Consider the following 58,479-nt stretch of genomic DNA (forward strand, 5'->3'; position numbering starts at 1 on the left):
GTTTATGTCCTACAGGTACACGCACCTGTGTATCGTGAGGGGCTGTAGCAGAACTCCATTAGTTCCACCGCAGAGATAACTGAGGGATGGAAAGCAGGGACCCTGAGGGCCGTGTTCTGCGTGGCGCAGTTTGCATCCTCCCGCGACCAGCTGCCCGGTGCCTTGCACAATTACATACAGAAACGAGGAAACCCGGCCTCGCTGTTTCCAAGCGAGGAGGTGGAGGAGAAGCATATCTCCTGGACGTCCCCACCCCCTTCCAGGAGCATGTTGGAGCAGGGGAGCGGAGTTTCCACCCACCATAAATCAGCAGTGCGCTGGCACGGGCCGTAGCAGGACACGGCTCTTGCAGAGCATGGGTGAAGTCAGAAGACGTGCTCAGAGTCACAGTTTGCCTTCTGGCTCCAATTATTGGCAAGCTTGGTAGGCTGGGATTGGAAATGAAGAATAGATTTCTTATTTCCCATTGAGAGCGCTGAGCTGACATTTCTTACCGATCACACGTTCCTCCATTTCAGGAGTTCAGACAGACCCAGATCGTCTTCTCTAGCAGTAGTACGAGCACGATCAGAGAATGAAACCTGGCACATTCTCACGTTACTTGCCAAATATTTGCAGTTGAATCTGGATGTATTTTTCTCCGTGGTTACGAAGAAGCCACAGAGCGTTTGGAGCACATGTGCTTCCTGACTTTTTGTACCAGAGGGATTTTGCAGCAGATTACCATAATATCTTTCATTGTGAGATTCTACTACATTTCTCTTTTTAAAATAGCTTACTTTGCCAGTACTCAGAAGCCCCCGTCCTTGTCCATGGTTTAAGAAAAAAAAGGCAAGTAGATCTTTGCCGTCACTGGCAATGTTTTTATCTGAAATCCCGGGATGACTCCAGAGTGAGCGAAGCACTGGGCTCCCCATTGGGGAGCACTTATACTCCTGCTGCTGCTGAGGTCAGCGCCAGCGCTGCCACTTACTTGGTATCGCTGCTTCATAATCTGTCAAAGATTATAAACCAAAATTCAAAGAAAGAGACAGTAATAAAAGATGCAGCCTGACAAGATGGTGTTGTACAAACACACACTACAGCAAGTGCACCAAGGAATCCAGGAGACAGCAGTCATTGCTGAATTTTATATACACGCACCGTTTTGCTGGCTGCACAAGAATGGGATGTTTTCCTCTTAGAGGCATAATATCAATTTGTTCTTTTTGTTTGAGGTTTTAGTCTACCTGGAGAAGGATAATTAAACACTTCACAACTGTTGTAATAGTGAAAACAAAAATAATACCACAGATTTTACATGAGTAGCCTGGGAATAGAAAACATTGCGCTTTTCTGCCAATAAAGTAGAAAATTTACTATTATGAGTCAAGAAAATCTAGTCGTTTCAATAATACCCAATTCATGTATTGCTCTTAACTTAATAAATCTTCTTTCATGAAGATAAAATGCCTTCTAAAGTGCACTTGTGAGAGTAATGATTATAGCAATTTTTTTACTAGGCAGAAAGTCGAGGTGCAGCTCGCTCCAGAAGGATTTCAACTCCGAGGAACTGAAGCGCGTTACGAGGGGGAGAGGAGAGCTGCCCAGAGAGCAGGCGGCCAGCCGGCAGAACGACAAGTGAGCCCAAAGTTCAAAGAAACCTATTTACCCCGTTCTCCACCTGCAGTTTTTTATTCTTTCCGATAAGTTGTGGTTTCTGCCTCTAGCGTTCCTTGCCATGGATCAGACTACAGACTGGCACACAGCGTGGTGCTTCGGGGAAAACGGGAATTATTGGCGCGTTTCTCAAGCAGCTGTGAAGGGGGCTGTGCAGACACATTTGAAGAAACATGCCTTGAAGATTTTTAAGGTCCTGGACTTAAATTGTTTTAAAGAGATTAAAAAGTACACCGTTTATTCAATTTCAAAAGTCCATGAACAAGGCAATTTTTATTGTGTACCATCATCCTAAATAAATTTTGGTTTATTGCATTTTTCAAAACATACCGGAATCTCATGACAGTCTGAAAGATTTGGAAAAGCATCATAAATAATAGCAAAATTGGGCGTGTCATCTTCAGAACAGTTCTCTTCCCTCTTACTATTGGCAGATTAATAAAATGAATGTAAGTGACATAATTCAATAGATTTTTTAATTCAACAGGCTTTTTTAAAAATCATGTCTGTGGTTTCAAAAACACCTGATAGTTTGAAACAGGAAGGCTGATTTTGTTTGGAAAAACCATTTCAGAAATGCCTCTCCCCTTTTTGCCAACAGCGGAACAAACACCTTTTCTTTCATCTTAGCTCGTAGGTGGTAAAATTTCAGCTTGCTGTGTTTATCACCATAAGTATTTTCCATTTTCTGAGAAGTTACTATCAGAATGTATAATAAGATATCTGTAAGGTAATATTTGGAGTAGCAGAGGCAAGCGGAAGACAGGTGCTGAATATAAATTTCTCTAAATAACATGTCGCCATGACCATAACAATTAAGAACTCTTCGAGGTCTCATCCGGAGGTTTTAATTAATACAAACGATGAAACAGCGTGCCGTGGAATTGCAGCACGTGATGGCTGGCAGCGTCCCGTCAGGCCTTTTGCAGAGCCCCTGCATCCCGCGTTAACCAAGCCGAGCAAGACATCCCCGGCCACGGCACAGGCAGGCAGGCGAGGGCAGGGAAGCAGAAGGGCCGGCTCTGGAGTGGGCAGACCGTGGTAGCAGTGCTGATACGTGCTTCTTTGATGCTTTATTTGTGTGGAAGATGCTTTACAGTAATTATGGGAAGGCGAAGAACTCCACTGGATACCCAGTCTGTCTTTTGGCACGGGCTGACATGTTGCTTGGGCGGTAGCTTTCACGCTGGAATAAATTTTAAAAGGAAATTCTTAATTCTAAATATCATTGCTCTGTAATGTCTTCTCATCCCAAACTTCTGTCACCCCTCCAAGTGACAGGCTGCGGGCTGGCTCCCGCCTCGCCAGGGCAGTGGGGTGCCGCCCGGTGCCCTCACACCAGGGCAAGGCAAGGAAGGGGCACGAGTGAAGGAGATGGCGTGTTTCCAGCGCCGAGGGGAAGCTGCTAAAGCGGGGCGGGGGGGAAGCGGTAACGGTGGAGCCCAGAGACGGGTCGGTCGTTGCCAGCCCGCCGGCCGTGAGCGGAGGCAGCCGCGGCCATGGCGGCCCCGCCCGCCCCAGGCCCCCCCGCTCCTCACCCCCTTCCCTCAGGCGGCGTCGCCTCAGCGGTGCTTCCCGCCGCCATGGCGCGGCCGCCCCCTCCCCTCCGCTCGCCGCCACGTCTCGCGTGGTTCGTCGAGAACTCGCCTCGCCCCTTTCTTTCTTCTTCTTCTTCTTTTTTTTTTCTTTTTTTTTTTTTTTTTTTTTTTAACCATTTCTCCCTCTTCCGGGCCGGGCGGCGGTGACTGCCGGGCCGGCAGCCCAGTGAGCGCGGCGAGGCGGGGCGAAGCCTCCCGCCGCCTCCTTCCCGCCCTCCTGCCGCCGCCTCAGCTCCAGCCCTCGCCTCGCCTGCCGTGCCGTCCGCACACACATCCCCACACACACACACACCCGCCCGGCTCCGCATCCCGCCGCCGCCGCCTCGTCTCCCAGCATGGTCATCAAGGTCTACATCGCCTCCTCCTCCGGTTCCACGGCGGTAAGGGGAGCCCCGGGAAAGTTGTACCGGGCGGGAGGGCGGCGGCGCGGGGCTGGGGGCGCGGGGGCCGGCGGCGGCGGCGGCGGCGGCGGCGGCGGCGGCGGCGGCGGCGGCGGCGGCGGCGGCGGCGGCGGCGGGCCCCGGCCGGGCAGCCTGAGGAGAGGCTGGGGCGGCAGCCGGGCTTCGCCCCGCTCTGCGGACCGAGGGGAGCATCCAGCGCGGGGAGGGGGGTGTGGGCGCTGCAGCTGACCATCCAAAATAAAATGTCATTTCCTTCGTGATTTCGCAGCTTATTCTGTGAGTGAGCGAGTTCTGCGTGCCGCTCCCGCACCCGCGGCCGGGCGGGCTCCGGCAGCTCCCAGGGGGGCACGCTCTCGCACCCCTCGTCCTGATCCGGCAAGGCAAAGCCAACAACGTTTGGGGTTTTTTTGTTGGCGGTGTGCTGGAAGTTTATATCTCAGTTGTGTCACCCATCACGTCAGTGTTCGGTTTGGATGAGTTTATTCGGCTTATATCGAAGGTGGCAGGCGTGTGTGGCTGCTGTCCGAGGAGCTGCAGCTCCTTGCCTTGGGTTTCGCTTCGTATGGCCCCACTGTGTTGTAGGCAGAGCTCGGTCAGAAGACTGTGTTTTTCAAAAGGAAAATAAACAAGCAAAAATATTTGGCATTTGTGCCTAGGTTCAGACATAGCTCAGAGTGGCGGCAGCCTCAAGATCATCTGATTTCTTTTTGATCTGTGTGAAAGATGCTCTGAGTCTAAAATTGAGGGTATTCTGTCGCGCTTAGTATGAATGTGCTGGAGAACTACAAAATGTCAGAGACTTAGGAAATGCCAGCTCTTGCAGTTAATGATCAGTGACTTTTACTGCAAGTAGATAAAGAGACTCTGTGGCTCTGTGATGACCTTTCATGTCGCTGTTAGGCTGTGCACTTCAGGTGCAGGTTCCCCAACTTTCAGAGGACAGCAATGTACAGAAGATAAAAAAAATCCCTTGCTGAATTCTTCTTCCCCAGTTGAGTGCAGTCACTGATCTACGATCTTCAGCAGATAAAATACCACGTTGGTAAGCTTTGCCGCTGGTGGCTGTGGTGCTGTAACCCCTCGTTTAGCTGTAATGACAGAGGCTGAGCCCTGTGGTGATGGAGTGCAGATGGCACCGGAGCGTGCGCCTCGGGTGTCCCTGCTGTCGCTCTCTTCCCGTGTCGTTTTTGTTAATCTTGATGTCAATGCTGACATCGACGTGCCGATGCTGATTGTGGAAAGCAGATGATTATCTGATGCTGATCTGGAGAGTGTCTTGAAATCCCAAGTAGTTCATTCATAAGAGGGGGGTCCAAAGGGATTTCTGCTGGATTTATACAAAATGATCATCTGGAAGGAAAGAAGCGGTCATTAGCAAATTGAAAAAGTAATTCTTTCTTTCTAATGCAGCTGCTAATAGGTTTCAGGTTGACTGATACAGTTGCTATAGATTTTTATCAGTGACCTCTTAATGGCAGTTATTGATTCCTGTCTGTGTGGTGATACTAAGCTCCAGGGGTGCAACCACTGATCTCAACCCTGACTATGTTTTCCTGTTTTCAAATCAGGTTTGTACTTATTAGCTTAGCAGTTTCTGCGATGCTGTCTTGTCTTTGTGTGGATTGTACATGTTACAAGGCTCAATTCTGACTTACGGCTGCCTTTTAGGCTCCTTTGTGCATCCTTGGCTGTGGAATTTGAATATAGCGTTGGCGTAGTCTGTTTTTGTGGAATTTGAATGTAACATGCACATAATTGCCTGTTTTGTGACCTCTGTGTGTGTATACATGTATGTATATACACTCATGCCTGTGTCTAAAGCTAGTGCAGCTCAAGTAATCTTGTGGTAATGAGCAGGACTTGTACATTTTCAGTTTACTGAGTACACCAAGGGTGTTTCTCTTGGCAGGGATTGGCTGAGTACCTCACCGGGTGGCTGTTTTCCTTCTAGTATAAGAATTTTAATGGATGTTTCAACCTGAAGTAAGACAGAGAGGCACCGATCCAGAGGGAAACGTGCATGATGGGAATGAGTCGTTATCGTGGGTCTTAAGCCGTTGGTGAGACAGTCTTTGCTTGGTGGACCAGAGGAGCCTTTCTGGGTGCTGAATTTGAAATAACCCACTCCGGGAATGGAAAATCCACATCAGAGGAGATTGCCACAGAGAGATGGAACAGAATCAAAGCTGTTTCCAGTAAAGTAATTGAACTGGCTAACATCGGCCCTGCAAGGGCTCTAGCTCCTGCGAAGTCATCTCTGTACGCCCGGCACTGTGTTATTTTCATTTTCTAAAAGGCTAATTTGCTTGACTAGAAGCAAAACAGAAATAAGTACAAAATCTCCGCCTTCCTAGGCAACGAATGTCCTGTTTCTGTGCATTGGTGAAGCTTTTGCGAGGCTCTGGAAAGCAACGTCTTCCACTGAAGGGAGAAGGGGTTGAGATTGCTTCACACCTCACAGCCTGGGGCCGTAAGTCTTGGAGATTGCCCAAATTTTGTGGTCTTTTATTGGCAAAGTCATACTTTGTTATGCAGTATAATGTGCCACATCATAGTATATAAAATGTTTCCCCAAGGCACTGTTCTTCCTGAAGTTTACATTCAGATCGTATGAAGCTCACGTCTAAGCAAAGGCATTTTACAAGCATGTTTCAAGGGATTTCTGGTGAAGTTCACTTAATTCCCGTGTACACGTGTCGTTCCGAGTCTGGGCGTTACAGCGCGAAGCGTGGCTGCTGAGCTGCCCCTTGATGGGTTTTGCAGCACAAGGATTTAGCGCTCAGTGTTATCTTTGCTGTCTTTCTTTGTTTGCAAAGCCCTCTATCCGTACTCGATCATGGGGTTTGCTTTATGCTCTGTATGGAAAAGGTAGCTTTGGTTTGGGGTGGTTCATTGCCATGGTTCTCATAAGCAGAGATGAATGAGTATACTGGAAGTTTATAATTAAGGACTTGGCCAAAATGTGATGATGGCAGTCTTGGTCTGGCCTCCTATCTGAATTTCACCCCAGAAATCATAATGTAATAGTTCCAGCACCAGTTTCCTGCTGTGTTTGGAAGTCTGGTATGGAAAGTTGCCCTTTCTCTTTAATCTTCCTCCGTGTGTCTGTTGTACTGGTGAGTCGTGGGCTGGGGCAAGGACGCATGGGGGATTGTAATTAGGAAGATGAGCTGTAGACGTGAAATGTGGGAATATGCATGTGTAGCTTCCGTCCAGGAGTCTTTCTGCGTGGTGTACAGTTGAAGTGAACAGTGTTACTTAGTATGAGACAGTGTTGGAGGCTGTGAGCGTAAAATGACAGACGCAAATGCCGCATTCAGAAGCACCCAGGCGTTGACTTGAGCAGGGACTGTGCAGGCTGTGAGAGTGATTTGACTGTAGACTTCTATTCATATCCTTCAAGAGATGAAAGAAGGAGAGGCCGAAGAGTAATTAGACTCTTGCTCCTGGAAGAAAAAGGAGGGAAGAAGCTGAATTTTACAAGTCCAGTCTGTGATTTTCTCCATTAGCCTTCAGGTATTTTGTTGTTTTTTTGGGGGTAAGAGATTGCCCCAGCTCTCTTGCAGCACCAGAAGCACTTGTGTGCCTCTTCCTGAAGGCAGCTGGATTACCAGTTTTACCCATCTCATGTTGAAAGCAGCCAGCTGTTTAAATTCTTCTCAGTCTTACATTTGTTGCCAACAACTCCACCGGTCTTGACAGTGGACTTTGCCTGAGAGAATTGCGTTTGTTCATCCGACGTCCCCTCGCAAGCTCTGGGAGCATGGATGAAACCTGGAGGCCGTGGCTATGCAAGTGAAGTGCCAGTCCTGGAGATGGTGGGCTGAGCTCTCCTGCATGCCGCTGCCAGCGCTGCGGGCCGTGGAAACTGCTACGTCGAATCCGCGATGTCCGGACTGCTCCTTGGAGCCAGGAACTTTGTGTCTGTGGTCTACAGCTGTGCTTCCATCTCTCTGAGCTCTCCCCCCTCACTTGTTTTGATGACTGTGTGGGTGGTTTTCCTTCCTCGCCTCCTACTGCGACTGCAGACACGGCAAAAACCAGAGATGATCCCCAGAAGCGGTGTCAGAGTCCCATGTTGCACATCAGACTTGCCGCTGTTTAGGGATGGTTTCAGAGAGGAAAGGAAATTTTATAGTTTATTTCTTTCATTCACAAAGTTAGGGATGTGGGGGGGTTTCATGTTTTTCTTGTATTGTTTTCTTGCTTGGGAAAGGATCTAGGTTTTTTCCTCCCCACCCACTGGGACATGAGGAGGAAAGTGGCCTGTGGTCTGGAGAGCGAATATTTGCTCGTAATTATTCTTGTCTTTTCGTTCACGTAACCCAGTAAGGCACAGGAGCACTTTCTGGTGCTGCTGGGCATATACAGCCAGCGGCAAGTGCTTTCTAGAGCATTGCGGGTTGCAGATGAGGGAGAACAGCTTTGGAGAAGAGCAACTGGAAATGGGCAGAGTTGTGTGTAGCCACCAGTTCTTGTCCCTGTTCAACAGGTCGGGGCTTTGGGAGGGCTCGTGAAGCCGCCTGAACCTTCTGAAGCAACCCCAGTGAAGTAATACATCGAGAGATGGAGGTTGTACAAAAAAAATTTGTATTTTGCATTTAAATCCCTTTAGGGCCTTTTTCCTCTGTTTATCACAATAAATGCAAATATTGCCATGCTAAGATAGAATGAGTAAATTCGGCATGCTTTCTGTTTCTGTGTTGTTTGGCCACTTTGAGGTTTCTGAGCGGCCAGTGCTTTGCTGCGTGAACACCGCAGGGCCGTTAGCAGGAGGTGGCTCTGTGCTGAGCCTTGCTGAGGGCAAATGCAGCTACAGTAGGGTGGTTCTTTGCATCCAGCGTTTTTATCAGTGTGTACAATAAGTGTGCTTTGTTCTGCGGTCATGTTCAAGGTTGCAAATGTGTTGTCAAAGCCCGGATGTGTGTGGTCGCATTTGTCGTGCCGGAAGCCCCGAACTGTGGCAACAGGCGTTCTGGAGCTGATAATGAACTCCCCTCGGTCCAAATAGCGCTGCATATCAGTGCAGTTAATATGAGGAGAAAACAATGACATGAATCTTTTATAAATAGTCTTGTCATATGGTGCAAGTTTAGGTAAAACCACACATTATGGGGAAAATAAGCTGCATCTGTAGTTTTAGAAACAATCTCACAAGTGTGTGTGTATTTTTTGCGATACTTGGCTCATGCAGTTTATATACAGCGGGTGGGAACTGACTTCTTAGTAGGCTTGGTATTGATTTTTAAACCCATCTCTTGTATAAACATAATATGCATGAAGTACTTTTTTGGATATCCAGTGTTAACCAAATTTAATCTCTCAATAAAATGGTATGAATTGTTCTGAATTAGAGCTCTTGGGGTGGAAGGCAAAATATGTAACGCGAGTCTAGCGAGGCTGTTAGCTAGGATGTGTTCCATCTGCCTTGTGGGTTGTTTTTTTTAAAAAAGCCATTATTCCAAACTCTAGATAAGTCAAATATTTTTCTTAAAATATTACATTCAAATTTTTAATAGAGCCAGGGATTAAATTGGCTGCAGTCATTGCAATAGTTTTGATATATCAAAATAAAAAACATTCTACTGTGCTTAAATAAAGAGTTTTCTGACAGCACGAGAAAGATGGGAAATCATACTCCACAGTTAAGGCTGGGGAAGGCTTTTTGCTGAGAATATCTGTAGATTGTATACGCAGGTGTGACTGTTGATTCTGAGATGGTGCTTCGGGATCACGTCCGTCTCATGCACTTCTTGGGGAGAAAAGGCTGGCTTTGGGCAGAAGCCGAATGCTGTCAGCTTGCACTGGCTTTGCTGAATCCTGAACCTCAGCACTTCTCGAGATACGATCCGCATAGCGACATCCCAGTGCTAAGCACTTGTGCTTTTTCAGGAAATATTTGTAGAGTTCAGCAAGTAACTTTTCTGGTCCTGAGGCATTAAAGTTCAAATCAGAAGATTCCTGTAGAAGTCAGTGAATTGGCAGGCATGCAAGGTTATTCCTATTCCTCCCAGAAGAGGAGGAATTGAGGGGAGAGGAGACAAATGGAAGTAAACAAACATTGATAGATTTCATCTGTTCAGGCTCAGAACAGAACTAAAATATTCCCCTATATGATAAAAAGAAGAGCTAAGGATGCGTCACCGTCATAGCCAGAGGTAGGTGACCTCTGCCTTACATAGCTGTTCTTTGTGCTCCCCAACCCTGGAACTGCTGATCTTAGTTCCTGGCTCTAATCAGTGATCTGGAAACCTGAACCGAATCCACAACTTATATCAATATTAGGCTATTCGAGAATGTTTCTACTCAAACATGAAAATACAGTGTTAATGACATTTGTTTAACCCCAGCCGTATTCAGGGGAGACCTTCCATTTATGATTAAATTGAAAGTACTTTTGTTGGTCAGATATTTAATCAAGCCCGAAAGAGTTTTAATCATAATGCTTATTTACTATTATTTGTCCCAGAAAAAAGCTTCTGTCTGTGAGCACGTCCTTTCCAGGGCAGCACCTCCAGCTGCTAAGGCCTAGTTTCTGAAATTGGGACGGTAGTAAAGTGAGACGGAGGTTTAAGCCAGCGGAAGGAAACATGAAGGGTTAACATCGAACTGTGGGCTGACTAAAGTTAATGCTGTCTGGATACAGCTGAAGTAGTCTTCGCATCCTGATGTACAGCTTCTTCCTGTTGGGCTTAGCTTCCCCTGTGAGAAGTCGATGTGGTAATTTGATTTCTTTAATTAGCTATCTGAGGCTTAGTTTTGCTGGGGCTCTTTTTCCATAGGTGAATACTGCCTTGCTGTAAATTCTGAAGGCGCTGGAGCATAAAATTTTAACTATTACCTGTCGAGGGACCTATTGTTTGAATTGCTGTGTTGTCAGAGTGAAGAAAGGAGCCAAAGGCAGCAGGGTTTAAAAAAGGATCTCGGGCAAATCTGGAAGCTACAAGCTATCTTCCTGTGCTGGACAAATTGATGTTATTCTTTGTTAGACTCTTTCCCAGCTAACACATGGACAGAGACAGAATGGGGGGAAGAATCAATACGCTGCCGGAGAGAAAGCTGTGCCTCGCAGCTGAGCTACCTGGAGCAGCCACTGAGCATACAAATGAGGGTGATCCCTTAATATTGAATCCCTGGGCTTCCAGAAAGTTTGGGACAAGCTTTGGCCAGGTTACAAATCTTTTTTTTTTTTTTTTTTTTTTAAATAAAGAAACGAAGCTGCTGTTCAATAAGAGGAAAGGATTTTTTTTTCCTCTCTTTTTGGCTTATATCATTGATTACACACTGGTTGTATATCCAGATAACAAGACTTTGGAATGCATAGGTAGCTTTGCAATGTGCAGAAGATACATGGAGATGCTACAGAGATCTGTGCTGTACCCTAAGCAATCCAGAGAAAGAGCGAGGTGACAAGGCTGTTGGTGAAGTGAGGTTGCGAGAGCAGCCTCCTGTACCTGCCCTGGTGGGAAAGTGGGAAGAAACAGTTGTCATTGTGTGCAAGAGGGAGGTTTAAACTAACCTGTACTGTTTAGCAGCGAGGTCTTGGAGGTGTACTAGGTAATTCTACAAAAATACCATATTAGTGGTCATAAAAACAAACAAAATGTCAGGAATTTTTAGGATGGGAGAGAGCAAAGGAAGAAACCAGTACCGCTGGATAAATCTGTGGTGCATCTGTATCTATAATAGACCGTAACAGTTGTCTTTAAACAGTTTAAACTGTTAAAAAGTTTGAAAAGATACTGGGTAGGGTGAGATTAACACTGTACGAGCAATAACCAAATAACGTAGAATTCCGCAGCTGAGGAAGAGCTGAAAAAGTATGAAAAGTGAAAATCATGTGGGGCATGGGAGAACAAATAGGAAGTGATTGTTCATAACTTTTTCTAATGCAACAACTGGGAGAGAGCAAGTGAGACTAGCAAGTGGCAGGTTCAGAATAAATGAAGTACTTTGTTTGACAACATGCAGTTTAATGGAGAAACTCACTGCCAGAGAACATCGTGTATGGCAAAAATTGCATGGGCTCAGGAAGCAGTGAGACAAATTAAGAGGGAAAGCTTATTAAGGGCTATTAAACATAATTACTACACCTCTGACTCAAAAATACGGATTATTGGAGTCTGGGAAAGTATAATGTGGTATAGCCCCCTGTGCTCAATCTGTTGGCATGCTCTTCCCTGGGATCTGTGGCCGGTGGAGACAGGATATTGGGGTAGACAAGTGTTGGATCCAACCCAATAAAGCTGTTCTTCTGTTCTTGGATGAAATTGGCTCTGTTCCCAAATTAGCTGAACAGTTTGCATTTAAAAATTTAAGAACACGTTGCCCAGGAAAAACGTTTGATGGAAAGGAATAAAGAATGTATGTGCATGTTTGGGATGTGTTGTTTTGTTTTTTTTTTTTAATTGGTAGTTATTACAGACACCTGCAATTGTAGAAGTATTAGAAGGCTCTGGACATTTAGGTGCAACTAGAAATTTCCTCTGAAATGTAAACAGGTTCTGTATCTGTTTTATATTCAGACATACCAATGCGACTGAAGTCTTACCTCTCTCTGCTTTGCAAACTCTGAGATGCTGTGAGAGACTGTAGATAGGAGAGAAACTTTTAACTATATTTGTTCCCTGTATCTTAGGAACCGGGGTGAAGGGTGAGTGGGGGGAAGCAAAAGTTTATAATAATCCTCCTTTTGGTTTCCTTCTGAACAACCGCAGTTTGGTTCAGGAGCTGAGGACAAGGCTGTAAGAAATGTTATATGAAGCTATTTGTTATGCAGTAGATGTTGGCAGGCTCAAAACTTTTGATGGAGAGATAAACACTGAAATCTGAAGGTCTGGATGTTTACCGGGAAATTCAGAGTGAAGCAAGCTCTGCCAGGTGATGTACAGCCTCTCTGCCTGAGGTTTGAGTTGGTTGTTGTGCCCAGGTGTGACTGGGGAAGGGTTCCATTAATCAAAGCTGAAATGTCACTCTGTTTTCCTGGGCTCTTGCACAGACAGGGAGATGTGAATGAGCTTGCCGGAGCAAAGATGGCTGTTCCTCATGCATCTCATGGCCAGTCACAATCTCAGCCTTTCTTACATAGGAAACATGGGTGTTCCGTGATATGGACAGCAGGTGATTCCAAACGCAAGATCATTTTGCAGCATGAACAGCAGATGCTGGAATACATCATGTTTAGACCTAGGCGATAAAGTAGGTGTATCAGAAACCCCCACTGCTTTACGCATAGGTCAAAATAAACTGGCAAAGCCCAATGTAAACAGAAAGCAGCCTCTGGGGAAAATAATAGTAGTTTTCACATAAAACCACATTTTTATGAGAGTAGTAGTTTCCAGGCAGGTGTAAACAGCACATCTGTATTCACCTCATGGGATGTGCTAGTGTCACTGGGAGTTTTGCCACGGACTGGCCATGCCAGGATAAGATTTTACTCCTTAGGAAATACTTAATGCTTCTTATCCAAGATCATTCCTGTGCACATGTTGCAAATGTACTGGGCCAGAGCAGCAGCTGCAGAGCAACTGGCAGAATGGGAGAGGAGTGGAATAGCCCAGTGAATGAATTAAAAATATATCCCAAAACATTCTCACTGGACATGGATGGAAATGAAGTTCAAGTGAAGCTGATACATGGATAAAAGATGTAGGATTTTTATTTTCCCTAGGCATAAAACACAATATAGATGAGTGGAAATAAAAAGATAAAAAGGGGCAGGTTTGCAAACTTACTTGTTAGCAACCTGATAATCCTGATTAAGAACTAGAAATTCCTTCCTACCCTGTTATGCAGATAAGTAAATCTCATGGTTCTGGTGGCTAAATCCATGAAACCTTCATACTTGAGCAATCTTTCTCTAAATTTCTGTCTCATTTTATCAGCATTAAAATGTACCAGGAGGCAGCTGTGAAAGCCTCTGTTTTGCCCGCAGAGGACTGAGGTTTGAGTTGTGCATGTTGGGTAAAGATTAAGATAGGTCCATGAAGCTGTCTCACATTGGAATGTTCCTTGCAGGAATTTACACCTGTATAAACTGAGGAGCAGCTGGACAGACAGCTATGTCTTCCATATAATGATTTGGGACCAAAATTAGCAGCTTGGAAGGCATTAGGATAGCTGTCACCTCACACTGCCAGCCGTCAAGCATTAGGCTGAGACTGAAGAACATCAGGGGAATGAAGCTATTTTGGCTTCTTGCCCAGGCCTGGAGGACTCCATCCTGCAGCATATAAACAGCTGGGGGACTTAATCTTTTAAAAAACAAAATGCAGTGTGTATTCATCTTAGTTTGTGATTGAGGTATGCAGATGCTAGCTTGCATGGAGGCAGAAGGAAGCTTTTTTTTTTTTTTTTAAAAAAAGCAAATGCCATGGTGACAAGAGTGATCTAAAAAAACTTACAGTGGTGGTGGTGGGGTTGCAAAGTGGCCTCCAGGTCGTGGCTCTGTCGGTGGCCATGCCTGCCACTGCGGTGTGGGCAGCATCCCAAACAGTGCCCTTGGTGCGGGGTGGAAGGTGGCACTTCCCTTCGGGCTGCGGCAGTGCGGTGGGTGAGAATAGCTTGTTGATGGGAAGGACCTGATGTGTTGGAAAATGCTCTATTTTTTTAATTCCGGTAAAGAGCAGCTTCAGGATGTCTTCTGAGAAGTCCTCTTGAGAGCAAACTCCTAGGCCTTGGCCTTCCTGGCTATTGCAAGCAAAAGTTGGCCAACTCCTGTATTGCTTCAGCTACCGAAAAAATTAGAAACTGCAATGTGGCCGCTTCTTGTGAGCTTTCTGTTTACCTCCCTCTCTCCCCTCCTTAAAGAAACAGCTTCTGAAGTGACAATATTTTGTCCAAGTCTGCACTAAAATAAAGTGGGGATCTGGGGCCCACAGGACGATAGGCACTTGAAATGCTACCCAGGCAAATTAACTGGTCGGAAGGCTGGTGCTGATACAGACTGCTGGCTGCTAACCGTTTCGTCGCTGGGATGCTTTGGGGTGGCTGTCCTGACCTGCTGTTCTATCTCAACAGAGCCTGCCTCTTTTTGGAAAGAGGAGGAAAACTTGGATTTAATCCATAGCCTTTCTCCCAAGCCCCTCTTCCTTTGTATAGTGTTATTTAGGTATTTTAGTTCAGGGAAAAAAGCTTTCTTCTCTTGAAAAATTATTTGGTTTAGAATAGTTTTCAAAAAGACTCTTTTGCTAAATAATGTCTGTGTTTCACAAGTTCTTTTACGGTAGAAAGTAATACAGAACAGAAGCACCTGGATTTAGCATAGGATCACTAAGGTAATATATTTCTTCTTAAAGTGGTTTTTTATTTAAAGTTAATAAATGCCTGGCAGTATAAAGGTAGTGAAGCAGCAATTAATGCTGTAAACGTTTAGGTTTGTCAGTTAATTTAGTCTCTCTGTGTGCTAAACCATACAGGAAATAAACCTTCCTTTTATTGCAAACCACAGGAGCCTCCTGCAATACTTGTCTGAGTGTTTAACTCCTTTCCTAACCAGAGTTCAGCTCTCATGAGACAAACAAAACAAAAAATGTTTTTCCTCTCTACTCCTTTTGCCGTCCGGGGCTCCTCATCGCCAGCATAAATCCACAGATTCTGAAAAATAATTACATTAGCAGCTGTTTCAATAAACCCCGCAAACTGTAGCCCACCGCTGTCTATGGTGCATGTCGATCTAACGCTGTCTTCTCAGGCTGCTTCCCCAGTAAATATTAGCCAAGCGCTGCAGGGACTGGAGTTTCAGGGTGGAACGAGGTGGAACCTGTGCTGTTTTAAGTGACGTAACATAGCAGCCAGCAGTTTTCATGGGGTGTGGTTGCTGCCAACATTGCGTGGACTACTACGACCTGTCCTGGAGCCCTCTATGAAAGTGAAGATAAAGGAGGAATAATTCGCCTCACTTTCTGAGAGACACTGGCTGGAAAAAACAGACTCAGAACTTGACAACAGTGGTGAGGTCCAGACTTTCAGGACTAAAGCCATTTTTGGAACTTCCAGAGCAAGCAGTCAGGTTTTCAGTGGCATTCTCAGTGCCTTTCCCCCATTTTCCTCAGCCACACTGAGAACTTTTGAATATCTAGGAATATGTCATGCTCCGGAGAATTTTCCACGTCCCATGTGATACCGAGCCTGATTATCATCACAGAGATTAGTCTCCTGTGTGTTAAATTGCATTATAGTCAGTGTGTAAAGCCTGCCTATGAGGCTGGGCTGCGGTGTATTTGATACTGTTTGTAGATAGAGCCAGAAATGATCCCTCACCCAAATAACAAAGTAAATAAGCAGTGATTTGAAAAAGTAACTATTGCTACCAACTAACAGCTTAGGAGAGGAAGCTCTGAGAGGTGAAGAGTACATTCAAAATTGTTTACAGAGTCTGTGACAGAGGTAGCTTAGACTTTTCTTTCTTCCATGTAGCAAAAGCTCCCATTTCCCAAGACTCTTTCGTGCCTCAGATACAAGAGTACAGCAGAGAGACTAAGACGAGATGCTGAGGCTGTAGAGACACTGGCAATACACGGAACAGTCGTGCCAGGAGAAGAGGCTGTTGCTGGAGGCTGCCCTCTGTTCAGGTCCTCTCTGCGTTGCCCGTTGAGCATCCCAGGGCCAAAGGCAGGGGTGAGCATAAACAACTTCACCTTCTGTCATGGCTAACCCAGCTGGTACTGCCTGGAAAAGGGGACACAGAGTGGTGACAGAGAGCCCATGTGCTGGCTGACGGGTGGGGAAGGGGTGACTGTGGGGCTGCTCCCAGGTCTGGCCACTGCCAGGACGGCATCTCCTCCCTGTGGGGATGGACCAAGTGCAGGACTTAGTACTGGCACTAACTTGAACAGCTTTGTTGGTGTATGAGTGGGAACGTTGCATGAGGTTTCTTGAAGCTTGCAGTTCTCTGCTGTTGTGCCTGAGTTGTGCCAGAGAGCTAATTCTGCGAACGTCAGTAATGATTAATGAGGGAAAATTCAGGAGCTGTGGCAACAGGTTTGTTGGTAGATTTCTGCTTTCCTGTGAACCATAAACCTTGCTCAGATAAGTGGAGTTGCTGGAGATGCTCTGGCTGATACACCACGAGTTCATTCCAAACCCTGGGGCAGTTTTTGTTAAGCAGGCGCTCGGGTTTGCACTTGTTCTTCAGGTAGTCTTGAAGCCAGGTGATTGCTGCAGGATAATGCAATGTGCATTTGGTTCCTTTGTCTGCTCTTCCTGCCACTCTCATGTTCATAATGTTCGGGAATTATGTTAGTTTTAGACTGGTTTTTGGGAGGAGAGGATGTGTTTGTTTTTATTTAACCCTGCGTAGAGTTTGGATGCTGTGACTAGGCACACATGAGATGTCCACGCAAATCCAGCCTGCCAAGCTCCAACTCTGCTGTAGAAAACAACTGTGCGTAATAAATGAGGAGTTCATATTCTGCTGCTCCTTATGCTTTGTTAACGGATAACCAAGATAATGGAGCCTGTATTCCCGCAGTAGGAAGCTGTCTCTCTGTTGGTTTTGGACCAGACAAGCAGTTTTCAGGCTTATGAAAGTCAAATGCCACAAAATTGACTTAGAAAACTGCCAAGGGTCAATTTATTTTGTATTGTAATGGTGGTGTTTGCCTTTTGATTATGACTGTTCCGGGTGCTGCAATGGTTTGTGGACGGTGTCAGTGCCAGTGGTTAAAGCTATGGCTTTGCAATACATCAGTGTTTCTTTACATTCTCATCTAAAGGAAGACAAGGGGAGGCTTAGGTCTGGCAGCTTGATTTTGCAAGATATATTTATTTTGGCTAACTTCAGTAGTCTGGTCACAAAAGTAACTAGAAGAAAATCCTGATATGCGAGTATTTGCTCTTGCAAATCATTCCTGTTGCTGAGTGAAGCAAAGGCCTGAGACAAGAATGGCCTGAGGCCACGGCTTGGTGTGTGCTTTCAGTTGGTACTGCTGCTGGGAGACGTGGTCCTGCACCCCTTGCCTCATTTCCTTCCCTGCCCTGTGCCTTTCCTTGTGATGGCACAAGTACACTCCTGTCAGCATGGTGAGCTGGGCTGAGGCCCCACAAAACAATACTGCTGTGTGACTGGAGGAGTTTCTCCAGCTCAGACCCCTGCGTAGCCGTGCCAAGGCGTACGCTGGTGCAAGAAAGGGCGAATACATGCTCAGAGACAAGGCTCTGGAGTTCAAGGAGACAGTCTCTTTCTGTAACCATGATTTATACAGCTTGAATGTATACGGTCCCAGCAGCAAGCTGTGCTTCCCCGACAGTCCCTCCTGGATAACCGTCCCCAGAGCCGGCGCTGGAGGAGGTGAGGTTTGGGAGCAGCCTGGGCAGAGCCCCTGCGCGAGGGCGGGCAGGCTTTTGGGGCTGGAGCGGTCTGGGTGTATGAGTTTCAAGCTGCTGCCAGCCAGGCTGCTTCAGGTGCAAAGTTCATCCTTGAACAAACAGGGCTCCTGGTGGGGCTGTTTGCAGAAATCATGTGAAGGGAGGGGAGAACAGCGCTGCTCATCCCTCCTCCGGGGACTGCAGGGGCTTGAAGCCCAGCCTGAGCAGAGAGTTAAGAGGCAGTCAGGCATCCCCCTTGTTTTAAATCAAGTGCAGATCCTTTCTTTTGAGAGAGGACAAGTGTAAGTCTGACACCTCTCCAGATCTGAAACACTTCACCCAGTGTTCAGCGGTTGGAAGCTTCGTTTGCATTCACTGTTTTTCTGTGTTCAGGCTGTTAGGTTGTCTACAAAAAGCCCACCCGTAGCGAGGTTTGGTGCCTCTGCTAGTAACAGCTCTGGTGCTGCCAGCCCCTTCCTGCGGCTTCTTGGGTTTTAACTCCTCCCTTGTGCAACTGCTGGGGATCTTGTGTTTCATGTGCATGGAAATACAGAGTGTAAAAAGGCTTTCTGCTACCCCATGAGCAAACATCTCTATTTTTTGGCTGCTGATGGAAAGTAATTTGAAATATCTTGCATTAAATAATCTTAAATAATAATCTTGCATTAAAATACTTGAAAATGGAAGATTTTGGCTGTGTGGGGATTGTTTATTTTTGAAATCCAGACAAATAATCCAGTGGGGCATTGCTGTCACTTTTCACATAACTTTAAAAAAAAAAAAAAAAAAAAAAAAGGTCAAAAACCCAAAGAAAGATCTCTGTGCACGGAGGGATCTGTGTTTGGGGAGGTGACTGATGGTCCCCACAGGCGCTGTACATCAGCCAGTGCAGTGATGTGCTCACAGGGGTACTGGCGTACCAAGAGCATCACGGTTTAAAAATCCAGGTAATATATGGTAACTGTTCATATTGAATATACATCTTTGTCTGAACCGCATGGTGCGGGGTGGGAGATGTTCAGGCATCTGGTGCAGCCAAGGCTTTTGGGTTTTGCACTTTAGCCACTAATATCAGTCACTGGCCAGATGTGAAGCTTTCTGTAGGAATGCCGCTTACCTGCCTATTGAAAAGTCGTGTGGCGCAGGGTTTAGTAAATCCAGGTTACCAAGGACCATGGTGTGGACTACACAGAGACCCTTATTTCTTCCGCTTGAATTTAGAAACAGACCATTTTCGAGTTGTGTAATGTACAGTGGTTCTTTTCCACACAACAATTAATAACCTGACTGTCAGTGTAAGTCAGCATGTTGGGCACAGTGCTTATAAGCAAAGAGCAAAGATGAGCGCACATGGAGTCTTTGGTTATTTGAACCATACCACAACAGTAAATTAACTCCTTTATATCAGAGTTCACAGTTTTAACCACATAGCTCCTTCCTCCAGGATGAACTCTGCGTGTGTTTCCAGCTGAGGATCCAGAGGTAACTAGGGAACACCTTTCCTTAAGAAAAGCAAAACACGTGAGAGAAATGCATGTTTCTTGTAGCACAGTGAGTTAATACATATTTGTGATAAAACCTTGGAATACTGCTTTGTATTACTTCTGTGCTTCTGGTCTTTTACCAGGCAGCGGCTGCTGTGGAGAAGAGCGTTGGCATCCTGACTTCTGCATAACTCTGATTTGGCAGTAGTGACTCTTTTTAAGCGCTTTACGGAATTAGTAAAGGCATTTAAAGCAGAGAGTAGAAGGATGTTTAATTTGTTTTTTTGTGAGGAAACAGCCTGACTAAAGTCATGTTGCATCTGATCTGCGCAGCCATCCAGAACCCGCTTGTGAGTGTTGTGCATCTGGCTGGTAGGTTTGTGGCTGAGCTGGACTCTTGGTCAAAAGAAGTAGGGTGCTGCCAACATGGTAGACGAGCCTTGGCAGGCGGGGAAATGCTAAATGAGTGACTGAAAAAAATATTGGGGAGTGGCCAGCAGGGAGAAAAGTTAAAGGAGAATGTACAACGTCACCCTTCTTTTTCTTGCAGCCAAAAAAGAAATAGATTTCCTTCTGAATTTGGTGGCTTCAGTAGGAAAAGAGGTGGGTTTTCAGCTGACAGAGAACCATTTTCATGTACTGGAACAATATCTGGACTTTATTAAATGGTACTTTCACACGTTGTCTTCAGGTGTTGCCAGTGCTAAGATGTTCTCTGTTAGCAACCTGGTAGCACCACAGTAGTCCTTAACAAGCAGGTATAAAAAGATGAATGGATTCACCCCCCCCTCACTCCCCCAGCGCTTGGATATTATTTGTTAAGAGCTGAATCTGACTTAAGCTGTGATAATACGTTGATCCTTAAGGTGCCTTCATGGAAAGTAAACTTAAAACACATTAAAAAGTAATCAAGCCTTCATTAGGCAGTGCCACGACTGCTGTTTGCCAGTAGCTGAGAAGATATAAATAAGGAAATGTTACTTGTCCTCATACTTGTCTAATGGGTAGAGGAATCTGCTTTCAGCCACTGCTGGAGGAAAGTGGCTAAACAGACACTTGATGTGATGCTGCAAGTCAGTTTTGACCCATTTATGGCCTTTTAGTATCTTTCTTATCAGAATTTGACTGTAATAGAGCTTTGGTAGATTTGGCTGTATTGCACGTCTGGTACAAAACTAGCGACATTCAGAAATCCTGCTGCAACATGAAACTTGAATCCTGTGTACCTTTAAATGAGAGAATTGATGTCATTTGAGTCCGAATATTTTTGACTCTTGGTACCATGCGACACTAACAAAGGTGAACTTCTTATAGATTTTCTTCTGTTAACTGCTCATGCAATTATGCACATAACATGATTAACAGGTTGCTCAGTGCACTCCAGCCTTGAGTGTTGCTTGCAGACGCCTACTTGTGTAGGTGCCAAGTGACATATACCTCAAATCACCACGTACTGTAACTGTAAAGAGCCTTTGGAATCCTGTTTCTGAGCAGCTGCTTTCCAACACCATTCAACTTGTGTTGCGCGCTGTTTGCAGCGCTGTATTTACACCTCCGCCTGAAGGGGTGTGACGCTGCGTACTCACCTGGATCTCCCCTGGCTAAGAAAGCCCTCTTGGGAAGGGACGCGGTCCCGCGTGCATCCATGGGTGACAGAAACCAGGCATTAGTGGTATTTACACCATTACCTTCCCTAAATGTGTATGATACTTTCCGTGGCACAAGCACCCTTGCCGTGTGCGTACGCAGGGTGTGCTGTCCCACCGTTCTGGCACGTACGCATGTGCACAGCGCATGCACACGCGTACGTAGTGCAAAGGCACCATCCAGCTGGGTGCTGAGAGCTGAGCAGGACGAGGAAGGAGCAGGCAGCTCAGCAGCTTTTCAGAAACAGGGAGCCTGCGTGGGTAACTTCAACTCTCAGTGCTGTTTCACAGCCTAAGTGAATGCATGAGATCCTGTATTTAGTGTTCTCCTGTGCTTCTGAACAGAATTAGGCTGAGATTAGTTTTCTAAATTAGTATCTTCCAAATGGTGATTATATGGCTTTATTCTCTCCTTTGGAGCAGTAGAGAAAAGGTTTCTTATTTTTTCGTAACTAATTCCTTAAACTTCAATATCAAGTCAGCAACATAGCAGTTAGGAGCCTGCTCAGCAGGCTGCTTTACTGGGCTGTACCAAGCAGAGGAGCCAGGCCTGCATTACTGGCTGAACTTTCCAAAGCAGGGTAATGGGACTAAAAGCCAAACTCCCCCTGGGGATTTTATTCTCTTTGCAGTCTGTGTCAAAGGGTAAATAAAAGTGAGTGGGAGTTGGGTCCATAAGGGCCTTGGGCTCCACTGAGAATCCTGATCCCCAGGACTTCAGTGCATGGAGGTGACATTAAATTTCATGTTTGGTTCTTCTGGTAGGAGAAAACTTGTTGAACGCACTAGGATCTTTTGACTTGGGGTTTGTTGGTGTGGGATTTAACAAATTTTTAGGGCTTGGGTTATTGAATGAGTGCACTTATGGTGGCATTATAATCCGTAAAAGATAAAGCTTTTATTTTTGTTCTCATGAATCAGCTTTTCCATTTATGTAACTTTCTATGGTTTCTGGAGCAAGTTCTGCTCTTGTTTTGGGAAGTACAGGCTTTGTCCTTTGTACTAGCCATATTCTTGGCTTGTGCTGCAAAATCTGATCTGTGGTGTGGTACCTTACGCCTGGATAATGCCCCACTGCAGGCAGACCATGTGCTTCCAGATGTGATGTAACCTTCAGGTTAGGTTGCAAAAACCTCTCTGTAGCCTGGATTTTTCCCCCAGCCTTGCTCTTGAGAGGTCCTTTTGCATCCTTTTGTGACCACCTTTTGGTGGTCCTTTTGTGTCCTTTCACCCCGCGACTTTTTCCTGCGTTTATACAGTGTCTTCCAGAACCACACATGAGAAATGGGATCAGGTCTCCACTCTCACTGCGAGCTGGAGAGCCCCTTCCCTCTGCCCTGGGCCTCAGGCTGGCACGTGGTGCTAATGCAGCCCAGGGGTGGTGGGCGCCCGGTGGTGAGAACCATGTCCAAATAAACAACTTCTAAGCTGTTGGGGGCAAACCGCATCAAGAGAGGGCTGCTGCAGCAGCTATGCAGGGTACATGTTGATATGCCATGGGCTTTCCCTGGAGGGAGAGAGTAGGTACATATGGAGCCCATCTGGACACTGCCTAATTGCTGCAAAAAAAAAAAAAAAAAAAAAAAAGGCAGCACAAGTACAGCATGAGCTTTTCTAACCTCCTGTCTTTGATTTAGGTCGCATAAGCTCATGGTGGTTTTGCTGTATTTGTCTTCCATCTCATTCCGTACAGACCAGAAACCAAGCACTGGGAGAGAGAATTATGACATTATTACACATAATGCTCGACTTAAAATAGCTGAACAAAAAAGTGGTTTGAGTTCTGTAATGATAATCGCCCAGACCTAAAAATAGGTAGATGTTCTACCAGGCAGAAGGAAGTAAGAGTAAGACGCGAATCCGTGGGAGACAGGTCAGAGACAGGCTGCAAAGCTCTGATCGGGCAGGCTGTTGCTGTAGGTGCCTGCAAGTTTACCACCTCTCGACCACCATTTACAGCCGGTGGTGGCCACCAGCACCACCAGACCTGGCACCTCTGAATTTTAAGCTAATATAAGGGGGAAGAAAAATCTGGCTTGTTCATAAAAATAAAAACAACAAAAAAACCTTTATACAGAAAAGTGGCTCCTTGAATGCTGCAGTAAAACCAGAGAGAACTCTGATGGAGGCTGGGACCGAGCCTGCTCAGAGGTGTTTTGTCTCGGAAGCGAGCCCTGCTGTAGTGTCCTGGGGGTGCAGAACAAGCCGGGGCGGGGGGCCATCAGGAGTCGTAAGCATTCAAATGCATAGCTGACCTGCCGTTCTGTTTGCCTCCCAGTGCAACATAATTCCTAGGAGTTAAAATTATAAGCGTTTTGCAGCTAATTTGCAAGTATTAGCTTCTGCATTAGGAACTGACATGAGGAAGGCATTATCATTTGAGATATTAGATGAGAAATGTAAAAAAAAAAACCAACAAAACCAACACACCCAAGTTTTTTTTTTTATTCCAGAAAGTGGCTGTGAGTAGCCCTAGTGTTAGCCAGCCACAGCAGCAGAGGGGTCAAGTCCTGAAGTCACTGACGCTAGAACATAAACGCTTCTGCTAAAGGACATATTTAGCTTTACTTCTCCTTGCCTCACTAGTTGACTTCTTGGGCTGCGTAGCAGTGCCCCTGCGCAACCCCCTGAGGCAGGACTGGTGCCCGGCTGGTGGTTTTCGCCAGGCAGTTTGCTTTCTCGCAGGGGCTTGGGAGGCGCAGTGGGAGTGGGCTGGGGCACGGTGCGCAGCTCAGCCTGTGGGATGCCCTGCAGCAAGTTCATTTGTCTTGGCAGCAGCACAGCGTGCCCTGTGCTGCCCCGCTCCTTCCAAAGAAAACCATTTTTTGTGCATTTTCACCTCGGCTGCAGTGAGCGAAAGGACAGCACTGCTGGCTGCCACTGGAGTTTGCCACAGATTTCTTATGCTGCACTTTTCCCATTCACTGTTTTAAGTTTGAGCATATCAGTCTTCAAAAGGTACTGAACTATTTGAAGAACTGATGGTTACAGGTCTGGCTACAAATGGTGGCATCATCTGGGGATTTGAACTTTTTCACTATTTTGCACAAAGCAGATACCCCCTGTGATTTAAAGAATTGCCCCCCTAATGATGAAACAGCTTGTTTAAAATCATCAGTGGCTTAACATACAACCACTTTAAAGATGTAGTTGCTTTTCCTTATCTAGAACCCAGAAGGCTGGAATAGAAAATGGTAAAAAACCTTTTAAAGCTGGTTTGGTTTTCAAACTGGGAAGTGTGAGGGATCTAGGTGCACTGTAAGGTGGTGCTTCTCCGTTGTCCTGGTGCTGGCTCTCAGCTGAGAGGTTGCGAGAGGCAGCGCAGGCCACATGCTCAGCAGGAGCTGGATGTGGTAAGCTATGATATAACCATGGCCAGGAACTTTATAGGAAATTTCTTTGCAGTTCTTTTAAGTCCTCACAACAATGTATGAACCATTTAATCTCGTGTTTGGGGAGGAGGTGCTTTTTTCCCTGTGTGGAGGTCAGGAGACAGGACCCACAGGAATGGCAGAGAACGCCACATGCCGAGTGCCAGAACGGCAGAGCTGCAGCCGCGTTACCAGCACGGGGAAGTTTGTTGTGTGATCAAAACAGCAGCACTCAAACTGTAAACTTATTGCGGGTTCCAGTGGTCCATAAATAGATTTCCAAAACACGCCTATTGTCCAACAGGAATTTATTTATAAACTGAAAAAATAACAAGACTTAAAAAACCCCAAACGCCTCTTGGCCAGCAGTGTAAACTAGCCTATTCTTTTGTACGTGTACGCCTGTGTATGCCAAATAAGATAGAAACTTCTTTGATGTTCATTTCAATAAAGCGTTTAAAACAACTGTTTCCTTGCAGCAGGGTAGTGCTGAGGGAGGCTGCTGCTGGGCAGCCAGTGTACGCTCCTGGCTGGAGCTGGGGATGGAGTATTGCCTGCTCGCTGGACCAGCACCGCCCCTGCTTCCTTTCTGCTTGTTATCTTTTAGCTGAGTTCTTTTTATGGGTTGGGGTTTTTTTCCCAATGAGTAAAGATTTGGAGGAGGAAAAATAATGGAGTCTAAAATGTTGTAGCATTTTCTGGAAAGATTTCTGCCCGCTTTGGGGTTAAAGCTCCATTTAACCTGGACTGTGACTTGTTGGAAAATGTCACCCGTCTCTACTCGTGGCAGCTTCGATGTAGTTTCTTGCGTTGCTGACATCACCCACTGATGCGAGTTAGATGTTAGAACAGTAAATTTAACTTCTGATGTGTATTCAAGTGAGGGGCAATAATCCTAAACTACATATTTTCATAATGTTACTCTATGCACGTGCTCTGTTGAAAACTTAATATTTTAGGATTGGTTTGTAACTGGAAAGGAAGGGAATCATGATACACAAGGTATCTTTAAAACAAGAAAAGCCTGCTAGAAGCATGAGCTTCTAATGGTGCTTGTGCAGATTTGTATGCAGAAGATTATAGGTTGGTGGTGAGACTTTGCTTAACCTCCGAGCACTTACCATAAAACTATTTCTGTCTTTGGAACAGACAGTGAAAGCCAAAACCAAGTGAAAATAGATTCATTTGGTTAAATGATTCCTTTCAACGTTATCTTAGGAATGTCAGCAAAAAGTGTAATGTTTCCACTCAGAAAGTATAACATTTCCACTCACCTGAGTAATTTTAGCTGGTCTTCCCACAGGAATGCCCCGAGAAGCGAGAGTCAGTGTGTTCAGGCTAAGAAACCAGGTGTGTGTTTTGGGGGTGGGGGGCAGAGCCATCTGTGAGCAGAACTGGCTTTCACCAGGGCATTCTTGTTCCCCCAAGCAGGGCAGCGGTGAGGTCCAGCAGGATGCGGCCCTTCCTCTCGGCAGTACTGGCTTCTGCTCCCCACCCCAGCCCTTCTCCTTCCATCCCTCTGTCTCCATCCTACCTCCACCCCTGGGGTTTTGCCCTGTCTCTGTCCATCCATTTTGCTCTGCCCCATCCACTCCTGCCTGCAGCCCCTTTCCTTCCTTGCAGTTGCCTACCCGTCCCTGCACGTGATTTCTCTGTGGTTCTTGTGCTTTTGTGTCTGTCCACGAGTCCTCCTGCCTCTCCGGTGCTGCTCCCGCAGCCTCAGGACCCTGCCACAGCGACGTTGCTCTCAGCTCCCAGTCTCCGGCGCTGACTGTATGCACGTTCCCGGCTCTCCCACTGGCGCTCTCTGCCCTGCAAAATGTCAGGAGCACTCCGTATAAACAAAGATTTTCATGTTTGCAAACTGCGGTTAGCTGCAGCTAACAGGCCAAAATAGCTTTAGACATGACAGTTGTTTGTGTAGGACAAGGTGCGGTATCGGGAAAGGCGCTGGCCAGTGTCCATGCCCGGTGAGGCAACTGGGAGAGGTTTTTTTGGGAAGCGAGTGCTGCGTGTTGACAGGCACATCCTGAAGAAAGGCTCCCTGCTCCTTCCCAAACATGGGCAGCAGGAACCATCTTCCAGGCTTTCGTCCTGAGGAGAGCGTGTGCCCTTTCGAGTAAGACAGAATATCCTGAAGCAGCAGCAGGCATCTCTTGCTCTATTTCAGGCCCTTCCCTCACAGTGGTATTCCACTGCCTGAGATTTATAGAAGTTTTCTAAATAAAATCCCATAAAGTAATGCAGTCTGGCAGCTCGGTGTCTGTTTCTGCCCAGCGGTTGGTGCTGTGTTTCTTTGGAGCATTTAATGCTCTTGTGAAATGCTTGTCACCGTGGTTGGAAGACTTGTCTTAGGAGCTGGGAGGAAGACCTCGCCTCTTAATCTTCCAGCTTGTTTTTTTCCTTTGGCCAGAAAACTAGGGTTTCAAACCAGTATTACTCATTTGTCAACACCAGCTCCTTGCTTTTCTTTACAGTTCTTTAGAGAATCACCTCCTCTGACGGACTGCGAGTGGCACAGAGACCCTGCTGCCATGCTTGCCTTCCACACGGTGCCTTTTCTAGCAGAAAAAATAACATTTCCAGCTTTGCTAGCTCTTCATAGACAAGCAGAGCGGGTTATATCCTGTGATAGCCCTTCGGTACCGTGGTCGTGAACTTTGGGTCTGGTTGTGCTACCTGTGGCTGAAGAAACAACCCAAGGACTGTCCTTGCTCCATGAAGCTGGGAGAATGAGCAAAAATAGAGCAAAGCAGGCAATGTGGCACCGTACAGAGAGCTGTTCTGCATACATATGTCAGAGAGGAAGACTCTAAGTTCATCATATGAAATAATGGCAACACAGTGTAGCCAGAGGCATTTTCTTCATGTTGAAGAAGTGTCTTAATGGCTGAGACAGTCCAGCCCTGTCAGAGTGGGTGCTGCGGGAAGGGGCTGGATACGCAGAGTTTGCCTGTGAAGGGGTTGCACTGTGAGACTGAGCTGAGATGCTGTGAGGAATGCGAGGATGTTTGTATGGCCAGGAGGGAATCTAATAGTAAAAATGATTTTAAAAATAAACAGACTTCTCAGGAGATCAAAATGCTAATTACCGTCAAACTTAGAGCTCTTGTTTTACATGGCAAAGTGTATAGTTCAATAGTACATTGAGTAAAAACGTGGTTTTCTTTCTTAAAAACTCTGGGACATCTCAAAGCCTGTTCTCACTAAGCAGCAGGTTTTGGACGAGTTAAGGTCCTGAGACTAATGAAAACTGGCTGGATCTGTAATTTACAAATGGTGGGAAATGGTTAATTAAAATCTAACTAGTTTTTGGGAAAAAAAATTTCCCCTTATTCCCAGGTCAGTGTGTTGCCTTTGATACTGACCACTGCCAGAGCAGTTTACAATTACAAAGACCTTTCCCTTATTTTAGTCCTATGGAATAGTTCATGAAGGAGGTATTTGCTTGGTTTTTTTCCCTCTGAGCTGCATGGCACGATGGAGAAACACTTCCCCTGGCTGCTCCCTCCTGCTGTGACCCCTGTTATTAAAGGCAAGCAAAGAAATCTCTTATCAGTAGATTCGAGTCTGCTGAGAAATGTTTTTCTATACAGCCTGTAACATGAATTATTTCCTCAGGGTGGTATTAACTTGTCCATTTTTATTTATTTTTAGCCTTGATGAAAATGCCCAGCAATATTCTTCTGTTTAAGGGTACAAGGGTACTCGCTAATCGAGTTCAGCGGCTCCTCTGCTGACATGTTGGGAGGAATTATGTTGGCTCTCGCAGCCCTGGGCCGGCGGTTCCCTGCTGAAGCACGTTTTTCCTCTGTTGGGAGAGCAGGGTTGCTCCCTTTGCACTGCACTGAGCTGAATGCAGAGGGAGACCTATCTATCCAGTTTTTTTTCAAACAAACCACCCCACCCAAGATCCAGTTTAACCTGGACTGGTTCCTTATCACAGATTGTCACGCAGCCGGCAGCGATGGCTCCAAAGGAGCTGCTAAAGAACGAGTCAGTGGATGCTTAAAGACTGCCAAGGCATGGCACTCTCCTCTTCTCCTCTTTGGAGAGGCTGGGCTCTACTCTCCCAAACCGCACCCTTCCAGGGCAGCACGTTTCCTACGCTCAAACCTCACACACTCCCTCCAGCTCCCGGTCCAGCTCCCTTCCCCGTGGGTGCGGGGCTGTGCGAGCCGGGGGCGCAGGCACCATATTTGGCTCTCGGCTGGCTGTGCCCTGACCTCGGCGCTGCTCGCCGGGAGCTGCCTGTTTTGCCTTCGCCGTATATGGAGAGGCTGCTCGGGGAAGCTGGTGGCTGACCTGAATTAGAAGCAGCGCAACATCTGTATGAAGCACTGCTCTTCTTGCACTCAGCTAATTAGGTTAAAGCCAGACCTTGGACTGGTTTTGTAGTGAAGGGAATAATTTGAAGAGAACAAATTCCCCATTAAATACCATTTTTTATTGTTTGCCAGGCTGCGCATGGTTATAATTTTCTTTATGGTGGTAAAGTCATGCAGAGGAAGAACAGAGCATAAGCAGAAGATCTCTGTATCAGGAAGTCAATAATTCATATATGACAGTAATAAAAACCACCTTTCCTGTAAAAAGCCAGCAGTCTTGGCCACACAGCTCCTGCTTTTCACTTGGGTGCTATGTGAGTCCACAGAGGACGGGCTGCGTTGGGTGTGGGATCTCATCCAGCTGGTGCAGTCAGCCCCCCCGAGACTTCTCCTTGAGACACGCAAGGACGGGGAATGCGGGGTTGCAGCTCTTCAGAGACCATACCTGCTGTCGCTGAAACCCGGAGCAGAGCAGGAGAGGGGTGGGTTTGTTTTGGTCCAAAGAAACACAAGCCAAAATTGCTTTGAGATCTTACTGTTAATGGTGACTTTATGAGATCTGTCAGGAAGTCCCTGCAGCGAGCTGCATAGGCTACATGAGGAGGACAAAAGCCTGGACTCTGGGAAGGGTGGGTCAAGCCTGTGCTTCCAGGGGAACGAAGGAAGCCGGTTGTACCTCAAATGTCCCTGCAGCAAACTTCACTGCGCCTGAAAAAGCAACGCTCCCCCAAATGCATTGTAAGGCCTGTACAACGCAGCCTCTGCAGGGGGACTGCTCACACCTTCGCTTTTGGTTGGAGACCTTTCAGGTTCACAGCACTCGTGTATATAGGGACAATGTCTTTAGACTCCAGCCTGTTCAATTATATAGGAGCCAAGTCAAGGCTCAGATATGGCTCTTCAGAAGGTACTTTTTTCTTATAAGAATTTTCTTACCACTTTTGTACCCCCTTGTTTCCACAGTGAAACCTGGAATTACATAATTGACAGCAGAAAAAAATGGTTTGACTGATTTTGTTTGCTTTCTTCCCACCCCCCCCCCCCCTTTTGTGACAGATTAAAAAGCAGCAACAGGATGTGTTAGGTTTCTTGGAAGCCAACAAAATTGAATTTGAGGAAAAGGATATCGCCGCCAATGAGGAGAATCGGAAATGGATGCGCGAGAACGTCCCTGAAGACAGCCGGCCAGCAAGCGGGAACCCCTTGCCGCCCCGGCTCTTCAACGACAGCCGGTACCTCGGGGTAAGGGACACTCCAGGTCACCATCTCTTCTCATCCCGTTCCTTTTACTGGCTGCCATAGTCTGTGCTTTGCTGTTGGGATCAGCAAGAACGGACTTAGCCAGCTGTACGTGCAAGTGTGCAAACTGCGAAGGGCATGGAAGGTGTTAGACGTTTACCCCTTCTCTTGGGCTTTTAATAATTGATTCTTGAATATGCCAGTTTTGCTGTAGAGCAGAGATTAAAGTTTGGACTTCCTGATTCTCAGATCATTGTGCAGCTTACTGGAATGAGCTCACCACCACCTTGCAGTGTATCTGTATTTTTTTTCCCCTGTGATTTTTTTCCCCCTCTTATGGCTCTGAAAGTTTATAGTTTCGGTTTGGTTTTTTTTTTTAGTTCTCATGTTCACCATGATTGTGAACTAACACTTCACAGAAACCTGGCACTGTTGCATCAACCTTATGTGCTGTAGCAAGTTCAGAGATCTGTTCTGTCCACATGGGGTTTGCCAATATGTGAGGATTCCAGATCACTCTCTAGTCTGTTCATCTTCCAAAATAAGTGCTCATATGCAGTGATGTCAGCCATGGCCATAAATCAGTTTTCTGATCCTTCTTGGGATCAGTTTTTGTGCACTGCTTGCAAAATGAAGGCTGTTGTGGTCCGCTTACTCCAATGCCTTGAACAGATTAAAACTCCTATTGCAAATACAGTTCCTACTTGTAATTATTTTAATGCTTGATCAAAAGTCAGTTGCCCTGCAGCACTCCTACTCAGCGGGCCATGCTTGAATGATTATTAGATTAACTGTTAATTTTATTTTTAAAACCTAATATCTTCTGAAAAGAGCTCACAGTATGTATTCCTCTGGTGCCACGTGTTGGTTTCTAAGTCGTTTTGCAGTCTGGTCCTGACCTGCAAATTTGGTAAGTCAGAACCTGCCAGTTCTGGACCTTTGTGAGGCAATTCTGTGGCTACTGACAGAAATTATTCTCAATGCAGCAGGATTTTTTTTTTTCCTGCAATAAAAGCAGAACTTGAAACAACATCCCCAGTGAGTTAACATACCACTTGGCTCTCAAAATTTTACTGACTGTGGTTGTGACATGGGACAAGGTTGGTTTGGAGCGACAAATGTAATGATCGATAGTTGTCTGCAGCTGAAAGCCGAGAAGGGGCTAGCCCCGAAGAGCTGAAAATCTCTGTTCAGTTATCCCTCTTTAAAACCAAACAAACAAAAAAAAGAGGCAAATCTTTCTGTACCAGTAGGAAGTCCAGTGGCAACAGTACCACCTTTCTCCCTTGGTCTGCCAGAGCTTTAGGATGCAAGCACATCACCATACAGTTGTCCTTTGCCAGTGAAATGTTGCCAGATTTCTGCTGCATTGCTGTAGCTGTGCAGCAGAACAGGGCCTTCCTATGCAGTGGGGTGGCACAGGGAGAGAAAAACCTGTGTGTACCTAGATCTGGATGCTTGCTATCAGAGATGCTTCTAATGTATCCCCAGCTGCAACCCATGACCGATCTGTATACTGTAATTTTGGGGACAGGACTACAGATGCTTCAGACCAGTTCCTGCTCTGGGTTTATTTCATCCCCAGCATTTTGGTTGATGTCCCTTTGAACTTTTGAAGTTCGGTCAATTTGTGTAGCTGGATTCAAGCTACCACAGTTTAGCTTTCAGGAAGGTAAAAGGTAATTCTACGGCCACAAGCTTGAACCTCTTTATGCCTTTATCTGATCCATCTCAAGCATGAACTTCCCTGTTTGTTTCATCTGATGCAGTATAACTAGCAGAGGAATGAGCATATTGGCTTTTATTGGCCTGTGCACGGCAGAAGGGCTGTAACTGTAGATGCCATGCAAGCTGGCAGGAGCCCTGCTCCTTAGTCACAGGCATTCCTTTCCTGGTAGATGCGACGAAGCAGACTGCTGGACTATGCAGTAGCAAGATAAACAACCCCTTTGTTATCAAGCAGCCCCAGTACTGTCAACAGAAGGGCTTCGGGGAGGATGTAACATAATCATACACATTTTTATCAAACTAGTACCCAAATGCTACGTGTACAAATCAATCAATAATTTGACATCCCCGATCTCTCGGCAGCTTGAATCCTCTGTTCCCTGTACTTTCTTCTGTTCCAGCTGCAACAGCCTCTTAGAGCTGCCCCTGCACTGAACATGCTGCTGTTTACAAAGAGCTTTTGCTATTTCTTGGGCTTCTGCCTACCAGACAGCCAAGCATGCGAAGCAGCGTGCCTATAATGGCAGCTCTCTCCCCGACTTCAGCCCGAGACTGAGCCTGCCCTGAGCTGCTGCCTTGCCTTGGGTTTCTCAGCCAGGACTCCCACATCAAAACATTCCCCAGTAAAGGTGGAGAAAGCTGGTACTGTTGCTTCAGTTGGAAAGGGGGAGAAGGAAAGTCATAGCACAGATATGTGCTGAGTTTGGAAATCAGAGCGAGGGAAGTATGTGGTAACTCGGACAATGGTGGACTTGCACAAACCTTCTGGGTTCATTTGGTCAATGTTTGGCAGCTGCTGTTACTGAGCCACACTGCGGGCTTTTTGCTTGCTCTTTCCTGACTTAGCAGACAACTAAGCTGTGTTGTTTGTACAGCACTGCATTCGGCCTCAAACATAAACAAGGGCGGAGAAGGAAGCATTGGTTTTTCTTTTATTATTTCATTGGTTTTACCTTCATTTTCCTGGGAAGCGGCTGTGTACATATTTAGAGCAACCGTAGCGCACTACAAGTACAGTGAAGAGTGCCACCTGTTTTCCTTCGTTTGCATAGACTAATCATTAATGGGAAACATGATGGGAAAGGATGTACTCTGTCTGCAGGTTTAAATTTAACTTCTAACAGGTTAAAGAGTTAATGTCCATGGTTGCACAGTTGCCATTACTAACCAGTAATTAGCGATGGCACCTGTGGGCATCAGTGTTTCTGATGAGAAGGTAAGGGCTCAGCCTGCTCTGGCAGGAGGGATGTCCATGCCAGACCAGTGACAACCACCTTGCTACAGAGGCTGTCTCTCTGGGAAAGGCGGAAGCACCTCACAGCAGCATCTTGCTGCTACAGATACTGAAATTCCCAGCTTGTCACTTTTCAGACAATACAATTTCGATGGTATCAGTGCTGCTGATCCTGAGGCGATGCTCTGAATTTTGCATTCGGCCACAGGAAGCAGTTTGCTCGGTGTGGGTTGGGTAACACACCAAACTGAGCTGCAATTATTTCTGACGATTCATACCGCTGTCTTTTGTTTCCACCCCCCTCCCTGACTCCCATGGTGAAGGACTACGAAGCTTTCTTTGAAGCCCGGGAGAACAACGCGGTATATGCGTTTTTAGGCTTGACTGCGCCACCTGGTTCAAAGGTAGGTGTGTATGTTTCTCGCAGTAAACCACAGCCTGTATTTTACACCTTGTTCTTCTCTGCTTGTAGTAGGACCTTTTACGTGGTCTGTGGTTGCCCCAGTCAATCCACCTGCTGGTCTGACATTCGGTCTTGAGAGGCTTCAGCATCACAGCAACAGGCTGGTTTTCCATGCTGGTTTGTTTGGAGGATGCTGTGTTTGCTGGGGGCATCTTCCTCCCCTTCCTTCTACCAGAAAAACTCAGCGTTCAGTACAGATGCTCTTTTGGTGTCCTCACTGCAGAGCCACCCTGCTCTTTGTGAAGTTGATGGAAAAGCTTTTGTTGCTTGGAAAGCAGGGCTGGGTCAGATTCTTCACCAGTAATAATTGTCTCCTACCACTTGATTTTTTTTTTTTGATTGTACACTCTGGGAACAAGTGAACAAGTAGTTAGTATTTGCACTGAAGAATGCACAGGAAATCTAGATACAAAAAAAAAATCACAAAACCAAAGAATTATTTCAGTTCAGTGAACAAACTTAATTCATCTGAAGTTTTGATGAGATTTTTATTCTAGAAAATACCTTGAAACCAGAGTCACTGTTTTTGAAATAATGTGGTCTTGCTTCAGAGTGATTTCTTCCTCCAGCTTGTTATCTGAAGTCTTGTTTTCCTTTGCCAATTACAAACTGGGTTGCCGCTTTGCGGATGCAGTGGGCTGGAATTCTCCTTTTGATTTTGATAGGATAGGACAAGCCTGCTTTATACGTTTCACTTGACAGCAGCAGGATCCTCCAGGTCACTTCCAGCTTTCTTGTTCCGACGGATAAACATGCCGTTTCCTTTCAACCTTATTCACGTAGGAGTTGAGGGTCATGCTGTCCACATCACTCAGAGGCCTAGTTTTAAAGGTGGATGATGATCCATCAGTATTAAACATTACAAGTTGTGGGTCAGATTGAAACAGTTAGTGGAGCTACCACTAGAAATTAGTTTTGCTCCCCAAATGTGAACGGTGTAGCAAGGAAAAACTGCCTCGTATGGAGAACTGCAGAGAGCAAAACCTGCGGTACAGGCCCCTGTGCCACGCATCGCCGGCGTCAGGAGGCCGGCTGCGCACAGTGCGATGGTCGCGTTAATCTTACTTGAGTTTCTTGAAACACCTGCACAGCACTGCACAAAAGAGTATGCAGAATGGAGCCAAGGAGTGAGAAAGCAGCACTGAGACCGCAGGACGCATGAAAGCCCATGTGTTTCCCCTCATAGCCGAGCTCTGGGAAGTGCAGTGGTACTGGAGAGCAGTTGCTGCCGTAATGGATCAGGTCATCTGTCCCTGTAACATTTATGAATGTTGCTGCTTAATTAACCTGCCAGATTGCAGAAGCAGTCTGCATGGCTGTTAGTTGCTCTGATTCTGTCCTAAGGGGTGGTTTGTAAGGAAGAGGTGAGTTTTAAAAGTGAGAAACATAACATGTTTGTACTCTGCTGAATTTTCATATTGCTTGCTACGGCACGGGGAGGTGCATTCGAGCTGACGAAGATAACCTTTGCATAAGCGACCTTGTACCCAGTGCATTCTGCTGTTGGGCTGACTTTTGGTGTCCATCCCACAATGACACGATGTCAAATCAAGCTGATTGCCTGCTGCCAAGGAGGAGAAACTGATTTGTAGATGCTGAAATTGGCATTTAGAGCATAGCTGCATGCAGCTTGGATATGCTACTGTAGTTAATGACATTGCGTCTGCATATGTTGCTACATAAAATGGAAGGAGTCTGGGATCAAGCTGCGTGCTATCCCAGGAGAGGACCTTGACAGCAAACCTCCATTAAACATCATCGTGAGAGTTTTGGAAAGTTGTTCGACTCTGAACACAAAGTTCCAATATTAACGCTAAAGAAGGAGGGCTCAGAAGTGAACATGGGAAGTGCAAGTAACGATTTACTGAGCCCTGGTCCTTTGGCTCGTGCTTTGGGCTCTGAGAGCACAAATGGACCTACAAACCCAGGGAAAGGTTGGCATTTAATTTATCTTAAGTATCCCCACTTCAAGCAATATGGGTATTAAAGGGTGAGGATTTGGCGAGTTAAAGGGTGTGAATAATTATTTAAGGACTGAGAGCATGCTCAGTGAGGGGCCTCAAGGGAGAAATAAGAAAGAGTATGAGAGAGGGATAGTGTCAAATGTGAAAAGCTGAGCCTTTCCCGGGTAACTTGCAGGACCACGCCCAGGGAAATGGAGTTTGACCTTCAAGGTTAGCATGTTCTCTGAGTTACTTGTACCCACTTTTCCTGGCGATGAGGAAAACACCAGGAATCCTCTCCAGCTTATCACTGCCTGTTTTGAAGAGAAGTACCTTGTCCTCCATTTTCTGGCCAAAAAAAAAAAAAAAAAAAAAAAAAAAAGAGCTGGATGTCACTTCTGTAGTGCCTACGACTGGCTAATGGAGTTGCTGGAAAGCTGAGGGAACTATCTTCTCTTTGTTACCATTCAGAGAGTCACTTGTCTTTCAGAGAATATCAAATATCCCTTTTCTTTTTTTCCCCAGGCTTTGTAGACCTTTTTAATCTTTCCTTCATTCTTCCCCTGCCTTTTCTGCTGTGGAGCGATAGGATGCCCTCGCACGAGCAGCGTGGCTGCTCGGTGACGTCCCGGCTCCACACTTTGGCCTGCGCCGTGTGGCCAGAGGAGCAGAGCATGGTCCGGGAGCGCGGCAGACCTGAGCCAGCGGTCTGAGCAAGGCCATTCCCACGCCTCTGAAGTAAAAGGCAGCACAGTGCGACACGCTTGGGCAGATGGCCAGGAAAACCAGAGCGATCCTCCACGTCTAAGATAATGGAGATATGTGTGGTACTTCCTGCCGTGCGGGCGGGGGTCACCCACTGTGTCCCCTCTTGTACAAGTCTTACAGGCTTCTTGGAAATTCCTGTCTTAGTCCTTTCTCCTCTTGCCTTTATTTGTTTAGCATTCTGGCTCATGTTAATGATATTGTTGAGTCTGTTATCTTCAGTATTTCTGTGCAGTCACCAAAGCAAACAACTCCATTACATAAAAGTTGAGTTTAGCAGATGTTGAACTTGTTCCTTTAAAATAAACCATGCTGTCCACCCTGAAGTGCTGCAGTGAGAGCACTGTGACTGCTCATCTTTTTGTAGGCCATGTTGCTGCTAGCGGATAATTAAATTAATCTTCAGTCAAAAGTACACTTGTAGAAAGCATCTTGAGAAAAAAATTCCTTTTGCATTTCTTCTGTTGTCAGCCTGTTCCCAGTTGTGACCACCTTACAAAGTCTGAAAGAAGACTGAAAAATGCAGGCTGTTGGTTTTTTTTAATGTTCCTTCTGAGACATACTGAGAACTGTTGGAGGTTAGCTGGTATGTCTGCTGAACTGCTTCAGCTCTTCTTTCATCTCTGAAGCTCTGTAGGAATGTTTTTGTGTAGCCCAAGGGCACCAGATCTATACCCGGTCCCTGGAGGCGGTGTGGGCTGGGAGCCCAGGGCATGGAGAGCAGGCAGTGGGCAGGAGCGGTTCCCAAGGAGCGCATCACCACTGGCTTGCTTGCCCTGCCGCAGGAAGCCAGGATTACTCAGCAGTGCTGGTGCCAGGACAGACCTTCTGCCAGCCCCGGGATGGAGCTCACGCATGGGTCTTCAGCTGGACCAGCTCCCAGCCCTGTCTAAGGGCTCACAGGCTGCTCTGACCACCCTTCTGGCAGGCGAGAGCTAAACGCTGGCTTTTGGTTGTTTGGTAGGGTTTAGTTCAGAAAGGAAATGATGACGTCTCTGCTGAGACCTGGTGGTTGGTTTTTTTTGATATAGACACTTATTAGTTAGAGAATTCCTTTTCCATTTAACCATAGTTCTTCAAATCTTCTTTGATCTCTATTTAGTTCTTGTGTCCTAACACAAAATCAGGGATGACCCATTATATCTGATTGCCTTTTGTTTTAAACTTTTATGGTCAAAACTGGTCTTGGGCGCTGGGTGGAATATTCCTGCAGGTCCTATTTGAGCTAGCTTAGAACTGGAGTTAAAGCCAGCACCGTATGGGACTTGGTTTGTAATGTCATCGTAGGCAGCAGGAAGTCCCTTCGTGAGCTGGGTTTGGTGCTGCTCAACACTTAACCGTGTATTGCTGCAATTTTTGTGATGTCGTATGTTGGTGCCTAACACAGGTACGTGTAAATTGTCACCTTTCATAAAGGACTAACACGTGTAATTCTGTTCTGCTCTTTCAGGAAGCTGAAGCACTGGCAAAGCAGCAAGCGTGAATTTCAACTGCCTTAAACGTTCTGTAAAGGGAATTTCCACAGCTTTTTATAAAATAGTACAATTGTCTCTGCTTCAAGAAATGTAGATGTGATCTCTGACATTTGATTGGTGCTTGCAGCATTCACCGTACGTAATACCAATTTGAACACAAGATGAAAATGTGAACGTAGGAGCATGGAGTGTATTATTACAAAGTTGGAAGCATAGGAAACTGAAGCGATTAGACACAAATGATTTTCACGTAGTTTAAACCCTCTTGGCAATTTGACCATTTTGTGCAAACTTCGAGAAACTATTTTAGTGCTAACAATCCAGATGGGGTGATACCTAGAGATCCAACTATTTAAAATACGGAAAACAAGCAACAGCATCTAAAACCTTGTCCATGCTAACTGTAGTGCCTGAGTTGCCTCAAAAACGTTACTGAATTACATGGTAATTTTTCAGCGTCTCTCCTGGTTTCAGATGAAATTGTAGGTGGTATCGTGTAGTGTAGCGGTTGTAGTCACTTTTGAAAGTTGTGTTTGTTCTTTTGTAGAATGGATATTTAAGATTTGTATTGTAACGCGCTGTACAGATGATAAAAAAATAATGCCATGGTATTTCTCACTGAAGTGATCCGCGTGGGCTCTTTTGACAAAGAGGAAGGGATTTGGGCGAGGGACAGCCTTTCCGTTGGCAGGTTCGTCACGCAGCTGCCGAGGCACGACTCGGTTACACGTCTGTGTGCAAGATGCAGTGCACCTCGGGGAAGCAGGCGCTAATTCCCAGGCGATGTTGCAAATAAGCCAAAACGGCCAGAAATGGCATTTCCTTACCAGTGTAAGGGTGAAAGCCTATAATGTATTTCTCTACAAAAATACCAGTTCACACTGCTTAGAGTATTAGGCATCTTACTGCATGTTCCAGTAGTCATTAGATTCATATAGTATTTTTTCAAACAAGGAAATAAATGTTTGAATAGCAAGAACTATTGTAATTAAGCAAGATTTTTTTTTAAGGTTTAAGAACTTTTTCTCCATTCTTATTGCCATATCACGAAGCTATTACAGGAATTGCAGATCTATTAAAGTGTCTTGTATCAGTGAATTTACAATGTGCAATATTAACCCACCTGCTCTCCCAGTGCTCGTGAGATAGACTGCGTTTCTTGGCCGTGTTCTGCAAAAATACAAATAATTACAAGCGCCCTGAAGGATAAGAAACAGGTTTAAAAAGTGTGTGGGTAATTTAAAATGCATTTTGCACCACATAATGTACTTACTCCCCAAAAGCATCAAAAGACAGTAAGAAAGATAATTAGTCCTTGCAGTAGAGGATCATTCTAACAGCTCTGCACAGGCACGTTTTGATTTTCTCTGCTTTATGAAGACAGAGAAACAGGTGGTACAGATCAGCGAAAGGCTGCAGCTTGTCATCGCCGCCCGGTTATTTTACACTGATGCTGTAAAATGTGCCCAGTGCTTTTAAAATACTTTCTGAAACGGCTTACAGTTCGTAGTTTTCAAGTCTGAAATTAGGAACAGAATAAAAGTAAGAACTTACAAAGATGTTGTAAAGTACAGGAATTTAAATCCTTCCCTCACCAGCATTTCTTTGGGGCTTTTGTTCCATTCACTACAAGCGACAATTTTGCCAACATCTGTTGAAGAGCAATGTGGCTACTTGCTGTGGTTGGAGAGGAGCTCTGCATCGAGGGAGCTCACGACGAAGCCTCCGCAGGCGCCCGAGTGAGCAGGGTCTGGCATGGAGCCGAGGGACTTAAAATGGTATTTCATTCGCGGGTTATCTTCTTCGATTTGGGAGCCCGGGAGTTACTTTGAAGCTCATCCTTACAAAAGCAAGCACGGTATCAGAAGGCGTGGGGAGAGATCAGTGTTGCCTTACCCCCAAGATTTGTGCTTTTTCATTAACAAGCTTTATCAGTAATTCCTCAAATTCCGTGAAAGTTATTTCTAAGATTTCTGGGGGGTGGAAGTTTGGTTACAATTCAAATCCGGTGTCCAATTTTTGTTGTTCACTATGATTCCATCCTTCTGAACGGAGGTGATTTTTCTTTCTTGATATTAGCGTAATCTTTGTGTCTAAACCGGCGGTCGAGTTTTTGAGAAAGTACGTAAGAATACTAAGTGAAGTCTCGTGAAGAAAGTGGAATTTGACACACGAGTCGCTATACTCAGGCCAATTTGCTGCGTTTCCTGTGTAAGGAAGGTATGGTGTAAGTTTTGTGAATTACAGTCATTATTTTGGAGAAGCTGTACTTGAAAGTCGCTGCCAAATTCTGTCAGTTCAGCGACCCAGAACGTTCTGAAAAGAGGTCAATCTCTGTTTCTGAACGGGGAAGAAAATTGCCAAGTTAAAGAAACAAAGTCACTTCCCTCGGCTGGTCCCCCGCCCTTGCCATATGGTAGCGTTCAAACCGTATCAGCATTCCTAGGAAAGCTCTGTTGAGACAGACTGAATTATTTCTTTGTCCGGGGAACAAGGCACCAACACAAAGTAAAAAATACCAAAAATATCTCTTTGTGTGGGACTGCGTGTAAAACTTGCGTTCATTTTGATGCAGATATCCTGCGTGACCTTAGGAGTGCTAGGAATCTGTTGCCTACTTGCTGTTTTTCTGTTTCCCAAACCCCTGTTAGGTTAACGATGGGCACAAGAACTCAATTTGTTCATTTCTTGATTATTTTTTTTCCTATGTAGAAGGCAGGCATCGAGGATTTAACCTGTATATTAACCGTTCCTGTATCATTCCAATAAAATCGATTTAGAATGCTTTCTCACACGATTGACTTGTTTGCATGTTTTGTTCACGGTTTGAAGTGGTCCTGTAAGTTGAAAGGAGTTTTCAAGTGAAAATACTGCTTTATTTTAGAAGCGCAGGACCACCACACCGCAACGAACAGAACGCATCTGCCGCCACCGCACGTTAAGGCTGGTGGGGTGGATCTCTCACCTGTGGCAGCTAATGGGTGTTAATGACTTGGGATACACCTACACAGGATCGGCTTTGGAGGCGGGTGGGGGGTGCTAGGAGGGCACTGAATACGTGTCCTAATTAACCCGCTTTCCCTCTCTTTCCCCAAGGCGGTTACAAATTGAAAGCGGCCAGGGCAAATCAGCCTCGCCCCACGCCTGCAGCGCTTGCCAAACAGCCTCGGCTGCTTTTTTTGCAACGTGTAATTAATTAGCTTTAAGCTGCTCGCAGCAGGGGAACAAGGTTATTTAATATTTGTGTTGCCAGAGGGCGGTGTAGGATAAATTTTTAAACCCAAACTATTCCTTTTTACCTTGTTTGCCTGGTAGATCCAGCAGGTATGTTCTTTTAAGCTTTACGCGCTGAGGTTCTGCAGCACCTAGGTGATCGGTGGAGCTGCAGAAGACACATTCTGAGCCCCTAAACTGGGCTAGGATTTGCCCAAATCCCAGACCAGTTCATGTCCTCTGAAGGAAACCAGTGACTTAATTCTTCAGAGGGGTTTGCGAGAAGGCTGCTTACTGGCCATTTATAGGATCAACCTTCTTCTGTCTGAGCAAACAACCAAAGCACAACCAAGAGCTGTTGCTTACACTGATGTCTTCTATGGTGTTTATGGCTTGTATCTCACACTTACTTGCCCTTCCTTAGCATCTTAAAATTGGTCCATAGTTTAAGAGAAAAGGGCTTCTGATGCCATTTCTAATTACAATGAATCCCATTGATTTTTCCCTGTATATACACTTCACTTGCATAACCCAGAAAAATCTCTGATTTTCTTGTTTGTTTATAAAAAGTTTTAAAATACCAAGTTGTTATTCATTAATGTAAAGCTTAATAGAAATAGTCTTCAAGAATCTGTATAAAAAACCAACTGCATGTGTGCATACGTTTACTTGCTGATCCAGGTTACAGTGGTGTGCGCTGTAATAATAAACTTTTCTACCAGTTCATGTGGGATTTTATTAATTTCTCATTTAATAGTACATCACAGAAAATCCGTGAAGTCCCACTGTATGTTTCAGCTCGCATTGCACATGCCAGAAGTCCTGCGATACATATCTGCGGCGTCACTAAGGCAAGGCCCAGACTGGGTTGCTCCGAGGCACGGGTGGGCTCTGCAGAACTGGTGAGTGAATGAGCGGCTCCTGAGCAGCTCGGTTACTGCAAAGAGACCGACTGTATATAGACAGTGTATGTATATACACACTGTATATAAATATATATATGCACAGTATATAAAGATTTGTTCCATGTCTTGGTTTTCTCGGGTTTTTTTATTTAACATGAGAAAAAGGTATTAGCTAGTCCTGTGTGCTCAGGCCCACCAATCGAGAAATGCAAGAGAGAAGATTTACCAAGAACAGCATAAATTTTTTTTTCAAAAGGACTAATTTAAATCCACTAACATAATAGATTCAGACTAATCAGTAAAAGCTTTATCAGACCTCTCCACTGATGCAACCCATTACCTGGGGCCAAGCCATTGAAGTTTCCTTAGTGTTTTCCTCCTTTGCCAGCCTCGCTTTTTCAGGATGTTTTGGTGACGTGGATACAAGAGTGGGAAAGTGCCTACAGTTCTGCCTCGCGCGAGGCATCCTGTGATCGCATTTCGAGCTGATTCAAGGTCTAAGGGGAAACGCAGGGCAAGTGATTTTTGGTTTATGCACACAGAACTTGATCAGATACACGGTTCACAGTCACGGACGTGGCATTAAATCCAAATTAGCGTTGGCGAAACCCCGGGGCCGAGCCCACGGACGGCAGATCCCAGCACCGACCCGCGCAGCGGCTCTAGGCACGGTTCAGCCCCGTTCCCCTCAGCCGAGGCTCAAAGGACGAGGCAGGCGGCGGGACGGGATGGGGCAGCGGCTCTGCCCTTCCTCCCGCCGCCCTACCCACGGCCGACGGGCCGAGGAACCGGGCCCAACCCCGGGCGCCTGCGGCCTGCCTCTGCCTCACCGGGAGGACGAGAAGCAGCCGAGCCGCCGCCGCCCGGGCCAGGGGATCGCCCCAACCCGGTGCAACAGCCCGTAATGGCGCCCGTGTCCCCTCACGGCCCGCCGCCTCACGCCGTTGCTGCGGCAACCGACAGCCACACAGCGACCGAGGCGGGCCTGCCTCGCCTTTCCCATTGGCCGCTCCTCTTGTCTGTCAGCGCGAAGAGCCGCCCCTTCCGGTAGTGGCGGGCGGCGGGCGGGCTGCCCCGCCCGAGGCGGGCTGCCCCGGGGGCGGAAAGCGCTTCAGCAGCCGCGGGACGAGCCGTGTGGGAGCGCGCGGCCAGGTCAGTGCGGGCCGCTGCCCGCAGGCGGGAGGTGGCGGCGGAGGGACGCGGGTGGGCGGGCTCGGGAGGCGTCGCCGAAGGGCGGGAACGTGTGTTCTGGTAAAAGCGAGGAGCTCCTTGTGCGCGAAGGTGCTTGAGAACTGCGAGAACTCTGGGCTGGTGAAATGGTACTGCTGGCTTAAACGGAAAAGAAAAGGCTTGCGACAGCTACGTGTGGAAAAAAAGCCAGTTAAGGTGCTCAACTTCAGTTTCACGTTAGCATGCGTGTAAAACACATAATCTGGGCTGAAATAAGGGACTTTATGTACCTGCTGCTATAGTTAATGTGGTATAGTAATTGTGTATGGTAACGCTCATTGCTGCGTTATCTGTTTTGTCCATATAGAATGACATAGTAAAATTTATACGCTGTGTATACATTCTGCTGTAAGGTTAGCCTCGGGGTTCGGCCGTACTTGTCTTGCCGGCTGTTTCTTCTAACTGCAGTCTGTTTTCAGAAATAAATGCTTCTGAAATAACTCTGGTTTTGTCTTATTTTGATTTTATTTTTGTAACTGTAAGTGTTTTTTTTTCTAAGATCTTACTGATTGAAGGCTAGTAACTTCCTTGGATATTGGTGCATTTGACACCTGAGTACAACTGAAAAGGAAGGTGACTTGTTTTTAATCACTCAAGACTCATAACCACCTTGATTTCTTCCCTCCCCCCCTCCCTCTGGGTTACCCCTCTGTTTTGTTGAAGCTACCGCACAAATCTGTGGCCGCAGCGGGCGCTAGTTCCAGGCTCAGAGGAGGAGGCACGGTTTTAGAGCTACGTGGAATTTGGACCACTCTCCTTCCCGTGAGGTTTGGTCCCCCCTGCACTGCGGGCAGGAGTACTCCGTTGAAGTCACAACCACATCTACCAGCCAGGAGGCAGCCGTGCGAGATGATTAAAAATAATTTTGAACAGCCTTTAAATACAAAATGAGCTTTCTATAAATTCAGTGGGAATAAAAATAGCTTTCGTTCTGCCTCCATAAAACAGAAGTATTTTGTGAAATATAGGAGATGAGGGAAGAGGAATAATTTGGACCTATGTGGTTATAGTCACTTCAAAACTTGCTTGAATTCATTTCTAAGGCACATCGTTATTTTACTGCCAAAACATGTTGAATGACGGGTTGCAATCAAGATGTTGCCGTACTGTTACCTTTACGCTCTAGTTTTGTTTTACATTTGTGTCTCGCTCCTATCGTTACACTAAACAGTGCCTATTTAAGAGTCTAGTACTTGGATGAGATTCAGTTGCTGATTTTTTTTTTAATCTTCTGAAAAAAAGGAAATTTAGAAAACAAACAGAAAACTCGTCAGGCTGTCTATGCAGCGGGCCTAGTGCTGGGGCAGGGAGCCGCGTGGCTTCAGCCTGCGTGAGAAGGACACGCTAAAAACACTATGGGGACACCTCTGCCATGCCATTGAGACAGAGGTGGGGTTTGAGCCTAGAGAAAGTGTCTTTGCTCCGTGACGGACAAGGCTGTCCACAAGCTCTCTGATGGCTACTGCTTTCAAAGAGGAAGCTTCTCATATCTGCATCTTGTAGACAAACGATATTTCATCAAAATCCTGATGAAATGCAGTTGCCGACTTCTTCCCCTCCAGAAGAAGGTCACAAGACTGTAAATGTAGCTGCTTGTTTCAAAAGGGGAAATGGTGTAAATAACATCGCCTGTGTAAGTCAGGTGGGTGATAGCGCAAAGCTGACCTTCTGCAGATGGAAGTGTTCGGTGGAATTCAGTTTCGATTTTGAACAGCCTGGTGAAGTCCAGGCACCCTGATCATTTAGTAGCCCTTGTTGTTTTTTAACTGATGCGTTACGGCAGTTAGCGACTCATCGGCATTGCGCCACAGTCAGAAACATCTCAATTCATTTTTTTAACATCCTCTTTTAGGTTTGCTGTCACTTTGTATTAAAAAACCGCGCACTGTTCCAGTGGGATCACTTCTGTTTTAAATGGGAAAAAAACGGGGAACTAAATCATGTGTGCGTCAGGTTTTTTTTTCCACACAGACAGCAGTGAAGAAGAGTATGTAAGAATCTAGTCTCCCAGCAGCTGTAGTAGGAGAGTTCTGGGCTATGTGATTATCCGCCTCTCTTACCCTGCTAGGACTGGTAAGTCTGGGCTTTTTGTGGTCTTTTTTTTTTCTTATGCTTTGTTCCAGAATGCAGGCACCATTTACTTCATTTGAAAGAGAGCAATTTTGCTAAGTTTACCATATTTTAGCTCTTACATTAGCACTATGAGCATTTTCAAAGCAATACAGCAAAATATTTTAGCACGTAAGGATCTGGGTACCTGTGTCCTGTTTTTCAGAAGCAAATGAGGCATGCAGCATTCTGAACTCCATTGTCACTCAGCAAGATTTAGACTGCCAAGTACTCTTGTCTCTTTCGAAAATGGTTCTTGGTTTCCTAAATCCTTTAAGTGCTTAAGAAAATGTTGTCCTGCTTTTTGCATGTGTAAATGGTTCTGTTTATGCTCGTATAGCCAGGAGAAGGCTTGGTGTACTGCCATTCTCGACTGCTTTGGTCTCACTTGCAGGCTTATCGCAATTCCAGTGTTGTCTTCAGGGAGGCAACAGTGTGATTTAAGCTAAAAGAGAGCCAAAAATTAAAAAACAGCAAACGGTAGTACTTTAGCAATGTGTCAATTCAGCAGGGAAGTCAAAAATTTCCATCTCTCGAGTAACTGGAGTTTTAGAATAGCTTTCTGGAAGGAGTACTGGGATTAAAAAAGGTGACCCAGAGTATCAAGTTTTGTTGCAGAACAAATAAGCCAGAGTCCACGTTTTGGTTGCTGATAGAGCAAATGAGTAGAGTGAGGAGGATCTTTCTGGCTATATATCAGATTTGCAGAGGTTTCGTCTGTGTGGAGCGCTGCCTAGTGACTCGCATGGCGTTGCTACTGATGTCAATTGCCAGCACTGTGAAAAGGATTGAGCCTTAATTGTCCGTGATAGAAGTAGAGTTCTTGGTGCATTTCAAACAGCATGCCAGTATGTCATGTTCTTACTATGTACCCTTCAGTAAAACTGCCTCATCTCTTGCTCCTGTGATTCTGTGATTCTCCCAGCTATTTCAAACCACGAGCGCACTGGGGGTGTGTGAAGGTACTTGAAATATGTGGAGATTTAAAAAAACATTTGAAGAACAGAGGAATTTTCTTGTGTTTGTCTTTCCCATTCCTCCATAAGAGGAGCATTTTTTCCTTAGCGAGTTTAGGTCAGACTTGGCTCTAAATGGAAAGATTCCCATTGATTTTAACAGTAGGTGGTTTGAAAAGGAATGATATGGAGTCATTAAATGTAGTAGATTATTTTGAGACATATTGGCTACCTTTAATTATTCATGTGCATTTAGTAAAACTGTGGAGCCTATAGATGCACAAACATGCTACCCATCACTTCATTGTTGGGGAAGACAAATTAAATATTTATATCTTTTTAAAATCATCATTCAGAGGGATTCTAAAAACACTCGTATATGTGAACTGCATTTTGGATGCAGTCCTGAAGAACCGTCAGCATCTTTTGAAGCTGCTTGGCACCTCACAGGAGGGCTCAGGCCAATTCAGAATCAACCTCTCTGACTGAATTTGATCTTGTTTTCCTTCCTATGTCACCTCTTTAGCTCTTAGAAATTGTTGTCTTTCAATGAAAAAAAAAATGATTTGCAACTGATGGTAGTGATATAGACAAGTAAAATACTTTTGCTGATTTTTACAGCTCATAAGTGTGATTTATCTCAACTAGCCATAATGCAGAAGAGATACCTAGGGACAGAAGTGATATTACAGTTGAAGAACCCAGTTAATGCCCTTCCTATATCTTCAGAATGACTTTTGGTGGCATGGTAAACATGCAGTTTACTGTTTACTAAAAATAAATATTCTAGAGAAAAAGAAAAATAACAGACAGACTTTATAAAGAGAGCACTGTTCATTTTCTATTATTATTCCTCTTTTTCCAAGTAAGTTTGAGGCACTCTGCCTGTCTTTCTTTCACTCACAGGACTACATGGAACTCTGGTGATTAGACTGTTACTCACGCTTGTCATCATGTTGGCAGAAGGCATCTTAACTAGCCTCATATATAAGGAAAGCTGTCATCAAGATAAGCCTCGCAAATCTCATGCATCCAAAAAGGATAAAGAGGGAATCTGGAGACAGAAACTCGTAGACAACCCAACAATTAAAGGCTTTGCTGATGGACATGAGAAGCAGGATGAGATCTCTCCTAAAAGTAGCAAAATGGAACACAGGAGCGGTCCTCAATGGAGATCTGTAAAAGAGGTACCTGCAAAAGATCAGAAAACACTTGTTAAAGGAACCATATCGCCAGCTTTACATATCCCCAAAAGAGAGCGGAGTCCCCAGCAGATGGATTTGTATAGATCCTGGTCGTGCAACAGCATTTATCAGCACTACCCTGACTTACATATTGGGGGGGACCGTGTGGGGGACCATACGTGCGATTCAGGCTGTGTTTTGGACCATGTGTGCGATGAACTTCCCAATGGCCCTGTTCTGCTGTCCATAGATATTCCTCTAGGTCAGTCCCTTCTGTGTGAGCATCCCGAAAAGGCAAGTGTCAAGTCCCTGCCTGGAGATGAAGCTGGAGAAAGGAGTAGCATGCTCTGTGTGGAGCCTCTTTCAAACTCCATGCTCAACAAGTACATGGAAACAAAAGTGGCAGAGCTCTATAAACAGTTCTTTGAAGAAAACTTGACCAGGTGTGGTTCTGTAACAAACCTCCTCACCTGCAGTTTGATAAGGAATAACCTGAATCTGATAAGCTTTCAGATATCCCAGGAGCAGAATATAGAAACATCAAAAGCCAGAGAAGTGCTCTTGCACTCCTTAGCTTTGATTAGTTTGTGCAACACTACCAACAGAAATAGCTCTGAATTTAGTACTCCAAACTTACAAATCTCAAACCCAGCATGTGTGAAAGAGCTGCAGGACACAGTTTACATCGTGACTGATCTGCTTAGCCGAAGAGATGAATACGATTCGGATACGAATATTTCACTCTAAGGATTATGTTGGGGAATGACAACATTTACACACTACAGACTTGTTCAAATAAATATTTTAACACTTAAACCATCCTTTGTTAGCAGGGGAAGTAAAGGTCACTGTTTTCTTTTTTCCTAATACAGAATTTGAAATTAATTTCTCTCTAAAATGCTAGTCAACCATCTTTTCATAATTTGTATGTCATCCTCCTAAGCCTCTGGCTGTACAAGTAATTGTACGTCTGTACCATTGGACTTACTCCTGCAAGAAAAATCAGTTGAGACGTGTGCTGGTAAAACTTTGATCCGAGAGACTGATCCAGCCAACCAGTAAGTAAGAGTCACGTTGTCTTTGCTGGACTTTGGATTGGGCTGTGTAGTTGAGGCCCAAGTTTTTGGACGTTCATATTTTGCTCCTGCAAAGCTTGTTCACAGCGGCTAAGAAAACGCTCCTTTGGTCTGAAAATCTTGTCAGCAGATGGACATGTTCAGGGCTCTGGATTATTTTGTATATATTATCATACATAGGAAATGTATCAACATGGAACATGAATGAAGGCACTGATATTGCATATGTATGTTTGTACTGCATAGGTGGAGTATGTTACAGTGAAAATCTAGGTGAAATAGTTGATATTGTAAAAGTACTTCATTTTCTGTAAATAAAAATGTTTTCCTTTTAAATAAATCCTTGCCTCTTTGATGAAATCCACTCACTTTTCTGTCAGTGGGTTATTATTTTATGTTCCATTTACGTTTTTAGTGAATGGACTCTGCCTTTATTTCCTTGGAAATGAAGCACCTGCAACCCCAGCAAGCTAGGCCGGCTACAGCATTCCTGAAAAGGTAGTGCAAGCTTTCTTCATCTTCATTTGGAAATGTAAATGCAGGGTTTGATACTGATATTTAATTAATTAGCTTTCAAACCCATTTTCTTCCTTTTCTATTTCTTCTTCTCAGTAAGTGTTTCAACAGGAAATTAATCACTGTGTCACCGTTGTAAAATGATAAATTGGACTGTTACCTGGTCTGCAGAAGTTTCCTTCTAGTAAGGGCTCCTCTTTACTTGCACTCCGAATACGGTTTGACACGCCTGCGGTTCTGGGTTTGCAATCCTGAAATCCAAATCCCGAATCTAGCGACCAACTGTATTTATACGATTGTAAGCTTTGTAACGTACGCTAATACGCAAGCTACATCACTTCATCCAGTTCCTGATGCCGCTCAATGCATATGGATGGGATGAGTTATAAAGCAGAGCTTCTCAGTGAAGCTTGCTGTGAAATAACTAGTGTAAACCAAAACCTTCTTTGTCTTTGAGACGCATCTCTCAAACTCTGATGCATAATATGCATTTCTTTTAAAATCTTTGTCAACGCTCTAAGAGAATATGAAGGATCTTGTGATCTGTGGGTAATAATACATCAAATGCAAACATTTTGTGTTCATAAATTAAGGCCCTTGGCATCTGATCGGTCCTTTGAAGAGATCAAAGTTGCTTGTTGGGTTTTTGGGTATTTTTCCTTGGGTTGTTTTTGTTTGTTAATCCAACATCTTTAGTTGTTGGGCTTTTTAAGAAATCATCTCTGAGTTGGCATTTACAACAAACATATCAGTAGGCTTGACAGAATGCCTCAGAAGATCATAATTCACAAGGAATTCACCTTGAAGCTCTTAATTCAAGTAATTTAGCTTATTAGTTGGTTGCATCTACTGTAGTAGAAACTGTATGATGGGGCTTAGAGTTAAAATTGTACCTGTTTTGGCCCATAGAGAGAAGGAAATTTGCAGAAAAAAGTGTACTGGACCCTTAAGCTGTACCTATAGAAAGACTGCACCTTCATGGCATGGGGCTTCTTTTGGGGGAGGAGGATGATGAAGATGCAGCTGCTGCTGTGTGCATCATTGTATGTGGTGTCAAGCAGTCCGCTAAATACAGCAGCATGCATAATGGAAAGGGAACTACAAAACTTCCATGTATCTTAAGATTCTTAACCTTTTCTGATGCCTTGCAGTGCCTTTTAGGGTTGGTGGAACTTAAATTCATTGACCCATGCACTTGAGTTATGTACGTCGTGTCCTGATCCATTCGAATGCAAGCATGTGGGGTTTAATAGGGTTGTGTAGGTTCAAATTTGAGATCGAACATCAAAGCTCCAAAATAAAGGACAAAAAAGGAAAAAGTTGGCTGACAAGGCTGCTCAGCGTGATAGGGTCATTCAGACTATCTAAGCATCCAGCCAGGTCAGCGTTTGAGCAGAGAGAATACCCCTGGTTTTGAGGTGTTTCCCAGGGGTTTTTTATATACTTTGATTTTAGAGCTGTAGGAAGATGGGCACTCTGCTGCTCTGGAATTGCCTTGAAAGCTGGGCATTCATCTCCCCCAGCTGCCTCTGACAATCCTATTCCTGCACTTTTTCTCATCTTGAATACCCAACTTTCAATCGTTTATGTTGTTTTTGCAGGCAGTCTTCAGTCTGAGGTAGACTTTTCCATGCCAGCGTTGCGGTGGGGCGGCTATTTTCAGAGGTGAAAGAACAGAGGGATTGCTGTCGTTTGGTGACTGGCAGGGCTGAGGAGAATCGGCTCCTGTGGTGATCTGGGTAGCCAAAGGAAGAACCTCTCCCTCCTGATTAAAGTGACAGACAAAGGCAATTCCTGCCAAGTATGTAGCAAATATTTAAATGAAATCGGACTCATACGTGTCCAAGGCATAAGTGAACATTCCTTGCCTGATGAAAAATTCCATTGACCTTAGTGCTGCAGGAGGTATAAGTAATACTGAAACTGCTCCCTGTTTTCTAAGAGGGTGACAGGAAAGGATGCTCGGCTTTTACTATGCATGGCCCTAATTCCACATGCGTCTCATTAATCGCCTTCTCAGCATTCAAAATCAAGTCAGGAGTCCTTCGGAAGAGGCCAAATGACTTCATTAAATTCCAGAGGAGTCCAGAGTGGGCAGCACTCTAAGGTCTGCCTTGGTAGAGGTGCAGAGAATAAGTTAACTGAGGGTGAGAGGAAAAATATTCCGGAGGGCGTCCGTAACCAAAGGGTTTGCAATTAACTGTACAAAAAAGTGCTCTGTGGCATTTGTGCTGCCTTACCCTAGCCTTTGATTTCCCCTGGGATGTATTTATAGTTCAAACCGAACTCTTGAAAGAAGTTAATTGCGCAAGGTTCTTCCTCAGGAAATGTGGAAGTCAGAGTTTAAGGCTGAGGTCCAGGCTCTGGTCGTTTTTCTGTCCTTCCCAGCCCTGAGGGGTGCGTTAGAGGAGACCTGTTGTTCTCTCCCACTACCCGCACAATCCGAGCCCTAGAAGTCAACTGCGGTTTCAACGTTGATGTCAGCAGAAGCAGCAGAAGCTGCTGAGCATCGCCAGTGGCTACAGTCGGAGAAACCCTGACGGGCCTGCTCCTCCCGTCTCCATTGAGGAAACGGAGTGGCAGAAGAGAACATGGAAAAGAATATTCTGTATTTGGCAGAACGTGAGGTTACTGTGAAGCCGTGTCCACCCCATACCTTTTCAGGACTAGTTCCAGAGCCCCCTTTTGAATGAGTTTTATCAAATATGTGGACAATTTAAGCTATAATATAAATGTTAGAATGAAAAGAAAACACAACAAGCAGTGTTATGAGAAAAGCTTGTTATCTGTAGCCTTCCTGTATTATAATTATAGTCTATATTACAACCTGATGGAGGCGAGGAGCGTGTTTTATAATTCCTGATAGCAGCTATACTGAGACCAGCCGTATTACGGAGGCAGATGAAGCGAGGATATGTTTAGCACCTGTAGGGATAATACATGGCTGTATTGCAGGCATGCTTTTGGGCTTTGTTTTTCTAATAGGAAAACATAAGATTACTTAGTTTTTAAAATTTTAATAAATGAACAGTTTGGAGGAGAGAAAGAGAAAATGAGGTTTTGGCTAATTTATGTAGCTACTTAGCACAATAATGCATGTTTTAGCAGTGCAAATGAAGATGTAGATAAATGAGCATTGTTAATTTATACTACTACAGACTGGTTTTTGTTATTGATGCTATACAATTTTGCCCGTGGTAAAGTATTTTCTATGTACTTTTTCCACCCAGCATTTGTTACTCTGGTTTAATCCAAAATTTAAATAACTTTTCAAAATTCATGTCTCTCTGTAGGAAGATATCTGCAGTGTTGCTGCAGACATTTTAGGAGCAAAATCTGGTAATTTCTGGAAAGATGAGACAAATACATTTATTACTCACTTAGATACTATTTTTATTTCAATTTTAATTGACATCTTTTAATACATGACATGCTTTGGATTTATTCATATTTGAAAGACACCGAGACCCATTCTGAATTTAAGTAAGTAAAACTCCGTCAGCTGCTCTGGAGCTGTGCCCATTTTCACTAGCAGGAAAAATGGCTAGAGAACTCAAATTACATAGGGAAAATGACTTAAAAGGTGTGCTTTTCCAGACTGCTGAAGGACAGCAGATGTATTCTATTACAGCTGAAAGCAGTGCCGTGTTTTACGGGTCAGACCCATAAGGCCACATTCTGGCTGGCAGTTGTTTATCCATGTGACAGAAAATCTGAAACCGAAGGGGAAATAGCGGCAGGGAATTTTTGCTTTCATTTCCAGTTCTCATTCCGTGTTTCCCCTGAAAAATGGTCATCAGGTGCTGGGACCAGGACCCCGGAGTAAGCTGGGCTCTTGAGTTACATCTACCCGATTAACTGAGACCCACAGTGAGGATGCTGGTCCCCAGCCTGTTATCTGGTGTGGGGTATCAGCCCCTCCAGAAGCGGGCTTAATCTAGCTGGGTGTGTAGTAGGGATTTTGAACATGCTGGGTCAACATTAACAATTTTTCTGATATCTATTAAATAGTCAGACGATGATATCTAGTGGTGGTTCCCTTTAGTACCTTTTAGTTCAGAATTTTCAGAGGTTTATAACCATTTTGTAAATAAGTCTCAAAGTCCACCTCTCTTTGGAGGGAGGATTATTTTGCACAAAAAAAAAAAGGTGCCAGGTATGCAAAATAACAGCTTCCATCAATTGATGTTTTTGTATTCTGCAGGTTAAGATCTAGAAGGATGGAATCCAGCTTTTTTCCCACCGGTTTACATATGAAATTGCAATTCGGATTTTTTTTCCCTGTTTTGCTCCTGTTTTACATATAGGTTTCCAAAATTTATCTATTTGATTTTAATTACCCCAGTTTTCTTTTCCGTTACCAGAACAACTTCACCACTGAATTCCTGCCTGCATCTCCTTTGAGTTAGTTTGTGATAACACCATCAGTCTATCAGGAACGTGAATCACCTGTGCGGGCCAGCAGCCGCCCGGTAGATGAGTGCCCAGCTGCTAACACACCCTGCTGCTGCCACGTACTGTGCCCCGGCTGCCCGCCTGCGGCCTTCGAAGTGGGAATAAAAGTGCTTAGGGTGACCTATGAATCCCAAGAGGCCAAAGACCTTCCTTCTCCCATCCTGTCCCACACAGGGATTGCGGATATTCCCCCTTCACCTGAGGGCTGTGCGCTGGGGCGGGCAAAAAGACTGGAGGAATATTTGATGCAGTGGAGCAAGCTGGGGGCAGGGGGGATTTATGCATCAGTCAGCACCAGGGCTGTCTGGAGCTGAATTACCGAAACTTGCCCAAAATGTGCCAGGGCTCTTTTGTGGACTATGTCTGACAGGACTTTATTTTGCTTGGGATGCTTGTTTGGGGCTCTCTTTCAGGGAGAAAATACAGCACTGCTGTTATGATCTTGTTAAATTGCCATTTCTTGGAAACATTCTGGCATCTTGTCACTTTTCCTGGGGCTTTATTTCTTGATGTTTGTTTAAGTGCTGAAAGACAAGTGAGCAAGGGACTGAGGAACTTCACCTGGTGAACGATAACTGCAGGAGACCAGAAGAGCTGTGTCTTTAAAACCAGCCACAGAAGAAGCACTAAGCCTCGCAGGCGTTCTGATGTCTCATTAATGCTGCTTCTCCTTGAGGGTAAGTGGAAACAGCATCCTTCTTAAATATAGCTGTGGTTGTGTGCAATGGAAATATGTGGCTCTGAACTCTGTGAAACTCTGTTTGCTCTGTCCATCAGCAGTGGTGGCAAGTTAGCTGGTGGTGGCTTACGTGTTTATTTTGATAGGATCGCTGCAGTTGAATTAACCCCAAAGAGGGCTGCTAGCTTTAATTTCTCTCTGCTATTTACATGGGTCTGGAAACCCTAGCTTTGCTGTGAGCGTGGAGTTTCATTCATTGAAGCTGAAGTTCTTCCCTTTACATAAAGACACATGGTGTGGCTCTAATTTGCTTCTTGTGCTTTTGTATCAGGCTTTCCTGCAGACTTGCAGGTGTTACCGTACGCAGCCGTAGGAAGCCCCGTACGGGCTTCCCGAGTTCCGAGGCACTGCCTGTGCTCAGAGTGCCCTGGGACAGAAATGCGCCCTCAGCATATTGCGGGTGTGTAAGTGCTGACTTACTCTTCGGGAGCCCTTGATGCTCCTCAAAAAATTTCTTCTTTTGTGCAACAATATCATTTCTTAATATGCTCTGTTGCTGTCTTTTCTTATTCCCCAGCAGCAGTGAGTGCGCACTTCTGCTTTCAGCGCCAAATTTATAAAATGCACTGACAATTTATTGACTTGCTCTGTCCGTTGCTCAACCCTGTAAGGTTGGTGATTCGATCATTAATGACTCATCTGAGATGCAACAAATTTAGCAAGAAAAAAGTGAGAGAAATCCCAGACTTGTGCCTGCTCTCACCCTTTTTGCGTATGTAAACTATATTACTGCTTTGTTTCAAATAAATAACATTTGTGAACTCAATGGAACAGACAACATAACTACAAACTAATTTCCAAAAAATAATCTTGGCTTGAAGTTTTAAATGAACAGACTCTGTTCATTCTTGTTCCTCTTTCCTGTGAGTTGAATTATGAAAAACCTTTCCCGGAACAGAAAATGAAGATTTTAATGTTGCATATGCAAAAATTTGGCAAGTTAAACTGTAAAATAATATGCCTGGATGTTTGCATTGGTGGCGTTTGAATGCTCAGAAAGGAAGCCGACACAACTCCGTTTCCCTTTGCTAACCATTCACCGCTCCAGCCCAGCTATCAAACGTGAAGTACAGGTCACTGGTCACGGGCAATGCCATTGCACTGAAATGGCTTTCAGATGGATTTATTGAATATTTTTATACAACAAATACACCCTAGGAAGTAACCACCTGCTTATGTTTATTCCACAAAAAGAAGCCGAAGGCTGCATTCAGCAGATAAAGCACTTCAGAAGAAGCAGGCATCTCCTAAGGGTGCGTCTCCAGCCTACCCTGGAGTGCGTCGCCGTGCACGGGACCAGCACGTGGGCGTCCAGAGGGCGCAGCGTGGTGCTCAGGATGCCCGCAGGTGGGATCTGATCTCCACACTCAGATTGAAATTAAAATATCTGTGCTGTAACTAGTAAATATACAATTTTCAGGTGGCAGGATGTGCTCATACCTCTGGCTGAGGTGAAGAAATATCGTGCCCGTATATACCGGATCTACCACAGCTTTATTACAAGGCATTGACAGTTATAAGTCTCCATGCAGGTGACGCTGCAGTTGGCCTGCTGTGATCAGTGATGCTGATTCCTAGGGCTTGTTTTCCTCTTTGGCTCTTGCTTTAATTTGGGATTACAGAACTACCATGACGAGGCAGCATGACAACAGTAATACTCACCGTTTGGTTTGTCCAGGCTTGTGTATTTTTCCAGTGGGTGGTTAGCAGTTTGGTCAGGGGACAGGAAGAGTTGAGTAAACTGGCAGAAAATGGTGAATGAGAAGAACTTCTTCCATCCTCCCCCGCAGCTGAGGCTGTGCGTGAGTGTGAGGGAAGTACCAAGAGCCGCAATGGAGAGGAAGCAGCTGATACCCCTCACCCTTCCCAGCAGCCAGGCCACAGCTGAAGAAAGGATGGAGCTTTGCAAAAACGATCCCTGATGTGACCCATGCTCATCCCGCCAGGGCAGGCTCCTGCAGGAGCTGCTTCTTCGCACCATGAAATACCTCCCAGTCTTGTTACGTGTAATGCTTGAGGCCAGAGCAGGAGAAATCTTCAGCTGTGCCCTCACGAGGAGGGTTTGAAGGATCCGTGGAAGCCCTGTTGGTTCGGGCTCCTGGTGAGTGAGAAACAACTTCCATGTCATGGTTGACAGCACCGTGACCTGGAGACTTTCTGCGCAAATTTAAGGACTTCACTCTAACTTGGTCATCTAAAAAATAACATTAAAAGTAGTATTTAATGGAAGAAATCTGATATGACCGCTTGAATGTGAATCGGATTTGCAGTTGTGTGAGTTCTGGATGTGTCTCTGGCAATTAAACATTTGGACTTTAAGTTAGAAAAATAGTTTTTAGATTACCAAAAAGGACAAGTATTAGTTGTTTTATTGAGGTCACAGTTCCAGCCTTCTCCGGTTATAATGATGAAGAAAAATATTAAAGGCCATTTAGTTTACAAGTGATTTAAGCAACTGCTCAAAGTGCTCAAGCTGTTATTGACAAAAGCAGAATCCCAACAGAAGTCAGTGCCAAGATGATTAAAGCCTGGAATCGCCCTGTAGGAATTTTTTAAGACTGTGTTAATTAGGCAGTTGTTAAATATAAAGCTGCAATGCAGTCGGTTTGCAAGTCTGCTGCCTGAACGCTGCGTCGCAGGGCGCGTAACCAGGTCACTGTGTCTGCAGAGAGAGCAGTATGGAAGCCGTATGGAGGCTGCGTGGAAAACGAGTAGGCGCAAGGCAAGGAGAACAGGAAGATCCAAAAGACCCACAGTGTTGATGTGGGAGGGACTATTTGTCGACCTCTCTCCAATTAGGCAAGGTATTGGTGATAAATCTGTGATTTTCAAGCTGGCGAAATGTTCAGCAATGAACCACAAAATTTGTATCTAGCGTTGTATACGCTTTCTGCAGCTTCCTGACGATGACGGAGTGTGGGTACAGAGAATGTCTTACTCTTGTGATTTATTCTTCTTTACTCATTTCTTATATTAATATTGATTTTCCTCACTGTAATTTTGTTCAAATTCTTGTTAAAACCAGATTTTTCAATGAGGTCCCTGATGCTAAATTAAAAATGCATTCTTGCCTGGGCTCTGTGGGGTGCACAGGAGTTAAGCAGCACATCAACTCCTCCAGCACAAAGTTAGTTTCTCTGTATATTCACAGCCTGTGATATACTGAAAAAACCCCCATGGGGTTTTCCATTCCTGCTGTCCAGAAAGAATGCAAGCGTGACGCTTCCCAGCAAGGGAGAAGTGTCATGAGGGGCTCGGTCTTAATTTCAGTTCCGATTAAATGCTCTTGCTAAACTGCTTGGCTGCTTTACATGTGTTCTGTGTTCGCTCGCAGGCTTGCGTATGGGTGGAAATACTGTCCCTGCTTCTTCAGAAGGAAAGTCAGTGATTTATGCAGAGTCTTCACTGTGCATATCAAAATGTAATGGAAAACGCAGGCAATGAGGAGAAGAAGCTGAAAAATAAGGTGATTATATGTGAAAATACGAGCAGTTTCCATTCCGATGGGGGGGGGGGGAAGTTTTTGCACCTTCATAAATGAGAACAGCTTTCTCTGAATTTTAGACAATGCATGTAAACAAATGGCCGTTCTTCTGATCTTAATGGGAAAAAATCATATTTACATACCAAATGTAGGTGGTATTAAGACTTACATTTTATCTTCTGACAAAGAGCTGATCAGACGGAGCGTACAGGTAACTCTTTAAGAGCTTTTCTCTGTGTGTCCCGCAGCTTTAAGGTAAGCTGGAAAAAAGGTTTACTTTCAAAAAGGGTGCGTGTGTGTGTGATAAACATCATCTGGGTGATCTTTAAATAAAATTCATAGAATTCATCATGGCGCGCTGAAGGGTTTCCCTAGAGGAAGCCAAGAGCTCCCAGAGGGATAATACACTGTATTACTTCTGGGGCTGCCCGTGGCCAGGTAAGTGTTCCCTGGGGGGTCAGATGCAGAAATCGTTTGTCTTCTGAGAACAACATGAGGCGAAAAATTTATCGTGATATCATGTCTGTAGCATCAAAGTCAAAAAGCCTTGGAAGTGGGTAGGTCAGGGATTAGGATCTGCTCGTGGTTTTTGAGGAGCGGGGGATTTACAGAGCTAGCCTTGGCCCAGGTCTACCAGAAGTGGTGTTTGGAAAGAAGGCGCAGAAGGGCAGTTTGTGTTTGAAGGGTTACCGGCGTAGGGGAGAGCATCCCTTGCTGGGAGCCGCGGCTCGGTGCCCGCGGGGTGAGCGGTGCAGCCTGGCGCTCGGGCGATGGGCGAGTAGCGGGGAGGGACGTGGTCCTGCGGAGACCATGAACTTTGAAAGGTAACAGAGACAAGTGTGGGCTGTTTCCAAAACCAAGTTACCTATTTAGGGCGCTATGTGCTATCAAAAGGCATCCTCTCCGTAAGAGAAAACCATACTGAGAATGGACACAGTGTCACTGCCTTTAAATAATTTCTGGAAATATTA

General features: G+C 45.2%; 2 protein-coding genes and 1 long non-coding RNA gene across 3 annotated transcripts; 2 read left to right on the plus strand and 1 right to left on the minus strand.

The window, feature by feature from the left end:
• Positions 1–2,109: 2,109 nt before the first annotated feature.
• On the minus strand, positions 2,110–3,362 carry LOC142063188 (uncharacterized). Its single transcript, XR_012662680.1, has 2 exons — positions 3,198–3,362; positions 2,110–2,845 (listed from the first exon to the last, which is right to left on the minus strand). It is a non-coding gene; the product is annotated as an uncharacterized LOC142063188 (long non-coding RNA).
• A 145-nt stretch (positions 3,363–3,507) lies between these two features.
• Positions 3,508–40,435, plus strand: SH3BGRL (SH3 domain binding glutamate rich protein like). The gene is made up of 4 exons (XM_075106612.1): positions 3,508–3,637; positions 29,851–30,036; positions 33,319–33,399; positions 37,617–40,435. Exons 1-4 carry the CDS (start codon positions 3,593–3,595, stop codon positions 37,647–37,649), a joined length of 345 nt encoding a protein of 114 aa, XP_074962713.1. The 5' UTR covers positions 3,508–3,592; the 3' UTR covers positions 37,650–40,435.
• A 2,228-nt stretch (positions 40,436–42,663) lies between these two features.
• LOC142063211 (uncharacterized) lies at positions 42,664–48,678 on the plus strand. Its single transcript, XM_075106662.1, is given in 4 exon segments — positions 42,664–42,806; positions 45,004–45,062; positions 46,961–47,897; positions 47,899–48,678. Coding segments are annotated over 4 exon segments (1,170 nt in total). The 3' UTR covers positions 47,930–48,678.
• Positions 48,679–58,479: the final 9,801 nt, after the last annotated feature.

This window comes from Phalacrocorax aristotelis, chromosome 11 (assembly GCF_949628215.1).
Source record: "Phalacrocorax aristotelis chromosome 11, bGulAri2.1, whole genome shotgun sequence".
NCBI classification, from domain to species: Eukaryota; Metazoa; Chordata; class Aves; order Suliformes; family Phalacrocoracidae; genus Phalacrocorax; species Phalacrocorax aristotelis.

What these genes read in the sequence shown, in the direction of transcription:
- SH3BGRL (XM_075106612.1), top strand. Translation starts at nt 3,593, where the DNA reads ATGGTCATCAAGGTCTACATCGCCTCCTCCTCCGGTTCCACGGCG. An exon ending in CCTCCTCCGGTTCCACGGCG is followed by an intron (nt 3,638 to 29,850) that starts GTAAGGGGAGCC and finishes CTTTTGTGACAG; the next exon opens with ATTAAAAAGCAGCAACAGGA. An exon ending in CTGCGCCACCTGGTTCAAAG is followed by an intron (nt 33,400 to 37,616) that starts GTAGGTGTGTAT and finishes CTGCTCTTTCAG; the next exon opens with GAAGCTGAAGCACTGGCAAA.